Raw genomic sequence first — 60948 nt, forward strand, 5'->3', positions numbered from 1 at the left:
ACAGAGGGCAGAATCCAGATGAAAACCATGTGTCCTTTTCTTCCCTCTTCACATTTCGATGTTGTTTTGTTTTGGTCTGTCACATAAAAGCTGCGTAGCAAAGTGTGTGATTGCAATGTGAAGGAATGTGAAGAAGTACAAGTGGATGGTAACACTCTTTACTTTGAACAACCTTAGGGACCAGCCAGGGGCCCTGAAAGGATAAACGGGTAAAACCAATTGAGAGGTTGATGGACTTCAGTGTTGCTTTCCACTTACTGTTAAAGTACTTTTTATATACTCAAAATAATGTGACGGCGACATAATCTCGGTTTCTAAAGCATCTTAACAGCAGTTTTCTAGTCTTGTTAATCATTTCAAATAACTGTCGACAGATCAGAGCGACATGGGATCCACAGAGTTGCCCTATGGACACTTCAACATGTACGTTTCGGAAACCAGGATCAAAGTATCAACTTTCTAGCTGACAAACAAATCACTTCTTCCTCCTTATTTCACAGCCATCTTTTCAGTGTGCAAGAAGTGTTGAAAAAGTCTTGATGAAATAAACCGTCGCACTCAACCAACAGGCACAACAAACTGCTTAGGAACTTCAAAAACCAATGTGATGTTGCAAACCAATCCTGGCCGGTGACCATCCTGCAACCCACTACTTTTAAGGCTTCAGCAACCTCTTGTCTCTTAAACATCTACCTCTGCTTATTTTCCTTAAAAGTGTAGATCTAAATAGATCTAAAAGCAGCATGATGTCTTGCTTTAAAAAGCTCTACCATGACTGAGAGACCAAGAACTTTACACAGTCACCAACAAAAGTTGTTCCTTCAATGTATTTGGTGCAATAATTCAAATTCTACTTAACACTTTCGAGTAGAAAGTGTCTCTTTTTCACATCCACATGGCTGCCATCCAGGCGCGACGGCGTCAGCTCGATATTAACATGTTATTGTTTCAAAAATCAGCTAAGACCGCTTTCCAATCCTGCTTTCCATTAAGTCTGAAAAGAAAGGCCTCTCAAATCAAATATGGCACTTAAGCAAATGCAGCGTTCAGTGTGTTTAAAAGTGCCTTTGATAAGGGAGATGAGAAACTTTGTGATACACTAAGGTCGAAGGACAAGTTGATAATTTAAGGAGGGCAAGAAATTCTGTTTTCATCAAAAGAAAGCCTTCGCTAATAGGAAGAAAAGGCCTTCGAGCCTTGTCAAACATCTTCATTAGAAGCCCCACTTTAATCTTAATGCATCTCCAGTCATTATCCGCACACAATATGTCACAATCCTCTCCAGCGGGGTGGAGGGGGCGGGGGGATACATACACCTTTTCAAATAATTGCTCTGTGAAGGACAAACAAGCAGCGCATAGAAAAGGTGTCATTATTTAGGTGCAATCTCAGGCAAGGCCTCCGAGGCCTTCGCTCCACCGTGCCATTGTTGTAGAAGGCCACTCGGTGCCAAAGTGCCCGAGTCATTTGGCAAAAAGCAGCGTGAGGGCAAACGTGGGCTTCCACTGTGCTTAATCAGAGCGGAAGCCATGATAAACACTTAAAGGTTCACAATTCCTAGTCTAAGTCGAACAGGGCGCTTTCTGCTTTTAATTCAAACCAACGCCGTTAGCTGTCGCCGCACAAAACTCTGACACCCTTCAGGAGCGCCACCCTCCTCGTTGTCAATCAGCTGTTGTCGGTTTTATTTTTTCAAATTAATATGCATAGTTAATTAGCTTCTTTCTGTCAGGCAGTGGTAAAATGACAGCTTGCTGAGCTAACCAACGTCACTATGCATGGATGGCTGCCATATTGTCTTCTTTATTATAGTTACTTTTTCCTGATGTCAAATTCAATACCGGCTCTGAAGAAGTGCAGAATTAGTCACCTCCCCTATGGAGCAATAAAGCTGTTTAAAAAAAAAAAGTACAGAAAATGTCTTGTGCATGCTATATTAGTGACATGTTTGGACATGAGAGCTATAAAACCCCTCAACGGTGCTGAATGAGACAGTTTGTGCAACGGGATGTAAAATTATGCTTAGCATATTTATAACTCAGTTGAACATTGGTAGCTAGGTTTTGGACACGGGAAATGTTTCTGTTATCTGCCCACGATGTGACCCGGTGAAAATCTAGACAATGTGGTAAGTCTTTAAAAAAAACAAACTATTAAAAGTCAAAATGTTATTTTTGGAAAAGAAAAATAGCAAGTTGGATGGATTTGGTGTAAATTGGATTTATTCCGCGTTTCTGACTTTTTTAGAAATCATCCAAGATATCTTGAGAGCGCCGAGATAACAGTTTTTTGGGATCAATTATTAGATTAATAGGTGTCTGATCATTTTTGGCAGTAAAATATTTGCCTTGTGGTTTATATTTGGAAAATGGACTTCATCTAGGGAGTGTGTTTGGTTGCAAAAATAAGGGTTTGTCCCGGGTGTTCACTAGATTAGAAAACTGTCCATAGATTATGTCCAATTGAAAATCAACACCCACCTCCTCTGTGAAAATAGACAAGGGCAAATCTACATATTTTTCCCAAATTATCATTTTAAGAAGGAAGTGGTGGAAGGTGTACAAAGGTCAGATGAAAGGTTATTTCAAAAATTGACTTAAAAAAGGTATTTTTTGTTTTTTATATTTTTATTCTTTTGAAGAAACCTTCTAAAGTGCCAAATGATCTCAACTCATTTGTATTTGTTTTGGCTTTTGCTATGTGGCACTCAGAATTGTTGTCTAAGTGCCAAGGTGATGCTCAACACAATTACTTTCACGAGTTTTCACTGTAATGTTCTGCTTGATGTAAATGTGAAAGACTATTTTTTTTTTTATGTCTTTGCCTTTATTTCAGATGCAACACACAGAGATGAATAAAACGGAAAAAGATGCAAATGAGAAAGGTGGGGAAAATGTTTAAAAAGAAAGAAGGAACGGAAGAACACAAGGCGACACCCTGGAAGTCTGCTTCTGCATCTGCAGAAAGAGAGAAAAACAGAGGGCTGAGAAATCACAACAACATATGGATATGTAGTAATAACAACAGCAAACAGCAGCATCACTGAAAAGTACAAGGTACAAATTAATACAAGATGTATTTAGTGGGAACAGCAGCCGCATGGAGAGTATCTGTAAACACCTGAATCCAAACACCTGTCTGGGGGCGTGTACGTGTGTGTGCGTGTGCGTGTGTGTGTGTGTGTGTGTGTGAGCACGCTTGTGTATATAAGGTTTCTCCATAAGAATGTTCAATAGCAGGTGTGAGGAGCCACAGACCTGCCCCCCCTCCTAAAGACCCGGGGCAGAAATGAGCAGATTAGATCCCTGGAGGAAGCAACCAGCAGAAGCCCCAGGAGGCCACAGAGACGAGCCCACACACTCCGCCGCAAACGGCTATGCTGGATCAGATCCAGCCCTGGACACAGAGACCGGAGGCCCAAGGGCACGCCACTCCCCAGCAGAGGCTTGACGGAGTCAGGGGACCCGGGCCCCGCCAAGCAGCCACTGACAAGACACAGATATAAGGTGGTTTTATCTCAGATTACATTGAATCGCAAATGTTCACACATCTTTAAAAAGTTGCTATTTGTCTGTGCTGTGTGCTTTTGTTTTTGACAAAGTATTTGAAAAATGTTCCTATAACCTGGCCTCTTTTTTTTTTTTTTACAGCTACATGTACAATTTGTAGAAATCACTTTATCCAATGTTTGTGGATTTCTGGTTGGGTTTACCATCATTCTTTTGATTGGCATCTTCAATTCAGTTCAAAAGTACTTTATTGATACCAAATTGTTGTAGATGATGACAAACTTCCAGAAAACTGCAAAACAGCTGAAACACTGAGTTCCTTTAAACCAAGACTAAAAACCCCACCTGATTGGATTTGCTTATTTTTTTTTTTTGCCTTTAATAAATGAAACGTTGACCAACATATTTGCTGTGTATGTTTTTGGTGATGGCGCTCATCAACATGCAATGCTTGTTCAATTGTTGACTGTGTGGTGTTTTCTTTAAAACTTTGTAATTTTTTTTTAGTTTTTATATTATGAAGCACCTTGAACCGCCTTGCTTCCGAAATGTGCTTTACAAATAAACTTGATTGATTGATTGATGATTGTTTATATTGAGGCTCTATCCGTCCAAGTGTACAGAAATCCTGTCTTAGAATATATTCTTAATTTATATATCACCTGCACTGAATCGTTACTCCATATACATTCTGATAAGAATAACTTGAGAAACGGGGTGAATATGCCAACATGAAGTTAATATCCACGCAATGTCTGCCAAAACGGGAAAAGCAAGGGTAAAATAGGACACTTTTTTTTTGGCAGCCCTTCATCTACAGCATAAAGCAGTGGCCACAAGGGGAGAAGTAAACAGATTAGGAAAGCTATTGACATTTCCCTGTAGCAATGAAGGGGTGTCGAATGGCAGCATGGATGATAAGGTGTACAGGCATTCAGCACCCCCTCGCCCCCTACTCATGTTTTATGTATCTGCGATCATTCACAACCGATCGTGAGAGAAATTAATCAATACCAACGCCGCCACGATGTGTGGATGACACATGCTGTTGCCCACCTCCCAACCCCCACACTGCTGCCTCCTGTGCCCCCCTCTCAACCTTGCCACACTCCCCCGTTTCTTCACCCACCCCGTCTTCATTCTCCTCGCCCCATCCATTTTGATTCGGGGGGCTTGTTGTTCGCCCACGTCTAGGTGAGGGATTTTTACATCCCCGGCGTGCTTGGAGGAACTCCATATGGCCGGGATCAAAGGTGTTGCTGGGTGCATGGTTCTGCTTGGTTGCCAGCCACCGCCGTTAATTAGAAAACAAGATCAGAGGCGGTATTAAAATCCAATTAAGCCCGTATGAACAGATTGCCAAGTGATGTTCACTAATGCATTACTGAGCACCATGCAAATTTTAGTGGCAGCATTTGGCTTTATGTTATGTGTTTGTGTCATTAGGAGTGTGCGTGTGCGCGTGCGCATCAGGGAGTGGAGGGGGGGGAAGTGTACTTGAACGCGCGCCCGAGTGTGTCTTGTGCACGCGTCACTTGCCGGCTATTCAAGGCTCTGTGACATTGCTTGATCTTTTTTTTCCCTGATACACAGCGCTAATCTCATATAAACAATCAGCTAAAGCTCTGCAGAGCAACAACACCTATCCTCCCAATAAGATTGGATGATATTGCTTCTCACAATTAAAGCATAATTGAGAATGCTGAATTATTGATCCGTCATAATTGAGTTCTCGTCATTTGATTTGCGCAAAGAAACTTAATATGATGCACGGAAAGAAGAAACAGAAGAAGAGAAAATCCTACAGATCTGGATAAACGGCTCCGGAGCTTTTGAGTTTTCAGCCGTTTGCCATTTGGTCTCTGCTGTCCACTTAAGGAACGTAAATCCCAACGGGGACCAGTAGTTCTCAATCCAAATTATTTCTTCTTTTTCTGCAAATCAGATGTAGCAGTCGGCAGACAAAATTAAACATGTTAAGGAATTGGATGAGGCACATTAAAAATGCGCGCGTAAATCCATTCGGCACAATAAGTGCCAATTTAGTCCATGAGTTTCATTCACGCTGCAGACAGACAGGGCATCTGTACCAAAGAGTGACAAGTGGATGCAGCTGGTGGCCTATGGCCCGAAGCATCCACGTTATCACAGACGAGAGCTGTTAATGCCGGGGCTGAATAGGAGCCCCTTTTGAGTCACAAAATAGCATTCTGATTAGAAAGCCAGGAAATACACATATGAAGAGCCGGAAATTGTCACAATGCAGAACCGTGGCCCATTTGGCACCGTCTCAAGCTGGGTATGGAGGAGTGAGATCCTAACGAAGGGATGTGCTCAATCAGACGCATTGAGGTTACTCGTATGCTTGATTTTTTTTTTTTGGTACGTTTGCAGGAAATGTTCCATTTGTCAGAGTTTTTTCTTCTTCCCATGTCACACTGATGCTAAAAAAAAAGTGCAGTAGCACACTTGCAGGTTTGCATGCAATATTTGTTGCCACATTTTTTCCATGTTTGTTTCCCATAATTCAAAATTCCAAAAGTAAACTTTTTTTTTTTTTACTTTTTAGTTAAAGACGAAATAGTCTCTCAAACTTTACATCAGGAGACAAAGCAGGGTGTAAAAACAAAATCGGAATAAAAGATGAGTGTTTGGATGGATGGATGGATGGATGGATGGATGGATGGATGGATGGATGGGAAAACAAAACAAAGTATACTCTACCAATGGGAAAATAAGTAGTGATTTTCTCAGAAAGCTGTACTACCTGCTAGTCTCTTGTGAAAAAAATGTCAGAAAAAAATTCTACTCAGATTCATACTTAAACATCTTCACTTTAGCACTAATTTTATCTTATTTCGTGGATGGAATAATCTTATATTTTTATATATTTACAAACAACATAAGCGGACAGTTTTGTACCTTGCATTGTTGCACAGCCTATTTTAAGGTCTGCACTATTTAATGTTTAAAGTTAGCCAGAGATAATCAAACTCCAAAACTAAAAAGCACATGACAAAAATCCTTGTTAAATCAAATGAAAGTGGGGAAAAACACTTCTGTACACAACTCCTTTGTAAATGTTTCAAAAACTAACCCTCTTGTTAAATTTAGAGCTACTTTTGTTTCTCTGTGGACGAGTAAAAGGAGAAATTAGTATCTGTGATAATTAATATGTTTCAAGAAGCAGTTCAGCACACGAGCTCACACTTTAAAACACAAAGTTTGAAGTTTTCCCTCCATTTAATTGAAACAAATTGGAAAATTATTTAATTTACATGACGGAAGCAACTGATCCATATCTGGGTTTTCATTTCAGGCTGAGCCTCCACCTTCATCAGGATTAATGACTAGCAGCTGTGCACCTTAACTCGCGACGCTCTGATTGGTCAGTGAAAGTCTCCCACAACTATAATCAGCAATTTGCACGTTTATGTAACTCAGGCTGTAGGAGGTTGCTCATCAGATATGATGGCTGGCTTGGCCTCCTCAAGGTAACAACTAGTTTGTGGTTTATGGCTTCTTCTTTATTCCCCCCCTTTCAACTTGATTTTTTTTTTTTTTAAACAATTTTATTCTGATGTTTCTCAATAGGCTGTGGCTACTTGTCATACTGGCTGGTGCAATTAATGGATACTTCACAAAGAAAGGTAAATCCACTTTTTGATCAATCTGGACACATCATGCCTTAACAGCAGAAAAACTGCTAATGTCTTCCTTTGCAGCTTTGGATCCTCTTGGGGCTTCTGGTACAAACCGTTTTTAGTTCCAGTCAGGGGGGAACCTGGCCCTGGATATGTCGCTGAAGACTCTGCTTTCTCAAGTGCGCCAAAGTGAGCTGCACAGCTTTATACAGATGAGCAACCTAGATGCACTCATCCTAGTGCTCAGATGAGACCAGTTCCTGCTCTCTATGGGTCGGATGTATATCCAGTACATCAAGGATTCCCTACCTTACCAAACCAAGGTAGGTGACTAGCTAGAGGTGTTCTCTGTCTTGGGATCTAGGCTAAATGAATTTCTTCTCCCTCAGTTCAGTGAGCGGTCGATCCTCCCACTCCTGTTTTTGGTAAAACTTCCCCTCTGGTTGAGTCAAGCTTTGTCTCTGAAAGTCCTGGCTACGTGAGCCCTCCAGGGCCATTTCCCATGTTCCAGCCAGGAGAAGCTTCTTATGAGGAGAGGACCTATGAACAAGGAGACTATGACTCTGAAGACAGAGGCCCTCCTCCCCAGTACCTTCCTGTCCCGCCTCTAAATGAATTTGCCATTGGTAGCCCACTGGCACTGGGCACACCTGTAGATCGACTTCAACATGGTTATCCTCTACTTGAGTACATGTTGAGTAGGTTTCCACCAATCAACTTGCCCACCGACGAAACCAAAGGCATGACAGTGGCCACTTTGGTGATCCTTGGTAAGGATCACGTTACCATACGTGTCAACTGGAAACCTACCCAAATCATAAAAGGCACCCTCTTCAAACTCAACAGAACATTGGAAAGGCTGGCTACAGTGTTCACTAATGTTGTAGCTGAGTCTCTAATGGTGCTGATCTGCAGGAAGACTCCCCTAATGCCAGGGGAGTCTTCCCCTTCACCAATCTTTCAGAAGCTCACTCTGCTGAAAGATTGTTTAACTCTTTGGCAACCTGGATTTTAATTTGTTTTCTGAAACTACTACTTGACCGTTGATTCTGTTGCATTCAGCTGACTGTTTCTGGCTTTTGTCACTGCTTCAATAAAAATCTAAAGCTTTGCACATCTCTCCAGTGTGTGTGATAAGATTCAATGTGATAGAGGTAAGTGCTTCTTTAATATTGTATGCCTTGTGAGACCTTTAGGATCATTCTTGTTTGCACACATTTAAAGATCTATAGGCCTTGTGACTAAAATATATCAGGCTGTATGCTGGCCACTAAAATTCTTGTATTTGCCTATAGATTAGAAATGTTGGCAACATATTTTTCTTGTGCCATAATGGAATTTTTTTTTTTTTTCACTATGTATTCACAAATTGTGGAAAAGATGAGTTAAATTAGAGGGTGCTAGGAAGGCTTATCGGTCAAATCCAGTGCAACCTGTTCCTTACTGTAAGTATTGAGTTACATTTTTAATTCTTGTGCCTTCTTCCAGCTGAGGAATCCTTAAAGGGTTTGACTAGAAATAAAAACCTGATCATATAGGCAATTTAGATTTGCCAGAGATGTCCATAATATTGATTCAATTAATCCTGTATTTATTGCCTTCAGGTAATTTATTTTTCATTCTTTACCATTAGGACTCATGACAATTCTTGCTTAGGATTTCTTCAGTACGAACTAATTTTTCTCCCCACGTTCCTAAACGTTTACCACCCGACTGACTTCTGCTCACAAATGTTTATACGAGTAAATGTTGTCCATTACTCGAGCTATGAAAGCCATAGCTACAGTTTTGCTTGAAAATGCAATGTCCGTCACCATTTTCCAAATTGTCAAACATGTCATTTATCATAGAGGAAAATACCAGTCTCAACACACAACCTTGTATTTAATTACTAGGATTTATCAGTTTAACACCTTCATTGAATTTTATAGAGTTCCTCAACATCTTATTTTATACTTTCAAAATACACTCCCACAATAAAATTTATATCCATATTGTATTGGCAAGTGTGGGAATAAAGGATTTGGAAAGTTCACACAACTGGTTTTTAATACATTACTGAAAGCAGAATGGCTTAAAATAAATGCTAACAAGTTAATTTCACTTGTGATATTGCACACATAGAAATTGTGACTGACATTCAGTATGTTGTCCAGATCTAATTTTCAAATGATAAAAAAAAAAAAAAAAACCGAGCTGAGCCCAAGATTTACCACCAGACCCTTCACAGAACCAAGAGTACACAGAAAATGGATGGAAGAATGGAAAGATCCAACATAATCACGATTAATGCCTAGCAGCTGTGCATCATTAACTTGCTGCGTGCTGATTGGACGGCGCTGCTTACTCGCGACCGCTTAAGAGCCTTCCGCAGTGCATCCTTAATCGCAATAGTACAGAAGCTCGTCCAACACGATGACTGGCTCGTTGGCCTCGGGGTAAGGAGTGGGTTACTGCGCTGGTTCGTTTCTAGTCGTAATCATCTGTTTTTCAACAGGGTGTGGCTCCTTATCATGCTGACTGGTGTGAATTAAAGCTATCCCACCAAGAAAGGTAAAAATATATAAAACAAATCCCCCTCCCTCCCACCAGCTCTGACCACTCCCGGTTTGGGCTAATGGTTTCTTAATACTGTGCTGATACATCTTTGATGCTAAGAAAGAGGTGTCTAATAGTGCAGCAAACTAAATGCTGCTTTCCTTTTGTCCTGTTCTCATTCAGTAATAAAGAGATGTTGTTCCGGCGCTTTATCGTCTTAAATCTTCCAGGTAACTCAAAAGCCAAATCTAGCAGTCGTGTCCCAAGAGGAGCGCCGTCTCCCGACGACCTGGAGTTGGTTTCTGAACCCGAACCGCCTGGATTCGAGTACGTGAGCCTGCCAAACCCGCTTCTTTTTCCAGAACTCCAGCCAGGTCGGCTGTCCTTCGTAGAGAAGGTGTACGAGCAGGGGACGTACGACTCTGAAGCTTCAGAAAAAGGCCCGCCGCTCAGACGTGCCGCAGCTCGGAACAGATTCCGTGGCTGTACACCTCCGCCGGCAGTCCAACCTGTACGCGGCGTCTGGTTTGGTTGTCAGCCGTATGACCTGTTCCTGCCTCCAAAACCAAGAGGTTTGAGCATTTCCCCATTTCTGAGAGGCTGGTCCAACACCTCAGTGAATCCATTTATGTCCAAGGTGACACAGTTCAGACTAAGGCTTCATCCAAGGTTTTACAACTCTGTTTAGATTGACCTGAATGTGTTGACTTGAGGCATATTTTGAGCACTTATTTTTTTATGTTTTCTTATTGATAGATTAAGGGCTGAGTAGTTATTTTTTTTGCTAACTTTGGCTAATGCTATCTGGCAGCTTTTATTTTATAGGAGTGTTCTGAGAACTTGGTAGTCTAAATCAAGTTGAACTGATTTACTTTTGTGTTTAATTCAGGTATTGTGTTTGATTACAGACATTTTACTTTTCCCCAGCCCTCCGATCTTATCGGCCTGTCACAGCAAGCAGCAACTTTTTACTGCGTTGCAATTGCATCCATGAAAGGCTCTCTGCATACTGCCGTCTTAATACACCTGGGGTGTATGCCGTCTGCATACACCATGTTTTGAAGACCGTGTGATTTCCGAGAGGGTGGAAAAATCAGAGCTGTAGCATTAAATGCTGTGTATAAAATATATTGATGTAGGACTACAAAGATTTAAATGGTCAACATTTTTAGCCTCTTTCTACGCCACTCGAGTGTCTTTTGTAGGTGGGTTTTCAAACCAATATGGTGAGACTTGACCCAGTGTTGAGTCTACATTAAGGTCTTTTATCTCATGTCGTTAGGATTTACAGCAAGCAGGTGCATAAGTTGGACGACAGCTCTGTATTTTACTGTAAAAGTCTGTCTGACGCGTTGGCGACTCCCAAGAATCTGTTCTTGTTGGCTGTAGCGTCAGAATAATTAACTCTGATGGATGGCTTCGGAAGAAAATGAACATGACTTTACCATTAACATTTTTGGGGGTTTTCAAAACAAAAGTGCTTCCTGTTCATTTAGGTATTTGGATTTGCGTGGCTTCGCTATATTTAAAAGTACTCCGACTTGGTGTGAAGAAAATAAACCCATTCAGATTCTGTTTTGTGCAACATGTATAGGGAAGGACAGTCTAATATGAACACGCGTTTAGTCATTACAATGACTTTTCAAAAGACTCATTGTGACCATTTCAGGTTCAACATGAAGGCATAAAAATGCCTTTTTAAATGCAATTTTTGTAGATGATTCATATTAAAGTGTTCATTTGCTACCTGTAGACAAAGTAAAGGGTTTGTATTAATACACAGAACAGTGGCATTATGAGCAGACTAGATGTTGATTTGAGAGGTGTATGGTAAGAGACTTGACTTGAATTGGGAGAAATGATTTGTGAAAAATCTCAGCAATAATGTATTTAAACTAAAGTCTTCCAAAAAACAACTGTTTTTTATATTTTCTTAATGGTTTCTATTCTTATCTGTCATCAACTTCCTCCACATGCATTTGCAATTTAATGCAAAGAAATTGAGGACAAAGCCCACACGTTGGAGGGGGCAGAGCTTGAATATTGTGATTTCTATAGCACAGATGGTGGGAGTGGGCACGCTCAAAGTGGGCCTCCACATAATTAGTATTAATGTTCTCCATTTATCTGGTGTATATGTATATTCTGTCTGTCTGGTATGTTCTGTGGTACACCTTAAAGCGCCACACCTGTGAGTTGTATTCTGATTTCTCTGCTCCCGCAGCAAGAAATGACTTCTTTTTTTTTTTTTTTTTTATGGGAATTTAAAAATTGTTTTTACAAAATCATCAATGAGGCTTATTTTAAACAAATCAAACCTACTATTGAGGAAATTCCTAATGTTGTTTGACTCTACGTATCTGAATTCAGACGCAAATGTCTGTCCTTTCTCCTCATCAAAAACCACATCCCTTTCTGTGACTCTTTGGTAACACTGTTGGTGTTTCTGGACTGAGGTCACAATATTCTAAACAAAATTAATTACATTTGATTGGACTCTGTAATCTTGCATAACAGGAATCTGATTGTCCAATCTGATTTGGACAATTTTTGTCATTCGAGAAAACTCCACAGCAGCGACGGTTCCTGTTCTTGCTCTGCTGCAGCAGCAACCATTAAAACTTCCCTCACCGATTGGCTTTTTTTTTTTTGAAGCCAGGGGACGAAGAGTGACCCGCAGGAGAGAAGTGGCAATTACATCCAGTCAGATGGCCACTTCACACACCTGTCACAGCACAGATGAACCCATCATAAAAGGCTGCATAGAGGACAAAAGCGAGACAATTCCCCCACTGTGACCCTCCAGCTTCCCCCCCTGTCTTTTTCTCCTCAACTATTAAGACATAAAAAAGGGTAAATCCCAAGATAATTTGATATTTCATCTCTGCTTTTTGCATCCTGCCATAGTTTCCTGTTGGTAGACATCGTCGTCTCTTCTTCCGAGAATGCGCCTGAATATGGAGTCATTGTTGGGTTAAAAGTATTTCAACTCAGAAGTCAAACTTTTTCTTTTTTGCCCATTACAAAAGGAATTCATGGCACCTTTTTCCATTTCAGTTTCCTAGACTGTACCTCATGATGGCAACACATCTGAAGATGTACGTATTTAGGTGTTTGGTGGCGCTAAAGGCCTTTATTGACAGAAGTTAGACTGGAAATGGGCCGAGAGAGAACAGGGGGAGACATGCACCGTTGTTCTCAAGATTGGTACTCAAACCGTTTGCGATGAGAACCAACAGCCTCCTTAGATGAGGCGTCATCACGTACCAACAGGTTCTCAATTGGGTTTAGGTCCGGACATTGATTGGGGAATTGTAGAGCGTGGAAGAAGAACTTCTATCTAACCCGTTTCTTTGTAGGTTGGGATCTGTTTCACGTAAGACAAACCTACAGCCCAGTCTCAAATTATTATTATTATTTTTTCCCAAAGCGTTCAGCTGGTATTCTCTGCTCTGACCAGCATCCTTGTTCCTGCTGAAGAAAAACATTCCTGCAGCATAATACGGTTGGTTGATGTAGTGTTAGTCTTTCTGCAGTGTTCATTGCTCTAAATGGTCAATTTTTGATCTTAGCTGGTTTTGATTGAGCTTATTTTAGGGTGTCGGAGTAGAGGTGGGGTCAGTAGATTTACCCTGCACTTCTCAGATCTTCTTCAGCTATATCCTACTTTGTGCTGGTGTGCATATTGTATTTTATGTTTGCAACATGCAGAAACGTGGACTGGTTCAAGAAGTATGAACACTCTAGCAAGACATCAAATCTCCTGCCTCCTTCTGTAGACGATGGAGGAGAAATGACGTAAAGTACGAAGCATTTCTGTTGCTTGTTCACCTCGGCATGGTGCTTTTTTTTTTTTTTTTATGAAATCGAGTCTTTCGTCAGATTTGGAGCGCCGGCAAAAAAAGCAACTCTCTAAAGTCTTCTATTAGAAGGAAAGAAAACGTGCGAGATCGGATTCAACTGTCAAGTTCATCTGCTTAATTCTGGACTTGCATCATAAATACACAGGATGTGTGGAGACCAGTGTTCAAATCTATCCCCCTCCCTTAACCCCCGCCATAGCAAACAGACCAATTGCCTTATGATTAATGCTGAGTTTAAAAAAAAAAAAAAATTGATGGCTTAAAGAAGCTGAAGGAAAAGCTGCCCAGTGAAAGATGGGTGTAAGGCGCACTCTGTAATTAAGCCAGTCTGCACTTGATGAAAGCAGATCACACTGGCGGGCCACGGCTTCACAGCCAGTTTGTTTTTACGACATAATTACAGTCCAAATCCAATGAGAAGATTTAATATCGCGCCACGATGAACATGTGTCCAATGTCAACAACGATACTGACCTCCCCGGGGCAAGGTGTGTGTGGCGGGGGGAGTAGATCACGGGCGTCAGGAAGCCTAGAAAAGAGATTTTTGTTTTCCCCCCCGCACCACCCTGACGGTCTACCTGCGTCTGCACACACCGTCTGGGAGGTCTGACACCGGGGGAATCTTACGGACAGAAAGAAGAAGGGGGGGAGTCCAGGAAGCGAGAAATGGCAAATAAAGGGATCAAAAAAAAAAGAAGCAGGGAGAAGTGAGGTAACGATGCGGAGAAGCAGCAGGCTCAAATGTGCAGACAGGGGAGGGTGTGGCGGCCGCGGCGCAAAGATAAATAAAAGTTTTTGCTTGATGCCGCCTCCACGGCGGGGCAGTGGCCGTTACAACAGCAGTCACGGCCGACTGAGCCGCTGCAGCCAAAACAAAAAAAATTTACTTTTCATCACTTCAGGTGTTTCACTTCATTTACTTTGACTCAAGAAGCTCACTGCAAATCACAAAACCTTAGAGTGTGCTCGATCTAGTTTCTAGGAAAAAATCTTAGTGTGCTTGAAATAAAACAAAAGTAACTTTTCAGTGAGATACGGGAGCTTATTTTAAGTAAATAATTCCTTAATATTGATGAAAAAGTACTAGTTGACTTATAACAAGACATTTTTCTCATAAATGAAGTAATCTGCCAATGGAACCACTACTTTTCAGTCGATATTAAGGAATAATTTACTGAAATTTCCTGCATCTTGCTGAAAAGTTACTTCTAAATTAGCTTTGTCTTATTTCAAGCATACTAAAATATAGAATCTAAACCAAATATTCTTGGTAAGATTTTGTGTTTTTTGCAGTCCAAAACAAACAAACAAAAAAGAATCCATCTTGCTTAAAAGCCAATCTTGTCCTCCATACAAATTATGGGATGGTCTAAATATAAAAGAGGAGGTACTGAAAGCAAACTGAAAGTTTCTGTTTTTGAGATGGGAGTTGTTTTGATGCTTTGTGACATGGCTCTGATGTAAATGACCAAAACCTCCCAGAAAGTGGCTTCAGTGTGTTCCTCAATCTGAAAGGGGGGTAAAAAAGAAAGAGGGGAAAAAAAAAACAACTCAGTTTCCTGTTCTTCTCCATACGCGATGCGACCGCAACGCCTTTGTTCCTCATGGTCAGATTCTACCAGAAGAGGGAACGGCCCCAGGGGACTGCCGATGACTGACCATGATCGACCACACACTGCTTTCTGTTTTCTGACCAGCCTTGTGCCTTTTTTTTTTCTCTCCCCATCCCAAACTTTTCACCCCCCCACCCCCAAGTGTTCCCAGGAGCAGCCAGCTGGGCCACATTTGCTCTGGTGGCTGTTTTTGCCGGGCGAAGCCCAGTCTGCTCGTGGGCGGGCAGCGTCATATGACTGAGTACTGGTCAGGGCCCGTAGATTAGTAACTGGATATCCACAGAGAGGCCATAAGGCCTGAGCCCTGTGATCCAGTGGAAAGAAGGGTCGCCGCGGTAACTTTGTGGTCCCGTGCGGCCCAGAGCGCGAACCACAATCCCTGCTGACACCCTCTTCCCCTCGAGGACGTGGTTTTACTCCAGATCGTGATTTCCCATCGCCGCGACTCTCTGTCTGCGATTGTAGGTCTCTATCTAGGACTTTCTAGCGAAGAGGATGCAGCACATCCTCCAGCAAGGCTTCCTGGAGCCACTTTTCTCACATGGAGGACACACGGAGGTCTGCAAAAAAAAAAAAGAAAAAGAAAAGACTTATTTTAGTTCCCAAGTGACATTTGAGCTGAAACAAATGGTTAGAGAGCCAGAAGTAACCAACTTGTGCGTTTGAACACGAGTTTCCATGCAGTCGTCAAGGGCATGCATGACATATTAATTTGAAGCTTTTTAAGATGCATTTGAAATTGTTTTCAGTTCAGTCACTTACTTTTAAAAGAGAAGAATTGGGTGCAGATGTTTGATTTTATTCTGGACTTTATCCTTTTTATTTAGTTATTTATTTTATTTCTTCCTGTCCAGAATCAAAGTTATCCACATTAAATATGAACACCACCATATTTGGTGGACACATTGTCATTACCACTGAGGACAGGGTCATTCTATATCACATCTTTCTATTGTGTTTTACACTTTAATGTACTTTGGGGCCAATGTCCAGCTTTAAAACATAATTAGCACAAATGAAAAGGATTTGACCCAAACTGTCGCTCTGTGGCAAAAGGATTTTATTTATGATTCTTGAGATCAACATCCTAACCTTGAATATGCTTGTATTAAAAAAAAAAAAAAAAAAAAAAGTCAGTAGCTGCGCTTCCATTACAAATGTGCCCAAAACATTGTCGATATTCTAATGTGGAAAGACAAAATTTTGCAATTTAAAATTGTATGTGAATAAGCGTGACCACACGAAAAGCTCTTAAAAAACATGATGCGCCATCATCCTGTCGTCTTCTTCGTCTTTTCTGCCAGTAGTAACATCCGGTTGTTGATCATGTGACTCGTGTGACGTGTAAAAAGATTTTCCATTGCAGTTTTGCGAAATGCACCGATTTTGATACAGATGAAAAACCGCCACAATCTAACTCAAACTAAATTTATTTAATTATTTTTTGTTTTTTAAAAAAAGTTAGTTTTTTTTTCGATGTTGGCACGTTTCTTTTGAGCACATTTATTTTTGAAATTCCGATTTGCACAGTTGTGCGGCCAGTGGAAACAACTAATGTCTGCAGAGCAAAGAAGAGAGAAAACGGACGATGTGTTGGTGACGGTGTTGTGTTCTGAAGCTGTTTCACCATCAGTATGGTGTAAAAGTGGTCAGAATAATAAACCTGCATAATTCCAGGGCCGGAAGGTATAGAAATGACATAAATTCAAACTTGTGAATTGATTCTTGGTTTTTTTGTTGTTGTTTTTTTTTAATTTATGCGTGCGATACCAAAATGAAAAAAAATGGCTCAAATAAAACCCTAACATCCCTGAAAAAGACATCCATGGTGACGATGAGTGTTTGCAAACTGTACTGCTGTTGCCCTTGTTTGTAGCAGCTTGAGCAGAAAAAACAGATTAATGGCACATTCTGTTTGCGTTCAAAACTGTAAACTGGGTTCTGCTCTGGGGGGGGGAGTGAACTGTGCTTGAGCAGTTTCAGTTTTTTTTTTTTTTACTTGTTTTCAATTATTAAAAAACATCAGTAAACACTGAGCCAGTGGAAAGTCATGCCATCCCCCCGCTGCTAAGTCAATACTCCTGCTATTGCTCGGATAAAAGCTGTAGTCATTTGACGTTCTTCTACAATGTGCACATTTCTGCTGACCAGAACCCCCCCGAATCATCAGCATGGAGCCCAGATGATGCCTTCAGGCGCAAACATACATATACAGAGAAAAAGAGAGAGAGAGAGAGAGTCAGAAGTTGGGGAAGCTGCAAATGCTTTTAACATCATCTGTGTGGGTAATTTATAACAGATACTTCTGAAGCAATAATCACATTTTTATATAGAATTTCCATTCTGAGGGCTTTCATGGGTTGCTGTTTGTGGAAATGGCAGCCGAGCGCGGAAAACATCTCCGGACTTACCTTGGGGAGAAAAAAAAAAAAAAGGAGCTTGGATTTGAGCATTTGAGCCTCCTGACAGTTTTCTTTCTGCCCCGTCTGCACCCTAATGTCGTCTTCTCTCACTCCTATTGAACTCTCTCTCTCTGTCTCCTTGCGCAAGCGCAACAACGCCCATCCCATATGCGATTTTTATTTATTTTTTTATTTTTATTTTTTTGTCTGCAATGGCCTGCAGGCTTGAGTGAGGACAGACCTGACTGCAGTTGGCCTCATCTCAACAAATACCTGACGGCTCCTCCACGCTCATGCCAGGACTCATTTCTGAAGCATCAGACAGTCGGCAGCCGCTTTCAGGAATAAACCTCATGAGTCACATTTAAAGGCGTCTTTGTTTTTGTTAATGCGAGAACAAAGAAGTTGGAGTAACTCTCACCTCTGAAGTTTAATTTACCAGAATGCTTCTGTTTTTTGTCTTTCTGGCGAAGTGCTAGTGTTGGATTAAACATAATGGGTTGACATGTCTTGTCCAAACTCATTCCTCGCTGACAACGAGGTGAGAATTTATTAAGAATCAAACATACGATTATCAACGCGTATATTGGCAGAGGACACAGTCGATTCGTTCAGCTCTTCCTCTTTCGGTGACTTTGTTCAGCGTAATCCCAGATAGGTTGGTTCCGTTGACATTTCCTATGGCGAGTCCAAGAGAAGCTTCTATCAAGGTGGATTCCTGCTGCATTAAAAATAACCCTTTAAACGGCTGCAGCGGTTATTTACAGAAACGAAAAAGACTGTTTACAACCGAAGTGAAGGTGGGAGGCGGCGCACCAGCAATAATCTTCCTGTGTGAAACGCACAAAAAAAAAATAGAAAGAAACAAAAAGGAGCGCAGGAAGTACTTCCAGTTGAAGTAAAGTGTCTGTTGGAAAAGCCGACGATATTTTCTTGGATTAAGAAAGCACAAATTTATTTACTCTAACTGGAAGTGCTTCATTTACTGTTATTATGCAAGTCTCCAGGGAACATCGTTGGTAACGCTGAATACCTTCCCAATGGAAACAGAAATGACTTGGGTTGATAAAGCAGCACTTGTCCACCATGTTTTTGGCTCCTCTCAGCCTGGTGATTAACTTCAGCCACCGAAGTTAATCACCAGCTTTTCTGGATTTATGCTAAAAGAAGATCTTAAGGCAGTTTTTGGCTGTAGGTTGGATATCGATTGTCTCTATTTTCAGAGCCTGAGAATAGAGACGATGTTTAACATTTAAACATGTTAAATCTTTGGTTTAGAGTGTAAATTGTTTTTGTTGTCAATTGTTTAAAGATTAAGATTTTTCTGTCATGCATAACTACAAATTATTTGTGGAAATTTTGCCTGTGTGTTAACAGAAAATGCAGCTTTGGGGACTGAAAAGCTCGACGCAATGCTACTTGACACGCTATTGGCTGGGATTTGCAAAGCAGCCAGTCCTAGAACACATTTGAGATGGTGCATAAAAAAAAGGTACATTTGGTCTTTGAACTATTAAAATAGGGAGTCATAAACATTTTTATAGTATTTGCTGGTCCTTGTCTTCTAGGAGAGCACTATATCGCAGAATCCATTCGTAAGCAGGGTAAATCTGTTGGGTTATATTATTTTACTACTTTTAGACAGGGGTTGATCTTTAAGTTTTTGTCTAATTTCCGTGTATGATTTAAAAAAAATTGTTTTATTGATCCCCTTGGTTTTAGACAAAAAGCGGAAAAAGCTTTCCCCAGAAAATGTTAAATCTTAAATCCCCAGAAAAACTCAAGTTAAAACCAAGAAGCAGCTGCTTCTTTGTTGAGCCATGACTCATTTCTAGCCAAATAGTCCTGAAATCTTTTCATTTTATATGCATAAAACTGGCATGTCACGTATTAATGTCCTAAAGGGATAGCTTAGGCAGTCCACATAAATCAAAAATCATTGTGAGTTTGCCGAAAATTGAGGAAATCTTCAGAGTTTTTGGGGGGGGCCTAACAGCTAGTCAGACTGGATTCAGCACATCTTAACTGCTAGAAACAGAGGTGTTCAAAGTGTGGCCTGCAAGCCATCTGCAGCCCTTGAAATGATTTTGAGAGGCCAATCATCTTCTTTTTTTTAACCACAAGTAAGGGAACATTTACTGCTAATAACTTAAAAAATCTGAGCTGCTCCTTTGCAGAGCAGACTGTGGGAAGGAAGGAAGCTGAAGGAAAATCCACACATGCTGGGAACGACGTGTAAACTCCTCAGGACAAGGTCCAGATCCATCGAGACGCTTATAGGAGACCTTGTTTTATGACAAAAGCGCTGATCATACCAGTCTCCAGTGTTTTGGGAATACATTTTTAACTAAAACAAGTCGGAAGAGCATTTAAACGTTATGTGTAAGTGTTGCGTTTCAAAGTCCTGACCAAATTCTCGTCAAACCTGCATCACAGTCTGAATAAAAAGAGATGGTTCTCTCATAGAGCAATTGCAACATTTATTGAAGTGTTGGCTTTCTTGTATTGATTTTTCAACACATTACAAAAATACATATATGTTCAAAACAGCAGATGTGTACTGTTCTGAAAACACTTTTTTTTTTCACAATGATGCACCACTTCCCCCCCTCCCCCCCCCGCCGCCCTGAAAACAAAAACAAAAACAAAACAAAAAAAAGGAACAAGGAAACTTTTTTTTTGTACAAAGAGTGTAGGTGAAAGTGTTGAAAAGTGAAATATGAAAATGTATCCAAACAAAATTACAGTTTTAAGTGCCATCACAAGACCTTCAACCAAACATGAGGAGAAGACCATGAAAGTCCACGAAGGTCCTTGAAAATTGATTTGGAGAAGAATTCCTGCACGAAACCGCCGCACTGCCCGAAGGGTTTTTGCTTCAGCTTTATTTTCCTCCGTTTTCTTGTTTTTCAATCATTTTGTTTTATATCCACTAAGGATAGCTCAAGGAAAAAAAAAGTCCCCCAAAAATTATATATATATATATATATATATATATATATATATATAAGCAAATAGCTGGAGTCAAAGTGACATCACTGTTGTTTGAAAAATAAGGAAAAAGAAAATATCTGCCACGACTGAGCATTTTACATAATTTCCATACAGTGAACAAGCAATCATACAGAAACACAGTAATGTAGGTAAAAACCCCTCCACCAGGAAAATCGTACAAAAACTGCCAAATTATCGGAGAGAACGACGGAGAAAGGAAGGAAAAAAAAAAAGAGAAAACTTTAGCATCATTATCAACACTAACAGAGTATTTTCTTAAATGGCATACTTCAACACTGTAAACATATTATTAGACTGAATGTCTGTGTGTGATCTGGGGTCTCTGTGAGCTTTCCGCCGTCCCATCGTCCGAGTGCGTTTGCCTGGCCTCGTCTTGTCCTGCCTCTGAACGGGGGATAATAATACACGACGTGTTTAAAAAGAAACAAAAATAAGAAAGCACCTTGATTCCTTTTCTCTCTCGTCTCCTTTAAATTGTTTTTGCATTCACGCAAAACAATATGCAAGCAAGCTTCTCTCCCGCCAGTCTCGCTGTTGTGTCGATTCACCAAAATGATAACCTAACGACGTAGCTTATGCTGAGCTCTCATTGTGACCGCGACATTTTTTTTTTTTTTTGTCTTTCTCAGATTTGCCAGGAAAAAAAAAGAGAAAAGATGATGAAGAAGAAGTGAGATTGCATTTAAAGCGCAGTATATCTTTTTGTTCTATCAAAGCGAAGTGGTGCAGATAAAACCTGACAATAGGCCAAAATGGTAGGTCAAACTTTCAAGTGATTATGATTTCGATGGCTGAGGATTGCGGCGCTAGGATGAAAGATGTAGCCTCGCTCTCCTTTCTTGTGGCTCCGCCGTCTGTCTCCCTCCCTCTCACGCTCGCTCTGTCTCACTCTGATGGTCTGTTATAAGATGTGGCCAGTAGATGTGCATTTGGGTACCAAAAAAATACAACTTAAAAAATACATGTTTCATATGCTTCCAATTTCATTTGAATGACTACTCTCCCCAGTCAAGGTCTTGCTCTCTCTCTCTCTCTCCCTCTGTTTCTTTCTCGCACGTCTTCATTTCTCGGCTCCAATCTTTCATTTTTGCCACAAGAATAGCCCCTACTCAAGGTCGCTCGGCCATCCCCTAGTGCAGCTGTGCTCCAAATTATCATAACTCATATGGCTTTTTCATTCTTTTTTTCTTTTTGTTCAAACAGACTCATTTTAGGATGAACAATGCAGAAAAAAAAAAAAAAATATATATATATATATAAAAAAAAATATAATCCCCAAAAGACACGTACGGGCACACTGTCTCAAAATCTGCTACAGGGAGTTAAAGCCCCCTCGTCTCGCCGCGTGAGGCGAATGAGCGGCCTTCCCGTTTAAAAACCAACTCTTAATGCTTGAATCTGAACTGGTGGGCTGAGAAAAGACGCCATCAGAGAGAGGGAGAAGCTCGGAGCAGCGGAGCGCAAAGGGACGCGAGTTTCATTTCAGTTGAGAACCAGATTTCTTTGTTGTTTTTGTTTTGTTTTTTTTGGGGGGGGGGGTACAGGAAGTCAGCTCTGGTCGCCGAGACGTTCCACATCAGACACAGGAGGGAGTGGTTTTGACAGGAAAGCAAATTTTGCTCAACAAATGACGTTGGACAGTGAACTGGAGGTGGGCTTAATGAAGAAAAGAAAAGGATGGTAGTTACATGTCAGATATGTAAGCAGCTGGTTTTTTTGTTTGTTGTTTTTTGATTGTGTAGATTTAGGCCATCTTTCATTTACAGTCAGGGCTACTTTAACATATATATATAAAAAAAGAATATTTACAAACCATAAAAAGGACTGTTCCCATTCTCACATTAATCACAAGTAGTCTTAACTTATTCAACATATTAAATATGGTGGTTTAATCCTACATTAGGAATGTACTGAGCATCAGTTTAAGGGTATCTCTGTCAAGTGCAACCTTTATTTACGTCCTTTTTTGCAGGAAGGACACCGATACAGTAACTGCATTTTGAAATTGTTCCAATGTTTTGTTTTTTTTTTGTTTGCCATTTCTTAAAAAGGACAACACTCCCTGAATAAATTAACACCAACGTACCAGATCTCTAAGATAATGTCGGATTTTTAAAATCCAGAAAGGATGTTTTATTGTCAGGCAGACATTCAGTGCTTTAGGCCTGTATGAGGGAATGGATTGTAATCCGCTGCTGCAGGTAATATAGAAAACAAGTCTTTTTTTTTGTTTTTTTTTGTTTTTCCCTTTTCGTTTTTTGAAACTTTTAAAAGCTAACTGCTTCACACAAATTTACTCTCACAGGATAACAAGCTTCCTTAAAGGAACAAAAAAAAAAGTAAAACATTGTATTCGTGGGGACGTCTTCTCAGTTATAGCATTTTAGAAAAAAAAAAGTTTCTTTTTAGAACATTTCAAAACTAACTCCATATGAAATCCCACAAAGGTTTACCTGCACATGCCAAATATCATTACAAAAATCCAATAAATACAGAAATTATTGCACAGTAGAAAGGCTCCATAGATTCCTAACTGATAAAATCCTCAGACTGTTTGCCATGAAACACCCAGTTGAGCATTTCAGACAAGTTATTAAAGTTTCCATTTGGTAATATTCTCAGGTGGCAGTTTCTGTGACAAGAAAAAATGATAAACATCAATCAATCTTAATTTGTTTTTTTTTGTTTGTTTTTTTTTCTTTTTTCAAGAGAGCGATAATCCAGCCAAGCCCCGTCACTGAAGAAGTGGTGTTAGGAGGTGTGTGGATGTGTGTGTGTGTTGCGTGTGTGTATGTGTGAAGGGAGAGCGAAGATGTGTGTGTACTGTATACAATATGCTTTATAACTTATCGCTGGTGGCTTAACCTCTGTCCGCTTGCTCCAGTTTGACCTCACTGGCCATCAAATGTTCACCATGCCATTTCTTCATGTGTTTCTCCAGTGTGCTGTAGACACTGAAGGGCATGTGGCAAATGTCGCATCGATACACCTCCTTCCCGAACTGACCGTGGGTCTTCATGTGACGCGTCAGCTTGGAGCTCTGGGCGCAGGCGTAGCTGCACAGGTCACACTTGTACGGCCGCTCCCCCGTGTGGCTGCGCCGGTGGACTGTCAGATTGCTGCAGTTCTTGAACACCTTGCCGCAGTACTCGCAGGTGTCGTTTCGCCTCTCCTTCGAACTGGGAGGCCGGCCGGGCCCCGGTCCGCGCAGGAGGTGAGGGGTGCTGCTTCCGCTGCGCCCCGACGCGCTGCCGCCTTCGATCAGCTCCCCGGGCGGAGTGGAGAAGCGCAGGCTTCCCGTTTCCGAGGAGGAGTGGTCGGAGGAGGTGGCGAACGGCGATTGGCGGGAGTCGGTGAACCCCAAGAAAGGTTCTCTGATGAAGTGGCGGGAAGCAGCGTAGCCAGCCAGAAGCTGGGAGTAGACATTTTCTGGGGATATGAGGGGTATGGTTGGAGGAATATCCAACTGTTCTTTCTCTATCTTGATCCTCTTGTTGTTGGAGGGGCTCGGGCTGGTGATGGGAGTGGGCCTACGCTGAAAAAGCCCAGGAAAGGCCTCCACTTCACTTACACTGATCCTGCCATTCATCATGGGCCTAATATCCTCTTGCTCCTCTCGCTCTCTGTCTGGTTCCCTGTCATTTTCTCTCTCAACTTCATTCCTCTCCCCACTGTCTCCATTAGGTTGCCTCTCCAAGCTTCTCTTGTTAGGGTTAAGTCTAAGGTGATTGTCCAGGTGGTTGTATGGATGCATCATGCCCATCCCTCCATTGTCATTAACTCTGTCCCCACCCATGGGTTTCTCCTCAGGGGACTGTCTGGGACCATTTTCTCTGTTGTGACTGAATTCCTGGGAGTCGTCACTTAGGTTGGAATCTGGTCGACTCCCATTCCTTAGCTCTTCCTCCTCCTCCTCTTCTTCCTCCTCCTCTTCTTCCTCATCTTCCTCTTCTTCCTCATTCTCCATCTCCATAACCCTCACATCGCCCTCTCGATTTTTTCCATCACCTTCTCCTTCCTCTCCCCGACTCCCCTGTTCTGGGGAGCCCGTCATGTTCCCAGACTTGTTGTGCATATGTGTTTTCATGTGCCTTTTAAGTTTGCTGGCCTGGGAGCAGGCATGATCACACAGATGACACTTGTAGGGCCTCTCTCCTGTGTGACTGCGTCTGTGGACAATTAGGTTGCTCTGAAACTTGAAGATCTTGCCACAGAACTCGCAAGATTTCGACTTTCCAGGGGCATTATTCTGACCCTGTGCGTCTGGAGGGCTGGAGGAGCCGTGGCCCCCCTGGGATACAGGTGGCTGTGGGGCATAGGTGAGAAATGTTGGGGGCTTGGCACCAGGCTGGAAAAGTGTTGGACTCAGCAGACGGTGCATGGGTGGCACGCGGTTTGGTGACAAAGGAGGCGTGGGCCCGCCGTTATTGGTTGTGTTGCCTGCTAGTTCTCTCAGTCGACGGGAGAAGTCCATGGAAGGAGGCTCCATGGGGGTCATTCTCATCACCCTCTCAAAGGCACTGGGGTGCTGTGACAGCAGCCCCATTTCCTCTGGGCCCAGTCGCTCTAGAGGTGGCCTAGGGGGAGGCGGAGGGCTGACAAAGGGCGGTGTCGCAGGAAGGCGGGTCTCCATGTACCCTGGAGGGTGGGGATGTTCCCTGAGCAAGGGCGCAGCCATGCGGAGGAGGTGAAATGGGTTGTTGGTGTCGCCAAGGAAAGTAGGGAGAGGGGAGCGAGGCAAGGCATCGACTCCCGGGGGAGGAGGGAGAGCCATGCGGGGAGTGAGGGAGCAGTTGGCCAGATGGTTGTCGAGATAGATGCGGATGCCATGAGTGTGCTGGGCATGCTGAAGAAGGAACCAGGCGCTGTTGAAGGTCTGCTTGCAGGTAGTACAGATGTAGCTGGATGGTTCGTCTTTATCTGAAGGTCAAGAGAAAAAAGGGAAAAAAAACATTGTAAAAACACACTTCTCAAATAATGTACAAAAAGCCTTTTTATTCAACAACCACACTGATCATATAGATGTAGATTCTTTGTCAATGAAAACATGACATTTCCAGTTGTGCAACAAGTAGGAAACTGGACCCGTCGTTTCCCAAAAAAATTTCACCTCTTAGCTTATAAACTTTCAATCTGTTGTCAGGACTGGGGAAGCCTTTTAGAAAAGAGTGGCCATGTCTTCAAGAAACATGAAAAGAAGTTGAATTCTGTTTCAGTGCTTAAGATAAGCCAACCTTTGTCTTTTGAATTATTGTGCGCATGAACATGTGAGGCATTTGGGAAAATTTATTACCCTGAGACTGAAGCGTAAGATGAGCTTTCTGTTTGTGCGTTGTGTTATGAGACTTCATAAGAGAGGGTGTGTTTCTACAGGCTAATATAGGTGGCAGGTATTGCCCTTAGGCTGTGACACATTATGCAAATTCTAATGTCAGCAGGGCTTTAATATACAGATCCATCTCGTCAACTCTGTCATTTCCATATGGAAACCGGGGAGCGAACAATGGGTAAAAAGCTGAAGATATTAGGGCTGGGGGTAGCGGATGGAACAGGAGGGGGAGACAAAGAGAGAAACCAGAGAAGCACACACCAGAGAAGAGATAGAGCTGATGAGTAAATAAAAGTGCCGCTGGTTTTATAACTGTGTCCACATTAAATGGATCCCTGCGTCACTGGTGTAGTTACGGGGGACTGTAAAGAGATCTGTTGTGGCTCCACACTCTGAGAACTGAGCGTCACTCGTTGACAAATTACCCCTTTAAATGCAGTGACTTAATAATACCAAATGCATCTATCAGTCACTGTGGCATGGCCCTGTCGGCCTGCTTTTGACTCAGGAAAAAAAACAAACAAAAAAAAAACCAGTAGAGGTTCATCTAATTGAACGCAGGCTTCCACTGAAGAGGCATTTCCACAGTCTTGTGTTTGCTTGCAAGGCATCTGAATCTACTTTATGATCAGCGGCTACCGCAAGTGGAGTCAAGTTGGTACAGTCGTCCCAGAGCTTGAAGCCCCGGAGGGGCCAACACAAAGCCGGGGAAGTTAGGCTTGGCCAGAGTTTTATATGATCAACAAAAGAGTCCTTAAGATGGCTGACTGCCTCAAAGCCACCCTTTGTAATGGAATGTAAAACACACATGCAGACATGCATACACGCTCAGGAATATGTTTTCTCCACTCCACAGTCTACATCCTTTCTCGCACAAATTCACACGCTCTCACTTTGCACCGAGGAGAGCAGATGAGCGAAAGCTGATGTTGGATCAGTGTCTGGTACAGGAAGCTGATTTGGCTCTGTGATTGGTTTGGCTTGCCTCTGGGGAGAAAGGGTCAGAAAAAGTTAATGAGGGGCTCATTTACTGATTCTGTCGGTTTTCCTCCGCTATTAGCAGTGCTCTGGTGCAGCCGTCACTTTCACTATTTGTGTGGGTTGGGACGCGACCCGACTCTCGCTGCTAATACGGGGTAGCGCGTTGACGCGCGCGTGCAAATCGGAGCCCCCCGTTTTGCGCACACGCGAGGGGGGCATGTGCGCCTGCGTTCGCACACGCACGGCTGCGTGCGTGTGCGGGGCGAGTGGCGGGCTGCCTGCCCGTGTTTAGTTTGGCTAAGCTTCACACGGCCGCTTGGCAGCGGAGAGCTGGACAGCTTAACAGCTTGGATGGGGAGAAGAGAGCCAGGGAGGGGAAGGGAAAAGGAGGAATAGAGGGGTAAAGAAGAGGGGTCGGGGGGGATTTAAGGGACCTGACTGGCTTGGGTGCACACACTGCACCACACACATGGAGGCTATTTACATGCCCCCACAGGGACAGAGCTGTATTATCTCTGGACCTATAACTAATAACTATAAAGGATTGAGCTACTTCATGTCTGCTTTTTCTATTCTTTTTTTCCACTATATATACACTAGGATTATGAATCCAAGTAAATCAAAACCCGCCATGCTTATAACCTACTAGCCCCACCACCGCTACAGCAACAAATTTGCATCTTGTCATATCTTACACTGGTGCACCATATGCTGCCAAAGGAAGCGTGGCAGCTAATAGAGTGGCAGTCAATGGTGGCTGCTTAATGATGGCCAAAGACAAATTTCATCAACTTCCCCAACAAGCAAGAGAGCAACAGGGGGTGGTGGGTTGATCAGAGAGCAGGAAAAATGGTAAACCAGACCATAATAAAGCAAAGTCACCCAATGAAATCGAAGTAACAATTTACATACATTGGATTTTAATTACGGGTTAAATTATTTAACAGCTAATAGACATTTAAGTGAAATTGGATCATTTCAACTATTTTTAATGAAATTACTTGCTGAATTAGTTAGTCTATATTTACTTAGATCACTTGGCTGATCTGGTTCGTCTTCATTAGCAACACCAATGGGCTGAGGGTTAGGAAGCTGTGCTAGCAAACAAATTTGACTTTAGCATTAATGCTATAGCTTCAACAAATTTTGCCAGTTGTAATCTTGTCAGTAAGATTTGTAAAGCAGGTCATTGTTAACATATTTTAACAAAAACAACAGAACAAATGTAAAGTTTTGAGATCAGTGTAAAAAGTCGACCTCTCGTTGCGGATCCAACGACTCGGCTTTTGCCAGTGCCTTGGGTCGGTTCTGTTCTGTAAAGATGTGTAGTTTGTGTAGTATATTAGCTAAAAGACACCATAGTTTTCCAGTCAATCTCAAAAATGATCGTTCCCAATTAAATTAGCAATTTTCTAACAAGTTATTGGGATTGCGTATCTTATGTGGTTTGTGACTTACAGGCTAATAGATGAGGAAGAAAAAAGCCGTGGCTAATGATGACGGCATAAAACTCTACAGATGTAATAATAAACTTTCTGAATGTATTCTGATAAGGTGGCATGTTAATCTTTTCTGTGCTGTACTTACTTATTTTCATTGACAAAGATTGTCTCTGCGCAAAGTTGCTCAGCTTCAGTTCGACTTTAACTGCCCCCTCATCTCAAACTAGAAATTGCCTAAATCTGTTGACAGAACCAACAGCTTCAGTCATTTAGTCAAAGTTTAGTATTTATTACAAAAATTGTAAAAAGCTGACATTATTTTTACAAACTTATATACCTGTTCTTTATATATACAGCTCTGGAAGAAATTAAGAGACCACTGCACTGAACTCATGGTTATTCCACCAAATATTGATTTCTGAACTCTTCCTGAGTTAAAACATTATTGCTGTTTCTAAATGAATATGAACTTTGAGGTCTGAAAGCGTTGCGTCTTTTTCAGTAAAATCAGAAAACCTGATCATTTTAAGTGGTTTCTTAATTTTTTCCAGAGCTGTGTATAATATATATAATTAGTATGCCCCAAAACTATTTTTTTACAGTGTAAATTGATAGGATGAAAGCTAAACGTTGAAAGAGGGTTGACATTCAGTGCTCTGGCCTATACAAGCCCTCATTAAAGCATCATGGCGGGTCATGTCATGCTTCAGTCTGTGGTAATCACAGTCGCCTGCCCGACATGCAGGGCCTGACCTTTCCCCCCTCTGACCGCCGAGGTCAAGTGCCAGTTAGAACGGTTACATCCTCCTCCTTCTCAACGCAGCCACCGACGCTGGACCTAATCGGCCAATTTACTCTGCCACACACTCCTATGTGCGTGTGTGTGTTTTTTTTTTTCTTTCTTTGTGAACGAGGCTGAGATGAGAGATTAAATGAAATGGAGTCGCAGCAGGATTCGGTAATACGCTACACTGCGTTTCCGCTGATGTTTTTTTTTTTTTTTTTTTTTTTGTCGTTTCGCCAGCAATTTGTAAAACGCTTTGCTGTAATGGAATTCACCTAAAAGAGAGGGGGGACTATCTGTTATTTCTCTGCCCAGGTGTTCACGCTGGCAGGCTTTCCCATGAAAACAAGGGGCGGGACGGGGGGAGGAAGTGCACAATACAGACCCGGGACCAGCTCAGGAGGGCAGCTCTTTGTCCTGCGTGGGGAAACAAGGGCTAAGGGCCAGGAGGCCTGGAGGAAGTTATTAAAACATTGGCACATGCATGGAAGCTGAGGTGGGCCAGTAATAATGCTCTCCCTCTCTCCTGCGTTGTTGTTTTTTTTTCTTTCTTTTACTAAACCACCAGGCCAATTAACCCAGTCTACAGGGACTGAGATCTGAGCTTTACATCAGATTTTATTCTTTCCAGATTGCCTTTTATAGCCATTATTTTGCCTTAAAAAGTACAAACAAAATGCCAGTGTACAAAGAGGAGCCACGGTATTGACTGTTTGCATATGGCCAGTGTAGCAAAGGTGGCGTGAGTCTGGTAGCGCTGACGTACAAACCAGTCTGTACGCTGCGGCCGTGTGGGTTTGACTCTAGCTAAGAAATTCACATATGCCATCCTGGAACGCTGACATGTGATTTCTGATTGGTTCATTAAAGCCTGAGGTCCCTCCGTTTCCACTTAGTGGCCTTTATCAGGTGATGTAATCCTGTGGGACCTGCAGGGTCAGCGTTCGGCAAGAAGAGAACGGGTCAAAGGAGACCCACGACGACTGTATGGCAGCAAATTCACATCATTTTTTTCTCATTTTGTCTTGACTAAATCAACACAAAATAGAAAGTTAATGGCTTTCAAATGTTTGTCCGAATTAAAAAAAAAAGAACCATGCAGACGTATCCTCCTTCTTTTACTCGGATACTTTCACCAATGGCCTACAGGAGTACCTGTGTGTAATTTAATTGAAATTAAGTATAAATCCAGTTGTTCTATTGAAGAACACTGGAGAACAAACAGCATCATAAATACTTAGTAACACAGCAGGGGTATTGATGTTAATATCTTTTTTTTTTTAAACCTGACAGTAGAAGTCATAAATGCTAATTTAGCTTTTTACTGCACATTTTGTTCAATGAGAGCATCAATAAATATCAGTAAATTCAAAAATAGGGTTAAACGCAGTTACTTTTTGCAGTTCAGTTGAATAAATCTCCCTCTCTTTTTAAGTAAGTGGCGTCCTGAAAAAGTCAATTTCGGTTGAGAATGTTTCTGAAGAACAATATTTGTGTTTGTGGCGCTCTCAATGCTGTGCCATGCACTCATCGTTCTGCAAAACTATTTATTGCTTAAAAAGAAATCGGTAATAAACAGGTTTTTTATTGTCATACTCTTAATGGTTATCATAACAGGACCACAAAATATAAAGTTTGTATCTCCCGCCACTAGTGTGAAGTTTAACCCCTTCACTGTCACCCCACAAAAACACTTACATGCAAGTCAGTGGGTCTTTATGACAGTTAAGGGGTTAAGTTATAAAACAAGTTAACAGACTTGTTACAAAGTGTAAGACTTTATTTTTGTTACTTCTACATGTAAAATATTAAACCAGCAGCCTAAACACATCATGTAACATGGTAGTGGCAGCATCATGTTCTGGGGAAGGCTTTTCTTCAGCACAGCTGATATGAAAGTGGTTGGAGTTAAATTCAGGGGAATCTTTCAGGGCAGCAGCAGAGATTTCAGCAGGACAATAATCCTAAACAGAAAGATGAAATGGTCCAGTCAAAGTAACTAAATCCAGTTGGTGATCTGTGATGAGAATTGAAAGTTGATGTCAAAAGATGTTCTCCATCCAACCTCACTGAGTCTGAGCTTTTTTTTTTTTTTCTTCCTGTTTCTAGATCTGCTGGAGCTCAACAAGCACCAAATCTTTTTTTATATAGTTGTATGCAAAACAAAAACGAAAGCCACATATCCTTTCCCTTTCAACCTACAATTATGTGCTACGTCTCATAAAAAAAGAACGGCCAATAAAATACAGTAAAGTTTGAGGGTAATGACATGACAATGAAAACATAAAAACAAAAAAAAAAGTGAAAAGTTCACAGTGTGTGAAATTCTACACAGAGCTGAGCGGCATCCGGACTCCAGAGCTCACGGAGCGAGTTATCTGACATCCGGCGGCGGAACAGACAGTGTGGAACAACGTCGCATTAATGTAAGACACGGGACAGAGCGGTGCAGGTGCTGGCTGTTAGGGAGGAAGATGAGGAGAATGTGCTACAGGAGGCGTCAGGGACGCGAGCGAGCGCCGCGACATTCCGCCGGTTCAGGTGCCGCTCCGCCACTCCGGCATTCCATCAAGGGCGACAGCGCGCCGGGGCGGCGCATTTGCATACAGAACAAAGCCGCCCGCAGGCTAGGCCACTGGGACGTAAACCTGCCCTCCTGCACCCCTCCCCCGCCCCTCTCTTCTCTGTTTTCAGTGCACCCAACACACACACACACGTGCACCCCTTCGCTCTCTTTGTTCACACACTCACACAATCCCTGGGAGTACGTGCATGTGCACCTGTCAGGGCTTTAGCTGACACCTCCGCTGCTGGTGAAGCAGCTCCTCATTAGCATGGCTGTGATCTAGGGGGTCCCCAGGGGTCCCAGCCTCCTCACCTCACCCCTTGCCCCCCCCATAACCCTCCCTATCACACCTCCCACCCACCACCCCCGGTTGCACCTCTGCTCTGTTCCTCGTCAGAGCATCCCCACTCCTCCTTTTCTCCTTCCCTCAGCTTTTGACGGCTTGTTTGTCATGAAGGAGACTAATCAGGGGCCACAGAGATCATCTGCCAGTGTGCGTGTGTGTGTGTGTGTGTGTGTTCTTTGTCGAAGAGGATAGCAAGGACAGTAATGTCGCAGCGGAAAAAGCAGAGAGAAACATGTGTAGCAAAAGAAAGGGAGAGGAAAGGGAAAGGAGAGAGAGAGCATGGAGGGTGGCAGTAGCAGGCAGGGGGTAAGGCTCTCACACAGTGTGACTGGCTCCATGTTAACTCGTAGCAGCTTTGGCCTGTTAACCATATACATCTGTGTGTGTGTGTGTGTGTGTGTTTGCAGCCTATATGACCAGCTGAAATGCCTTGACAGGCCTGAGAGAAGATTTAAAGCAACAGCACGACTTAAAAAGGCCCACAGATCCCCCCCCCCCCGCCACACACACACACACACACTCCCCCAAAAAAGCCATGCACAAAATGTTTTGTTTCTGTTCCTTTATCTGCAACCTTTTCCCGCAGTGGCCCATCTCACACCGAGCACCTGTACCCAAGGTATCCGGGTGCTCCGCCCCGACCCTCATTCCTCCTGGGATGTGGGTCAAACGAACAATAAAAAGGTGATCGAGTGTCTCTACTGAACAGCTTGATCGCAGGCGCACACGCGCAAAAAAACGCACGAGGAGACGGGGCGAGCTGAACAACAATGCGCAAGAGGGAGGAGAAGGAGGATGAGGAGCGGGAGGTTCTCGCGGAGCGTGTTGCTTCCATTAGGCAAGGAGGGCACAAGGGACGCGGCGTGCAAAATGGACTGGCAAGACCTCTCTGTCAGTGAAGAGCTACGACTCTTGGCAAAGGAGCAACGGAGACAAAAACCCAGAGAATGAGAAGAAAAAGGGGAGCTTGGTGAAGTGCATTAGCTAAGCTCTCTGTGGCATTTCTCTAAGCCTGACTCATTGCCATCAGCTCCAATAAAATAAAATAAATAAATAACTGCATCCATTTGTGTGTGTGTGTGTGTGTGTGTGTGTGTGTGTGTGTGTGTGTGTGTGTGTGTGTGTGTGTGTGTGTGTGTGTGTGTGTGTGTGTGTGCGTGTGTGTGTTGGGGTAGGGTGGGGACACAAGGAGAACCCCACGCACGCTTCTGGGGTCCGCTGTCTGTCATGCGAGCCTGACAAATGGACGACACTCAGCCGTGCTTGCGGTTGAAAAGAAGATGTAAGAGAGAGGAGTGAGATGGAGTCGGGGATTAAAGATGTTTGGGCCGCGCGGTGGGAAAGACGAGTCACGAGGAGAGGAGAGGTTCAAAGTACAAAAAATAAAAAACACACATTCCTAAAAGAGGCAGCTACAATGGAAATAAAAGTAGAGATGTGTTTCGGTTTTCTCTATCGGCGGGGTGAGGTTACAATCAGTCAGTCAGTGGCGGGTCTAGAAACTTTTACATGAGGGGGACAAAAGAGGGACGGGTGGGAAAGGTCATAGCAGGGTGGCAATGCTGAACATCCTCTGTGAAGTATGTGAGAATCTCCCAGCTATGTAAAAAGAGACAACCAAATATCCACAAAAACAAGGGGGGGAAACTGCTGTACTAAGAAAATAAAGGCAAGTTTTAGGTATACATGCCGTTTGTCATTTATTTATTTCATAATTGTGTTATTTGAAAAAACGTTTTTTTTTAAAGACATAACATTTATGGGTTGAAAGGGAGGCAAAGCTTTACTGCAGGGTGGCCAACTGACCCGCCATGCCCCCCCCGTAGATCCACCCCTGCAATCAGTTCATCTCTGATCTATTGACAGGTCAGCGGGGGAAACCAGCAGCATGATATTTAAAGAAATCAAGACAAAAAGAAGCAGCAGTGTCATCCTTAAAGTCATTTAAGTGTGAGGTATGGTGATTAAAATAAGACAGAATCTACAATTGTTCACTAATAGAAAAAAACTATATATATATATATATATATATATATATATATATATACATATATATACTTTCACAGATGGGAATAAACTGCAAATATTTCTTAAAGAAAAACAGGAAAAAACTTTAAAAGGAAGTATGGCATACTGCGACAGAAAACTCAAAACTGATTTGACAATAAAATGGAGACTTGGTGTGCAGGTACGCCACAGTGTTTGCTTAAGGTTTTACCTCGAAATGAGCCTGAGGAACGCCGGCGCATAAAATGAAATTGACTCGTGCGAAATTTTGCTACGTGGAATCTCTAAATGTCACGCAAATGTCATTTTATACATGGTAGCCATCACAGCATATTTGCCTAAGCGCAGCACACTGCGAATAATTAAATTACTTACACATAATACCTGCAAATTGTGATAACTATTTAGGCGTCGGATCACAACGTGTGGTGCTCATTTCCTGTTGCGAACGCTCCCAAGAGCGAGCCTTTTTCTCACACGTTGCATTTCAGACAGTGGCTCTTTTGTGGTGCGAGCTTGTGGTGTTTGTGTATATGTGTTTGCATGCTATATGCCTATTCATTCACAGAGAGTGCCATGCAGTAATGGGTCCCAGCTGGGCTCTGCCCACTAAAGCTGAGTAGCCGGTCCTGCTTAACTGGGAGCCCACAGGAAGAAACAAGCGAGGCCTTGAATGGTGCACGAGCCCTCCCAGCTTACAGCACCCCATTAAAAACTTTATTCTTTCTCCCTTCACAAACACAGTAAAACCCAGTAGAGTCAGCGCCGGATAACAGTCGTGGCCCAATCCCTGTTGCTTAACGTGTTTCTTCGCTCCACTGTAAAAAAGGAACTCTGTTGAATATTAATCCTAAATTATTCACATCTGAATCAAGTATGTCAGATTGTAGTCTGAAATAGTGATGAAATAAAACAGTAAATGTTGGTAACAAATCCTGGCAGAACATTCTGATTAAAGTTCATTTTATGGTTTTGTTTGGCTAATTTCATTCATCACACTTGATGAGAAAACACTAAGGGTGAACATATATACATCAGGAACTGTTGATTAAGGCTTTTCAAACAGCTTTTTGTTCTTTTTTTTAACTTTAAATGGTAAAGTAGCTATAACTACTACTATAACTATACTACTACTTTACCTATAACTACTACTTTACCATTTGCGCTAATGCTAATCCATTGATATTTAACTCTGAAGCAGTCATTCCCAAATTAACGACACATCTCATTTATGGTTGTCACGGAAACAATTTACATGCCACCTTGTTGGAATAAAAATGATCTTACTATTCTTGTAACACTTTATGCCTTTATCAAAACCAATTAATACTGTAACACAGGAGAACAAACTAATCTGAAACTTATTAGTTAAACTATGTTGTGTAAGTACATTTTTAGAATTGGTCATATTTTCATGTGTCAATTTCATCTTTTAGCTGTTAATCTTCCACAATTTCTGCTCTGAAGTACATTCATTAAAACACAGCCGGCTGCATCAGTCCTCCAGGCCAGCAGTGGGGGGCCCAAGAGCACTCAACTTCTTACAAAAAAATATCTAGATTACAAACTTTCCATTTTTAACTGCGAGCTTTGTAAAAATGTAAAAAGAAAAATTCCCATTTAGGATGCTTTATTTGTAGTTTAAAGAACTGAAAATGCAATAATTAGTATTACGTAATTAAACGGAGTAAAACAGTTCACTATTATTATTACTATTATTACATAATTTATAGTCAGGGTTTAATATTGCTCGTCTAGTTACGTCTGCGGCTCCTGTCTTTGCTGGAGTCACATTTTATTCACAAAGTAACAGCAAATTCATCAGTAAATAAATGTCAGCTGGCCCCTCTTTCCTGACTCCGCACTCAAAAACGCTGCACTTCAGACACAACTCCCAGACTAAATGAACAAATCAGAGAAGCAATGTTGTTTCCATCCCGTCTCTCCTACCCCCCACTTATTTACTGCTATTAATTTAATGAATAATAAAAACCGGAAATGAGACCGAATATCATAATCCTGTTAACAATCCTGGGATGGCTCTCGATTCCTGTTTATCCAAATGAAATGCATGCAGACTTTTACATCACTTTTATTGTGGGTGGGTCACTTTTAAGAGTTTGTTTCAACAGTGTACTAACATTGATGTCATGAGAAAAAAAATGGTCTTTTCTCACTCTCGCTTGTCAGATCGTCTGGAGGGAGCGCAAGGAGTATTCCATTACACGGTAATTTGCAACTCATGTAATTAGTGTTAACTGAACTAAAACAAGGAGAGAAATTGTCTTTTTACCTATGAATAAGATTTTATTTTTACATGAAGGCCTCTGCCTTCAATGTAAACGTGTAGTAGAGTTGTTAGAGTTTCTAAAACAGGGTGTGACTATTCAAAAGTTTATCAAGTGACATTTTCAAGTCCAAGTTCAAAATGATCCAAAGCAGACGTCTGCTTCCATCTGAGCAAATGTAAAAAAAAAAAAAAAAAAGAAATGATAAATAATCCCTGCGGAAGCCCTTTCATATTTCTTTAAAATTAAATCCAAACCTGACTGCATTAAAAAAAATAAAATAATATATTTAGTTGCACCAATCAATCAGCCAAAGATCGGAGTCAAGCCAATTTTCTCTTGACCTCAGATCAGATAATAAAACATAAGGATTCTGTTTCCCTACTTATAGTACGTATAGAACATCCAAACCATTAACTTCCACTCTCTTCTATCTATAACCACATCAGCCAACAACATTTAGCGACATGTTCATAAAGCATGAAAGAGGATAATTCTAGGTTTAAAACTGCTACCCGAATAAAACGACCTGCACAACATATTTTTCCCCTTTATGAGTTGCAATCACAAACATATGAATCCTAATAGGTCAAAATTAGAGAAGCTCAGTCAGTCCGGAAGCCAGAAAAAGTCTGATGAGTGCTTCTCTGAAAATGCCACAAGATCACAAGAACATAAATCTAATGATTACATTTTGTGCCAACATCACAAACTGCCACCGAACAGCAAAAAGAAAAAAACAGAAAACCACCCAACAAAAACAAAATTCATAAAAATAAATATTCCAGATCTTCAGCATTCATGAATATATAGAAACAGCTTATTGCCAGCTTTTATATCCACCTCACTTTTATACCTTCACTTGCAAGTCGCTATGGATAAAAGTGTCAGCGAGATGCATAAACGTAACAATTTCAACAGCTTTTTCCACCCGCCAAAAATCCAACAAACAAACTCTGATTTGTCTGTGAGAAAGAAAAAAGAAAGAGTTATGACGATCTTAGAAAGTGTGTTTTTGTTTGTTTTTGGGGGGGGGTTGTTCTTTTTTTATCACGTATGTTTATGAGGTCTTTTTTATGATCTATTGAACACCAGCAGCACAACATTATTCACGTTGCAACGGTCATGTCTCCAGGGGAATTCTGTTCTCTCTCCAGAGTGTGTCCTGAAACATACCCAGGTGTGTCAAACGGTCTCCTATCTTGTCTCCAACACATCTCCTCAGATTGCTACACACACACACACACACACACACGCCCACATACATATACACACCCATGTGCACGCTCAAATGCAAGCATGAACATTGATTCTTCTCTCAACACATATTTATGAAGTGACACGATGTGGCTGAATTTGGCCCCGGGCCCTCCCCTGTGGCCTCTCCCTCTGTTTCTCCCTCCTTTTACCCACTCGTTCATTTCTTCTTTTTTTCCCCCTTCGTTTTCTTTCTTTCTGTCTGTTATCATGCTGATACATTTCCTGCTCCTGGCACGGCTCCTGCATAGCTTATGGTTAAAGCAAGCTTTCATCTATCCAGAGCCCTCCAGGACACACACACACACACGCACACACACACGCCTACATAAACACGCTCGCGCACACATGCAGGCGCTTGGTACGGGCCAGTGCTGCCCCAGCCAGACCACAGGCCCAGACAAGCTCCGCTGGCACCAATCACTCTGATAACATCTCGAGCTTTATTTCATTTCTGGCTCGCTCTGCTCTGCTCTGGGAAAGACCAGCATGAAAAAAAAAAGAGAGAGACAGTTTGCTGGAAAAATATGTATTACTCCAGCATACGGGGAGCTCCTTAACCCTCAGCACTTAACCTCCACCCCTCTCTCTCTCTCTCTGTGTGTGTGTGTGTGTGTGTAGTGCCGACTACGGACGTGACAGCGCAGGCCCTCCGCCGTTCAGAAAGCAACGGATTGCTGTTCTTTTCCTGCTGGCGGCCCCACGGTTTTATTAAGTGATTAAAAGTAATAGGGTAGGAAAAGTTTCATTAAATGTATTTGATCAATATTTGAGGTATTGACAATATTCCAAATGCCCTGGTTTATGTCTGAGCTTTCAGTGGAAAGAAAAAATAAAGACATAGATGGGCAAACTGAACCAAATCAAATCTAACGACTCTGTAACTGACAAAGAAAAATGTTAGCGTTAGATTAAAAATGAAAGTACCTCTGCCTTTTATTGCCAAAACATCTGCTTTCTACTTATTTTTTCCTCCCCCTTTATTTAATTTCCACAGTATGTGAGGGGTGTGTGTGTGTATTATAGAGCTAAAACAAAAATGGTTCTAGATCCTGGTGTTGGGACAAGCCTGCATCGGAACAACACAGAAGGTGAACAGGGCTGTGCCAAAATTGAATGGGACCCTGGGCAGCATGGGACCAGTACTGTTTAATTGAAAACAGGATTCTAAAACATCATCATTCGTCATTTAACTCCATAGCATGTCAGTCAGTTGGCATTACTTTGTAAAGAAGTAGCTCTTTGGAATAAAGTTTTACCAGAAACCAGTCATTTCTCAGTTTTACTATCTTTCTTCCACAGGAATGAAAGAGATTCATCACAACTATTTCATACCTTTGCTTTGCAATTTTGTCAACACATGCCTCTGTTTTGTACCCGCGATCTTAACCTTGTCATGTCACTTTTCTGCTCCTGGCATTGGAGCATTGTTGATGAACTTCCAATTCCATGTGTAATTAAACTTAATTATTCACATTCTTACTGAAGACTGTTTACTACACACCTTTCAACCTATCCTAGTTTGGGCAATTCGAGTCCCAAATAAACCCATATAAATCTGAAGTGATTTCCTGCTTAGGGTTTCTAAGCAACGTTCTGCTAGCAGGTATGTTGCTAAGTCAGATAAGCACACCTTATAGCACTAAGCTATAGTAGAAAGAAGAAAATTACTTGAAGTCATCTGTTGTGTAGTGGGCACGAAATGTCCCCATAAGACACACAAAATGACATGTGGTCGGCGTGATTCGTCTCGTCATAAACAGTTCAAATTCAGCCAAAGAAAAGTTGTCCCACAAAACAGCCAAAACTACAAAGGCGCTAAATGAAAAAGCACCTGCTGATATGAATTATGTTTGAGAATTAAAGTCCTCTCCGGAGCCCCTGCTGGCCTGGCGGACAGTTCGCCTATGACTCAAACTGGTTCATATTACGTGAATTGTCTTTGTAGAGTTCTCTTTTATTGTAATTACTCAACAAGCAGATGAACTGAGGGGGAGCAGGGGAGATACTGTAAATGTGCTATGAAAGTCTTTCAATATCTCTTGTGGTGAGACGGCTTGTAAAAAGGAAATATGTTGCCTCCTCTCTTCTCTCACAATCCCACCCAAGTCAGAGCACTAATAAGATAAAGAGGGGAAGAAGAAGAGTGTAGAAGGTAGCTGATTAACAAGCACCCTACACTTTACTTTTCACTGCTATAAATAGTGGCTCAGTTATTCTCAGAAGCAAACATATACTGTCACATAGTGAATAAGAACCGTGCATGTTGTCTAGTAATCTGCACAAGGTTTAGAGCGGGTAAGCAAAGTAGGCCAAGCTAGACATGCAGCTGAGCAGGTTCTCCATCTGAAGGCATGCTTTCACTACATGTACTGTATGTTCTTTTTAAGAAAAGAAACGCTCCATTACTCAGCACATCTGCTAGACAGAGCGAGAAAGCCGGCAGCTCAAATACTGTAACTACAGTCGCGTAGTCAAAATATCTTGATTATAGCTATTTACACAGTGAACATAAACACGTTCGCAGATTCCCACTGACACAAGGCGACTGACGATCGGTGGCAGCGGGAGCATGAAGTTCACGTCAACACTTCACTCAAAAGCTAAATGCAAAAAAAAAAAGTGTGTGTGTGTGTGTGTGTTTTTGGAGGGGTGGGGAGGTGAGGGTTGTTGCGCCAAGGCGTCAGGAACGCCATCGTCGCTCGCCATGTGTAGCAGGGACGGTGCGTGGAGTTTTCTTTAAAGCCTCTTCAGTAAAAAGGCTGTTAAGGAGCAAAGAGTCCGCACATCTGGAAGACACAGTCAGTCAGCACATGCTGAAAGTTAGCGGTGGCGCTCGCAGTCCAAATTAGTGGCAAGTTTTATTCCCCCGCTGTGGTAGGAAAATATCAAATCTGCTGCCATATGAGTGCCATAAAGCTGGCTGTGGAGTGTTTGATGCCTTCATGTGGGAGCCTTTAAGCTGAGAGTGGGTCTGCATGTGTGCGGGGGTGTGCGCGCGCGTGTGTGTGTGTGTATTTAGTGGGAGATGCAGGCCTTAATGGGAGATGAGAGCCATTGTATGCATTCTTGCACAGGCATATGTTTTCTGTTTGTGTGCCTCTTATCGCCGTGCGTATCGACGTCCATGTATTCACAGGGAAATACACCTATATATATATGTGTGTGTGTGAGTAGCTGTGCCACTTTAGCAGCCCCCTTGCAAACCCAGTTGACCCTGCTGCTATAGAACAGACAGACACAAGCAGAGTCAGACGGCCCCTGGGGTGGTCCTGTCTGAGGCGCGGTATTATGGGCCAACGAGGCTAGGGGCCCATACGCAGGCAGGGACACGTATATTGTAATTGCACACACACACATATGTATAGGTCCAAGGACAGATGTGTGTAAAAGCTAGAATACATACAAGAAAGAAATCTGATGGAAAGGTTCAATATCTTTACCCTTAATTTTTGTTCCAATCGGCAGCCTTTAATTTGCCCATTTATTGTTGCACATGTGCAAACATTAGGAGGACTCAAGCAGTTCCTTTCACTTTCACTAAATGGCTGAAAAATGGCAGACAAAGCTCGCAAACCACAAAAATATTTGATGCTCATCCTGCAACTACCTGCAGGTAGGTGTGCAGATGCGAGCGGCAGGGTGACACATCACCAATCATTTCTGCACAAACCTCCAGAAAATAACTGAAACTGGAATAATTATTCAGTTATACATACTAGCAAACTTCAACTGTGATAGTTGATGTTACTAAATGTGTAATTTGGGGGGCTGGGGGAAGGAGCAAGTGTATGTCATTTCCTCCAAAAAAAAAGGGAAAAAAAAGAAAGCAGTGGAATAAGGGGCAAATCTGCAACTCGCAAAAGCAAGAATTAAAAAAAAAAATTAACATGCCTGCAAGGAGACTCAAACTAAATTCCCTGGCAAGCATTCAGATCACTCATGTAAGAACACACACACACGCACATATACTACTTTACACATCTCCCACCATGTGACCCCTAATCACAACCCCAGAGCTTGGACATCAAATGAAGCAAGTTTGAAAAAAAAAAAAAAAAAAAAAATCATCAGGAGTAATTAACGCATTTTCATATGCAAATGTGATTAATGCAAAACTACAAAGTCATTATGCAAATCGACTTTTCCTTGAGCCTCTGTACAAATATTCGCAGCTCAAATCAGGGATCAGTCTCGCCATCTTTCTTTTTTTCTTTTTTTTTATCTCCTTTTCCCTCTATCTCTCACTCTCTCTCGGAGCAGAGATAATACGTAAGTAGCATGTGAAGTTATTTTCGAACTCACGCGGTGTGTGTATGTGTGTGTGTGTGTGTTTTCATGCGATGGGGCCGGGGCTATGGCATTACGCCGCCTGCCTACTGATTACTGGCTGCTTGGCACTGGAGCGAGACGGGGAAGCCGGCGAACAGGGGAAGGTATGAATATGCAAAAGCCTGATTGCTTTTCATGATTAAAGCCTATTTAATATGGAAATGAGAGCAAGCCAGGTGATTAAAGGAGCATTGGGTGGTTGGGCAAAATAAAAAAAAAAATAAAAAAAGAGGGGATGAAGAAGAGGTGGGGTAAAGGGACACCTTCAAGTCCGTACAAGTGGAGAGGTGAGCAAACTGGAATGTCACTGAATGTCAATGTCGGTTTCAGATTTAGTCGACCCGTTTGAGTTCAGGAGGGTTGCTTCATCTTTTGAGACATTTTCACAAGTTTTCATCCAGTAACCACAGTGATTCATTTAAGGTGAGAAAAAAAGCATCCCGTCTTGCCCATTAGCTGAAGACTTTAAAAGAGAAAAAAAAAACCAAACAACTGATCTTATCATGTTAAAATACTCCTTCGTGCACTTTCACACCCGCAGAAATTTCCTACATGCGAAGTGTGACCGTTCTTAAGTTTATCTCCACTTTGGTGTCCTTTGATCGTCAAAAATCAAGTGGCGCTTTGGTCCTGGCTTGAACGCCGGTTATCTGTATCACCTCGAGCTGTGTGTTTTCACCCCGCCACAAGAAAAAATAAAATAAAAAAAATTAAAAGTACAGCAGAAGTGACACCAGCGAGATCACAGGTGGACAGAGAGCAAAACGGAGAGAGATGTTGGAGGATGTCACCGTTGCTCACATCATCTCATGAAATATTCAACTGTGTGTGGTGAAAGAGACAGAGAACGGGAAGAGGGAAGGGTTGTCATGATGCCACTTCACCCCCGTGCCTTAAAGTGCTCTGAGGTGGCGTTCAGGGGAGGTATTTGGGGTGGGGAGGGGGGTTACGACAGGCGTCCTGGGAGGAGTTCAAAGCAGGGCCAGGGTCGTCTCAGTGCGGCAACGCTCCCTTGGCGACAGCTTCTCAAGCCTGTGTTATGACACGCATCATTCTTCACATGCAAAAAAAAAATCCATCCAAATATTATCACACACACAAACACCCATACACACTTTGTGCATGCATCAGCAGGAGAATCTCAGAAGGGGGGGAGGGAGGAAAAAAATTAAAAAACAGGGCAGGGGAAGGCCATTTTTCATCTACTGTACAAACCGTATAAAAAAAAAAGAAAGAAAGCATGCACATGTAGGGGTGTGTGTGTGTGTGTGTGTGTGTGTGTGTGTGTGTGTGTGTGTGTGTGTGTGTGTGTGTGTGTGTGTGTGTGTGTGCGTGTGTGTGTGTGGGTGTGTGTGTGTGTGTGTGTGTGCGTGTGCGTGTGTGTGTGTGTGTGTGTGTGTGTGTGTTTGCGCTGGTGCGTTTTGCACCTTTTGGGGTTGAATCTGCTGGCCTTGCAGCATGTTTTTGCAGTTCAGGCGAGCGGGGCTGACAGACAAAGAGGCCAGACAGGATGTTATAAAACACAACCAGGTGAAGAGGAGAGGGGTTGAGCATATGCTTTGCATGCTTCACAAGCGCGTCGTGCGTTATTAGCGTGCAGAATTCGCCTCCCTTTTTCGGTGCACCTCCCTGCTTCCTCTGCTTGCTCTGCAGGTCGGATCTGCCCGGCGTGCCTCGAAGCTCGCATGCAGTCAAATTATGATATTTCCTTATAGGGGGAAGGGTGCGAGCGTGTAGATGTGCGAGTGAGCGCCTCTAACACTTTGGACTTAATTAGTCCTAATAATGTAATCTAATTTGCTTGAAACTTGAGACAGACTTGAGTGGCAAACTAATGTGTTGAACAAAGCTCCCCTCCTCGCTTTCATTTGGGGGCCTTGGAGTGCTTTCATGTCCTGTTCTCTTAGTGATAAGACTTTCTGTCTGAATGACTAACTGGCTGCAGCTCCTCCAGGCTGACTCAGTCTTTAACGCTGCCTAGTTTTTTTGTCTCCTCTGACTGTCCTGCAAAGGCAAAATTGAATGTAAAATGATTGATTGGCTCTTTTTTTCTTCTCCCCCCTCCCTGTCTTTGTTTGTTCCCAGAGCTGTTGAAAGCTCTTCAAGTTTCCCAAATCTAACTCTCTCCAACCCCCTCCCAAAAATAGAGACGATTAACAAAAGCCACATTGTTACTGAGCGGCGGTCAGATATTTTTATTATCTGCTGAGGGAAAATCTTGAGAACTTCTTCTTTTTTTTTGGAGCGTCGCTTTCATTCTCGCAAATCGACAGCGACGTCCAAACCTTCGCTGTCACATATTTTCTCTGATCTCCTTTTACAGATACTTCCCAAAGTGACTGACGATGGCCACACACAGCTGCCGGCCACACACAGACGCCGCGCATATGTACGGGATAGCTGCACAGACAACAAAAAGGGGGTCTCTACTGAGTTTGGCTCGAAAATAAACAAATTGTTCAGATCTGAAATGGCCGTAAGGCATTTTGAAATACCCAAAAAGCCAGTTTGGTCTGCTGGAAATCTGAAACAGAAACCAAAGGGTTTTCTCCCCAGCTTCCTTGTTCGGCTCAAAGTCGTTCGGCTTGCATCTTAAGCCGCACGGGGCCTAAAGAACTCTCTGAAATGTTCCCCTAATGCACGAGGAGCAGTATCCTCCCAGGGTGTTTTATGTCCAAACAAAAGCTATTTATGAACAGGCATAACCATAGAGACGGTTGTGTTGTTTCAAGTAATGACAGCAGTGATTCAACGCCGGCTAATAAGCGCTTTCGTTTTGCTCCAGTAGTTAAAAGTCCTTTTAGTAAAATGCCAGTGAAAGTGCTGAAGTAACCACAGCTGTCTCAAGTCTACCTGTTGCTCCGCACTGCCTCTCAGGAGCCTCAAAGAACGCTACTACTTTTTATTACTCCACTCACAAAAAAAAAATGTATATATTAAAAAAATCCAGCTGCAAGCTGCCAGCCAGCTGGCTGAAAGAACATCTGAAGTGCCCGCTTTGACTCATTTGGTAAACATAACAGTTCTTTTAAGACAAAAAGAGGAATCTTCTTATGAAACTTGCTCTTGTTTTTAGCTCCTAAATATTAGCTTATTTAATTTAGTCAAATTTCTTAATTTCTTGTATTGTTGACTGTGTTTGTACCGTTTTCATTTATTTTACTAAAACATTGTTCTCTTGTAAATGAGACATTGGATCTCAATGAGACAACATGTATATATAAAGGTCAAATAAAATAAATTAAACTTTGACCTCACCTACAAGAAAGACAAACTAGGCTGGGCATTGGCAGTCAGCTGGCTGAATAGAGAATAATTACATTTTCAGTTAGCAGACAGCATAATTAAACAGCTAATGCTAAACTCAATAAACTACCATCAGTCACCAAAGCACAACCGATACGCTATTTATTTTGCTCATGTTCAAACCCATTTACAGCGAAAAGATAGAAAGAGGCACACAATAGCTAAACGTGTTTGCTAAATTAATATGAACTAGCAGCACTTGGTGTACAAGTTCAGAAAAATATGTTAGTTCTTCAAAAAATGATCTTGTTGCTCCCACAGCGGATCAGTAGAAAATGATCAGAATTGATCCTGATGTCAGTTTTGGCCTTACAGAAAATCAGTCCAGATCATTTTAAGTGGTCAGTCCTTACTTCTGCTTTTTAGGTGATTAAATACACTCTGCAGCAAAACATTTTTCTTAGCAAAAAGCCTGACTTCACCGATTTACATAAAGGCTTTTGCATGTCTAGGACCAAAAGCTTCGTTTCGCATTATTACCACTGAAGATGGATCACTGGCATGGAAAAAAAACTAAACAATAAAAACATTTCCAAACATGATTTCTGTGACAGTTCTCTATTGCTCTATTGCTCTGAGCGGCATTTTGGTTCAGGGGTCTGAATCAGCTGCTTTGTTCATTTTTGCCTTGGGCTGGCTCTGTTTTATAAAAGAAGCACCACCATCCACTTTAATTTTACAGCTTTATTCTATTTTTGCATTCATCTTTGCATCAGGATAATTTTTTTAAAGTATAGAAAACATTATTATAGCTACAATCACTGATATATCATTTTAGCTGCAGCTGGAGTCGTCGTGGCTTTTTGAAAAATTTTACAGTAAAACTATTTAGATTGTGTTACATAAGACAGTTTTCAAGTAACCATACTGCGGCACTGAAATGAAGATTATCATAACGTGAGATTCTCGTACAGACTCTCACTTTAGCCGCCATCATCGCAACTACATCAGTTGGAACTGACGAAGTGTGAAGTCTGCAACGGCAAAAAAGCTGAACAGAGCTACTTTAGTCAGAGAACGAGCCGTGAAAGCTTCCCTTTAACCACTCAGATCTGACCATGACACAACAGCGGAACACAGCGATGACCAGTTTCTGCGTTAGCCGTTTAATGGTGCGTGAAATTCCGTCTGGAAACGTCTTAGTCTGCCGAAGCCTTGTGTAATCCTGGACAGCCTTCCCAGCCCTTTGGGTGCGATGGTGACTGTCTCCTCTGATAAACTCTGCATTGGTTTCCCCACAGCGCCGGCAGTCGGCAGGCTCTACCATTCTTCCACACACCCCCTGCTTTTTTTTTTCCCGTCCCCTCTCCCCCCCAAACCCTCCAGCTGTTTTCCCTTTCGCTCCCCCCACCCCCCAACAGCCGACTGAACGGCCCTGCAGCTTTATTAATCCGTTTCTCCTCACCCCTACCCACGCGCAGACGGAGTTTAATCTTTAACTTCTGCATATAATGCTGCTGGATTTTTTTTCTTTTCGTCAAACGCTCCGATAAGTGACGTGCTCTCGCAAAAACCAAACAAAAAGGGAAGAAATAAACCACGTTGGTCTGGTTGTGTCATCGTTTTCTCCCGTTTTAGAAGGAGTTTCAACTTCAAGACCGGCATGTTAGGGTGCGTGTGTGTGTGTGTAACTAAAAAGAAGCGCACATTTTCACACATTTTTTGACACTCCTGGTGAAGATGTGAAAAAAATTACATAAATAAATCTTTTATTGCAGTAGTATAATCTCACACTGATTTTATTTTTTTTTTAAATCATCACCCTTAGTTAGAAACATATACTTCTATATCATTATGTCTGTAGATAAAATATATTTTTCACTTTCACTTTACTTTTCCAAGTTGATCTAGGAACTTCTAATTGGCAATTAAGACCTTTTGTTGATGTGGGGAATACATAAGATGTGACACAGAGGCCTGTTTCTGTAGGGTTGACGTGGACCAATGTTTATCCACAACATACAGTGTGCAGGATGGAAAAGTAAGTCAAAAAGATAAAAATAATACTACGCCAAACACCACAGATCCCTGTTAAAGATCTTCAGTGAGTGCCAATCAGAGTTCACAAAGTTTCCATAGCGACCATTAAACCATATTTAGATGCCAAGAAGCTGTTTGTAAGTGATACTAACAACAACAACAACAAAAAAAACTTTTCAGCCCTATTATCATAAATGTAAACATGTTGATGTTGCTAAACTCTACTGGGAGTTTAACTAGAACTTTGAGCTTTGATTAGGTAAGACTAAGATTGAGCTTATGGATAAGAAATCCTTCAAGTTTGGTGTGAAACAAACGGTAAATATGAAGAAAAGCAACTGTTAAGCATGGAGGAGGATCTGTGATGCGGTGGGACATTTTTCTCATCAAGCAACCCTGGAGATTTTGTTAGAGTGGCAGTGGGAACTTTTTTAAAACACTAACATATGGGGAACAAAAACAAAGCAATTGACAGCACTAGAAAGCAAAGAACAGATCATCACTGGGTCTTTACAGCAGGGTAACGATCCAAATTAACACAGAAGTGATTTGCCACAAACGTCTCATTTGAATTTGACCTAAATCAAATAAAAAACAAAAATATCAATCTGAGGAGTGAGCTAAGAAGAGGAACGGTCAAAAACTCATCAATCTGTGTGCTCCAAAGTAGTGAAACGTGTAAAAAAAAAGCCTGTCCTATTAGTAAAAAGTAACAGTAAAACATATTATCAACAGGGGTTAAAAACAAAAACTGTCATCAGTTCACTTCAGTTTATTCTCCGCTGAACAAACGTACTCAAATTAATGGCTTGATTTTTTCTATTATTATTATTATTATTTTCTAGTGTCAGATTATGCTCCTGCAGCGTCAAGATGAAATGATTTCAAGACTTTTTGCACATCTTTACCAAGGATGCTAATAAGTACTCACTACAAGCATACGCACTCACTACAGACACTTAGCTGTAGAGGGCGCTGTGTGGGTAATATCCTCCTTACAATGAAACAGACACAATTCTGCAGCTCCGAGTCACTCAAATGAAAATCATCTCAAGCCACATTAATCCCTCCTCAAGGCCACCGTCAAAATAAAAGCTTTCTTTAAAGAGACAGCTGTGTGTTTTGGCAGCAGTCTGCGCCACCTGTGCATTTAACACTCCGTACCTCCTTTCTCTTGTTTGGGGCAGATTCCCTTGGCTGGGGTCAGCCTCCTGCGTTCGTCTTCCTCCCCTCCGGGGGTCACCTGGACGCCCACCTCCACCGGAAGCGACCCCCCTCTGCCGAGCTCCAGCGAGCGGGCCCGGGGCGAGACGGGAACGCCCATGATCCCGCCGGCCTCGCCGGGCTTGGAGAAGGTGCCGGGCCCGCCACCGCCGGGCCCCCTGCACAGCCGCCGCTTGTGCTCGATGAAAATGAGGATGTCGCCGAGGGGGAAGTTGGTCTGACACTGGCCGCAGGTCAAGAGGTCGTGCTCCCCGGGCCCCATCCTCCGAGGACTCGGGGTGGACGGCTCCGGAGAGGGAGATCGGGCGCCTGAGTCATGGTTGACCTCCGCTGTGAGAAAAAGAGACGCAGAAAGCAATTTTAAAAAAAGACATTCAGTCAGTGAGAAAAACATTCTCAGAAAGAGAAAGAGAGAGGGGAAAAAAACTCAGCAAGGTTCAGTCCTGAAACCAATACAAGATAACAACCATCCCTCTGCACCACACAGGGTGGTCGTTACATTCAACAAAAAAAAAAACTGTGTCACGTTCGGGGGCTTGAAACAGCAGAACGCTGTTAAGACTCCTTTGCCTAGATAAACACCTGCGCCGCTTATCTCTGAGAGAGATCTGCGTAGGTGGGACCAAAAACACTTTACTCTACATGTCGGGGTGCGCCTGCGAGAGTGTGCGCGCGCTCGCTCCGCTTGTGTTTTGTGTTTGTGCAGCCAGGAAGCGATTCATCTCAACGGCGCAGGCTTGGTTTCCGGTGAGGGCCCTTCGCCGCGCCGAGCTGTCACAGCGAAGATGGTTGCCTTCCACCACGTGGGAGCCTCGGCTTCTGCTCGACAAACTGCATAGCGTAACCAAGGCCACATCCACAAGCCTCTGTTTGTGTGTGTGTGTGTGTGTGTGTGTGTGTGTGTGTGTGTGTGTGTGTGTGCGTGTGTGTGTGTGTGCGTGTGTGTGTGTGTGTGTGTGTGTGTGTGTGTGTGTGTGTGTGTGTGTGTGTGTGTGTGTGTGTGTGTGTGTCTTAAGAGTGGGAAACATGAGGAAAAGAAAAAAAAAACTGTTTTATGTGTGCATGATTGGATCAAGACTCAGGTGAGTTTAAACGGTATTCTCAACAGACTGAAGATCCATAAGCCAAACCTGGGGTCCTGTTAGGAGAGTAAATCTCATTCTTCACAGATCTGACACGGTCATTAATAACCATTACAGCGTTCTTCTCGGCCTCCTCCCGCTGCCCCGCCGCCCCTATGGCACAGACACGTCCCTCAGCTTAACGCAAATCCCTCATGGACAACTTCCACTTTTTTTTCTTTCTTTTTTTTTCCTGTCTCCACACTACTCTGATGTACCACCATGAAAATGTGTCCTCTTCTTGAGAGCCCAGAGGAAACCTGAAGCTCCAGAGACGGTGAGGGATGTCTGGGCGAGCGGGTGAGCGGGCGATCAGGGAGGGAGCCGCGTCGGTGCCTGGGGGAGAGAGAGAGAGAGAGGAAGAGAGGAAGAGGAATCCATCTCCTTCTCTTTTGTCTCTCCCTTTCTCTCTTTCTCCAAACGACACCCCAGTGAGTGATCGGCAAAAAATTAGAGCAATTTTTAAAATTTTCTTTTTTCTTTTAACTATCTTCTTCTTGCCTCTCTTTCTTGTTCGTTTTTGGATTCCAGTTTGCGCCAAATTCCCGCCAAAACGTCTTACGCACGAGTTGCCATCTTCCCTTTGTACTTCCGGTTCGTACAAACCATTTCACATTTATATACTTATACTGCATCTTAGCTTATGTAATAATTCAATTTAATTTAAGTTAGCAGTTATTACTCTCTAAAAAACTTTGCATTACAGGCGATTTCGTTTTGCTTTGTGTTTGATTGCTGAAAAAAAAAACATGGTTAGTAACGGCTCCTGATCAACCCAAATTAACTCTGAGGAACCTTATGTTATTTATCGGAGCTATGTATTTATATGACAATAGAATATTACTTTAGCTCTGGTTGGTACCAAACGGCCTGCAAGTCATGTACAAAACGCTCAAAGTTTTGAAGGCCCGAAACGGCGCAGAGGAAAAAATACAAGCGTTCGAAAACGCAACAGATGTCCAGTGACTTTAAGAATTTGTGTTTGGCTAAATGACAAAGCGTGGGTGTGAACAGAAGAATTGCCATTCAGTTCCTTCCTACTTCCATTTCATACCTGTAAACAAACCATTTTGTTACCCTCTTAAACAGAGACGGATGAGTTTGGTTTTTGTGACTTACAGAGATTGTAAAAATGCTGAAATCTTGTGTTTACTTTAATGTTTTATAGCTTTCTCAATGTATTTTCTCCACATTGAGTTTTTTTTTTTTTTTTTTTTTTACTCTATCTGAATTTGGGTCAGGTTACTCTTACCTAATCTCCATCTGACAGATTATGACCCCCGATCAAACCGAAAGAACTCTGAGCAACTTCCTGTTCAAAGATAAGATTTGTTTTTACACTTTGTAGAATAACAAAAAAACTAAGTACCACCCTGTGGGGTATAATATAAATTGTAAAAAATAAAGGACAGAAAAAGAAAAAAGTTCTTTTTTTTTTAAAGCCTTGCAATTTTTCTGGTATCATGTTGGTAGAATTGGGCATTTAAATGGAAATCCGAGCGCTTTGAGCTGTTTTGTGGCTATTTAGTTGCATAATTGATGAAAACACTTAAGTAGTAAGAAGAAGTAGAAAGCAGTTTAAGGACAACGAGTACTAGTTGAGGCTAGGAAATGGTTTGTTTGAGCTTTAAAAATGGAAGTAGGAACGAATGAAACGGCAACATCTGGTTAAAACGTTGGTGAAGAATCCACCCGTAGTTTTCCCTGAAGTAAAGAATTGTAGTATTTTCGGAAAACGTCGCCATTTTGTTTGGCTCTGCTCCCTGCTTAGATTAGTTGGCATGTGACAGATTAAATCACAAACACCAAAAGGCGTTCTGCTAATAATGGGTAGCATTTGTCAGAGCCTTATAACTGCATTTCCTTTTTGCTCATTGTACATGCAGGAGATAGAAAATGACTTTAAATTATCCGTTGTCAAAGCAAAGCTGCAAGCGGACGTTGAGTATATATGAAACGTTCGGTGGCAGATGGCCCTGTTTTTGGACCTGAAAAACATCAAGGCGACAAAATGACAAAACTGGTGAAGGGGCGAAATGATCAGCAGCTGTTTCTTCCGCCGTTGTGACTGTTGTTGTCTCCTCGGCTCCGGTCACCATCTTTGTCCTTTTCTAATTGTTGCGCCCCGTTCGCTTTGTTCCTCGAATCAGAAACTGTGTTTCCGGCCATTCGGTGACACACAGCCACCGTACGCGACATTGAAAAAAAAAAAAGAAAAAAGAATGTGTGTGCAGCTATCGTCCTTATTGCTCATCTCAAACCGTTTCTCTAAACTTCCCAATCATCTCTGTTAACCTCTGATCTTTTTTTTTTTAACCCAATTTCATAATTTCCCTTATTTCTGTTCAGATAAATAACTCCTCCTCCTCCTCCTCTCTGGGCCCAATCACCCATCCACCCACGTAAACACACACACACACACACCAGCACACACACCTGCATCGGCACATTCTAGTCATCTCCAGTCGCTCCAAGCATGGACCAATGCCAAATATCTTTCTCTAGATGGCGATGGCTTCCTGGACTCCTGCCAAATAATTTCCATCTCATATTCTTTGACGGCAACGGAGGAAAAACAAACACACATCTACCCACAGTTCACAGCTTGTAGCCATAATTCAGACGAAGCGACACTCGGGCCGTGTTAAGGCGATACGCGCCATGCGTGCAAGTGGAACTTCACACTGAGCCGGCCCGAGGCATAAGCAAAAACAAGCCCCTCCTCACTGGTCCAAATCCCTGCTTAGGACCTCCGAAGCAGCAGGGGGCCCCCGAGAGTCCCCTGAACCCAAAATGTTGGAAATGCACCACGTTTGTGTTGCTTGTAGTCGAGTTGGTGAAGAATAAGGCAACTTTAAAAATTCACTCTGATTTTTAAATAGAACAAAAGTTTAACAAAATGCTACATTTGTACCTGAATCAATTTAAGATTCAGAAGTGCTAACACGCTGTTCTACATATAAAAAAGTGACGTTTTGGAGAGCAGACCCATCACATTTTGACACAGCTGCTCTTGCTCCTGCGAATAAATAAGTGAGAATTTTCCACAAATGCAAACCTCGCCACTCTTCCCTGCTCCACTGAGCCTGTACTGAAACAATAAACACAAGACGCGACGGCGGGAGGAAATGAAGCCAATCCAAATCTCTACAATTTCAATAAACCTTCTCTTAAGGCCTCCTCTTCTGGTGAATTTTGCAAACCGACCCACGTGATTGCAGATCAGTTCAATGTAGAGGACTCATCAGTTATTCCTAAGACACGTTTCCAAAGAGGGCTCTTCAACCCATTTCTGCCCAGGGCCCGGCTCAACGTTTGGGCCGCCCCTGCATGCACAGGAAACAAACAGGACAGGTGGTGAAGGGGGGGAACGAGACAACAAAACGAGTGGATGAGCTGACAGGCGCCCTGCAAACCGAACCCCCGTGTCTCGACTTGAGAGACAAACCTAACGAGGCCTGTTTTGCTAAACCTACGGTTGAGTAACGCGGCCTGAGGGCAGAAGGCGGTGAATTACTAGGAGCTGGCACCGAATCTATGCCACTGGAACGAAACTCGGACACCTTCTCACAACCACGCCCGCTCGCTCATCTTTCCTCAGGCTCACCTGCGAGAGGGAGGGAGGGAGAAAAAAAAAGGGGGGAAATGTGTATGCTAGAAGGAAACAAAAGAAGGAATGTGTACAGGAGGGGCTAAAGAAAAAAAATCTGGGAAAATGTTGAAATGGAAACACGTATAAAGGAGAGAGGGGAAAAAAACATACTAATGTGGTATATCAGGGTGACAGACAGCGTCTAATTCCCCCTGCATGAGAGAGGAACATGCTTGATAGGTAAAGGAGCACAGCTGACGCTCTGTCAAACATGCCATCGCAAGGGAAGGCGTTATGATAGCAATGAAAGCCAGCTGTCTAACACAATACCACACATACTTTGTTTTTTTTTTTCTTTCTTTCTAGCTCACTCTGTTTCTTTTCTTTTTGCTTCTTTTTTTTTTTTTTGCTCTTCTTCACACACACGGAGCTGAATCTTCACCCCGGTGACACTCCTGTTACTCCGCCTTATCAAGTGTGGGTTAAAGTCAGGCAGCCTTAGAGCACCCCCTATCAGCTTGATGAGGGGAGAGTCAGTCAGTCAGTCAGTCAGTCAGTCAGCCTACTGCTGCTGCTGCTGCTGCTGCTGCTGCACAATGTGTACCAGATGGGAAACGCTGCTGAAGACAATGGGCCTCTTTCAGGAAAAAAACAAATCAATTCATGATAAAAAAGGGGCAACAAAGCACCTAATAAAGGTCTAGTTTTCTTAAAAAGGCAAGTCAGTGATTTGATTTTTCTTAATAGTGAAATAATAAAATTTTCAAACTTTTGTCAGAACTTCATTACAATTATTTGGTTGAAGATGACTGAAGCAGATTGTGACTCTAACCGCTCCTATAGTCTCCTGAAACTCTCTAAATAATGAATGCTTAACATCAGGAGTGAATTTAAAAAAAAAAAAAAAACTTTTCAAAAATTGTTTTTTGCCTTAATCAAATTTGAATTTGCTAAAAAAAAAAAAAAAAGAAGAAGAAGAATAAAAAAAATCCTCTGACAGGAAGCATCAAGCATTTAAACGTTTGCCAGGGTTTAGATCTTGACTTTTTTTTTTTAGCATTTCAACACAAATTTCTGATTATTAGTCAGATTTCCTAATAATCTCCAAGGCCACAGGCGCTCGGATGACAAGTCGACTGAATTCAATAGGTTTTAACCTGCCTCTGTTTCTCCAACCATGCAGCTTAAAAAACACACTCAATCTCAGGAGCTAAACCCCACCGGGGAGAGAGGGGGTGTGCATGTGAGGGCGTGTGTGTGTGTGGAGTGTGGGGGTAAGATTCACTCTGCCATTGAAAACAAATGACACCAGCAACATTGCAGATGGTAACAATCAAAAATTCAAACGATGAACGGGGCCCCGCTTCGCCCATCCTCTTTTTTTTATTTTTCTCATCTATGATTTGCCAAGCAGAGCTGCAACACTGCAACATTGTGTAAGGCCAGGCCTGCTGGGGTGTGTGTGTGGGGGGGGGGGAGTGAGTGTGTGTTTAATTATCTTATCAGCATTTAATCTGTACCAGTCCCATTCCTTTATCGTAAATCTTGGATTATCAGCCTGAGTGTGAGCAAAATAAAGCCCTGCTGCTGACTGTGACCTGTCACTGAAATTGCCTTATGACCTATGAGGTATGACGCTTGGAGATGCATAAATCAAATTTTGGCAAATTTGTGTAATTGGGGGTGCGGGGTTGGGGGGGTCACCACATTGCAAAACTCACCGAACGCGTTCTGTAATGTTTCAATCATTGAAAGAAAGACAAAAATCGTAAATCGCTCAGCCACCCCGACCGTCTCCTGCGAGATTATCATCCCGTCAACCGCAACGTTTGTGTGAATATTTGCTGTGGGGTGGAGTGAGTGAGTGAGTGAGTGAGTGGTAGGTGGGGGGCGAGAGCGCGTATACGGTGGGTTTCTCTCCCCCCGGTCGTTTTGACGGCACATATGGCACGGATAAAGACGAAAACACTGACTGTTTTGCGAGTAGCATGCCAATTCGGAGAGTAAACAGTTATCACGAGGCGTTTCCGTGGGATGGATCCCGCTCTGGTGATGGTACGCTGCAAAACATCCCTGTGGAGGGGCGGGAGGAGGGTCTGGAGAGGATGGGGGTCTGAGCAGTAAAAAAAACCCAAAAACAACAACAAAAAAAGAAACGGTGCAGTTCATGATTTTCATAGGATTTCATCAGAGCTGCTGTAGGACACAGCTCTCGGTTTGTCACAAACGCAACACCTTTGACCTCTGAGTGTGATCACAAAACGAATCATTAACTGGAAGCTGAATGTTGGCTTATTGAGCCTTCTAGCAGAGCAGCTTCTTACATGTGATTTGTTTTAGGCAGTAAAGCCACACACTTTGCATGTGGTCATGCAATCTGAGCGTAACTTGTGCAGACTCACACTAAATGCTGAATTGGGGTGTGTGTGTGTGTGTGTGTGTGTGTGTGTGTGTGTGTGTGTGTGTGTGTGTGTGTGTGTGTGTGTGTGTGTGTGTGTGTGTGTGTGTGTGTGTGTGTGTGTGTGTGTGTGTGTGTTTTTCTTCTTGCCTGTGTTGCATGGGTGTACATTCTGTGCATTTTCTGCATTTGAGTGTCCCTAGATGTGTGGCCGGGCGAGTGTTGTTTCCAAACACATACACACACAAGCACATACAGGCACCGTCCTCCATTGACAAGCCCGTCCAGAAATATGCTGATATTCAGGTTTCTGTGTTCAGAAACAGAGTGTGTGACCCTATGGGCCGCCGGCGGCTGAGGAGCACAAAGAGGCATTCGGTTACACGCCGTTCTCCCTGAATCTGACGTGCGGCTGACATATGCTGGCAGAAACTTCACATTATGCTCACATAAAGACACACACGCCCACACACACACACAGTGACCTGTCCCGACAGGCGACGATGAAAAAGCGTTGACGAAGAAGACAACTTACGTGTCTTTGTTTTTTATGTTTTGTTTTTGTTTTGTTTTTCTCTCACACACACACACACACACACACAGGATGGTTGAAATTGCTCTCTTTAGGAAGACACAGTTTAGTTTTCGCCCACGCTCCTCAGGTGGTCGTCTGCAGGCCCTCCCATCAAACAACCCGCAGCATAATGCTGCCACCAGCTGCAGAGCGATGAGGCGCGTTGGCACTTTCGCTTCGCTCCAGCTCGAGAGCCCCTTACCGAATCTAATCTGCTCCGTCGACGCTGAAACGTGCACGCCTTTTCTTTTTGCAGAACATTTCTCTTTCTTTGGCTTCGAGCGTTTTACAGAATCTACCAAAATTTTTTAAAAAGAAACAAAAATAAAAACAACTAGAAAAAGAAAAGAAAAAGTGAAAAAGCTTTACGCTGCAGTCTCTCCTTCACCTCACACCTGTACATCTGAGGTCAGTGCCTGAGGGCACAGTTCAGCAAACATCGAGTAAAAGAACAGGTAGGACGACATTTAGATCCTCCAAATTGCCCGTCCTGTCAGCGTCCGACTCTGATCTTTTTATTCAGACTTGCACTCCAGCAGCTACACGCTAAGCTGAGCGTCTGTGCATTAAGTAACATGTCCAAAAGCCGCTCCTGTTCCTGCAGCTGCTGCTGCTGCTGCATGTGTGACTTCTGGAAGTTTTAAGCATGTAGCTGCGTTATTTTTTTAAATTATTTTTATTTTTTTATTGTTTTAAACAAGAACAGATCAATCCTGAGGACACATGCATGTTGCCTCAAAAAGGCAGTTAAAAGACAATGTGTGACAACTAATTGTCAGTGCAATTATCTACATTGAGTAGGACAGGAATGTACTGACTGTGAGGCAGGTGCCTGAAGGCTTTTTTGTAATTATTATAGGAAACGTGCCAAAAAAACACACACACACAAAAAAAAAAAGGTTCAGGATGTTCAAGAGTTGATGTTCAAAATTGAATAAGTTCATTAAAGGCAAAACTATTCTAAGTTGTTGCCAAGTGTTTGTGTTATTTCTCTGCAGGCAAATGCTGGACACACACACACACACACACACACACACACACACACACACACATTCAGTCAGCTTACACGTTTTTAGAGAGATTTAAGATCGAATAAACTGCCAGATTACAATCTACAAAATTGATTTTTTTTTTGTTTTGTTTTGTTTTTTTTGAGCCCTTTAAGGCCGGTGTGTTGGTTCAAAACGTCCTCTTGCATATTTTATGGACAACCTCAAACGAGGAAACTCAGGAGACAAAGTGGATGGAGCAAATAAACGATGAGCCGAAATCCACCTCACACTTTTCAGCACAGAACAGATCCGGGGCCTGAGATTACATCATGAAGTTTGTGCAATAAATTACCCAGATTAGGGAGCCCCTTTGAAATTGGATTTAGGCGCACGCCAAACCCAGGGAGATGAAGGTTGGATTGATATAATTGGATTTCGCGACTTTTTCTTTATTTCTTTAATCGGCAGGGCCCCCTCCTCGCCCCCGTTATAAAAGTTATCTGATCGCAGTTTTGGAAAGCAATAAATCGAGACAAAAAAAAATTTAAATCGACATTGTTGTTATTATTACAACAAATGTGCCATTTTTTATTTCTATTTTTTTTACTGTTTTGTTCTGCACGAAGGAGTTTTGCAAAGAAAACTCACGTTTTTAACGCATACATTTTTACTCTATTCACCTTGCAGCGAGGTAGTCGTAGCAATAATAATAATCATAATAATAATAGGGCCTTTAAGCTTCCGGGGGAGGAAAAGAAGTGGAAACTTTGCGCAAATTTACAAGAAGTTTGCGACGAATCGAGAAAGACAAAATGCGAGGAACGCGAATGACAAAAATGGGAAAAGGTGAGAAAAGTGCAGTGGGAAAATGCGCGTTGTGACGAAACGCCGAACACATGTGCGCGCATGCTTTCCAACTCAAAACAGACGCCCTCACTGTATATACTCGAGGAGGTGTGAAAATGTAATCATTTTTTGGAACATAACCCTTATTTCACTTTGTTTTGTTGTCGTTGTTTGCAAGTAATAATAAAAAAAAAAAAAAGAAAAGCGGAAACATACCGTGTTTATCAAAGCATTGTCTTCCCCCTTGTCATTTATTTCACATGTGCTGCGTAATATCCCAACTTTAGATAAATAAAACACCGCATATGCGAATTACAATTATAACAATACTATATATTTACGGTAAAATACTTCATTCTTGTAAATAATTTTTTTTTTAAAGAAAAGTCTAAACCAGGAGTGATAAAAAAGTAAGCGATAAATAATGCTGTAATTATTATTTAGCAGGTCGACATTAGAAGATGAACTCACCTTGGACCGTCTCCCTGTGCGTCAACGATAAGTGCTGCGGGTTCACCTGCTTGCGGCGGGACATTGCCCCGGCATTTACTCTGGCATCGCCCGGTGAACGGCACTTGGAGTCGGCTTGAACCGTGGTGTCGGTGAGCAGCTCTCTCTCTCTCTCTCTCTACCTCTCTCTCTCTCTCTCTCTCCTCCGCACTCCCTCGGATCGCGCGCTCTTATCGCTAGCCGGTCGACAGTCTCTGAAGGTGTAAACTTTTGATGCGCGTTAAGGAGCCGGAGCAGCAGGGCTGAAAGTCGGAAGATCCGCGCACGGTGTCCTGCCGTGGAAGCAACACCTGGATCGGGTAGTGGGGGAGGAAGCCAAAGCGGGGCTTTCTTTTCTTTCTTTTTTTCTTTCTCTCTTTTGTTGTTGTTGTTGTTGTTGTTGCTGCGATGGATCGCTGAAAGCAGGTTGGGAGAAGTGTGGCGTTTGTTTGCAGATTGAAAAGAAAAAAGAAAAGGGAAAAGAAATCCTGGACTTCCCAACCTCTGCAGCGACCGCGCTGATAGAAAATCGCCCCTTTTTTTATTTTATTATTATTATTCTTTAAAGATTTTTCTCTTAAAAGCCAATGATCGCCGTATCTGTGGGGGCCAAATAGCAGCTGTTGACTCTGTGTGCTCCCTACAGTCCTTCCATCTCAGCAGTGGTGCGCTAAATGACCCTTTGGCACTGACTCCTCCTGTGCGTTTTGGCATTGGTGCGCGGAACGGCAACTCTTGGCTCCGGCGGCACTAGCCTCGCTGATTGAGAGACACATACACACACAGACACACACACACACACACACACACACAGACGAGAGAGAGAGAGAGAGAGAGAGAGAGAAAGAGAAAGAGTGAGTGAGTGAGTGAGAGAGAGAGACACCAGGCGGGCAGACGTGACACCTCCTCCTTTTCTTCCAACAAGCCTTGGTCCGATGTTTCCCAGTTTCCTACGGTGTTCGAGGCTACTTCGAGTCGACTCACGCGACGAAAGATGCTTCTGCCCGCCCGCGTATACGCGCGTGTGGCCCGGTGCACACGCTCGCGTGCTCGGGACTCAAGTTCAAGTGCGCTCGTGTGCCGCCTCGCGCGCCAGGCAGTTCGCTGGACGAAAACGCGCGGACGAGCCGGCGGCTCCCCGGGGCTCCTCCATCAGCTCCGAGAAGTCATCAGCGGTTACTCACTTCACAGACGGTTCTCATGCCTGTCTGGGCTTTCTGGAGCAGCGTCACGTTACCAGCAAAGGAACAAACCGTCTCACCTTTGCGTTAATCATCAGTTTATATAAAGAAAAGGGGCGCGTGCAATTGCCCCCCCACGCAGCCCCCTCATTAGCATTAGCTACAATTTATTTCTCCTCATGAAATGTCACCAGAAATTTCACATAAACACACCGATTAGAGCTCGCGCTCTCTTGATCTCTCGGCCTATCAGGTCAAACATCTAATTGGTCTTATGATACTTTTATCGCGCGCAGTTCTTTAAGTGTTATTAATACTAGATAAGGCTCGAGTGAGTAATCAGTGTAAATGTGAAGCATATATTTCCACGCATTGTGTAAGAGAGAGAGAGAGTGGGAGCGGAGGGTGGGGGGGCGGTCTGCGCGCGGCATGCTGCGGGTCCGTTGTCAGAGTAGTTTTAAGGCAACAGTACCCTCTGTTGGCACAGTCGGGAGGCAGAGCAGACCTAATCAGGAGGTGGCACCTTATAAAAAACAAAAACAGCTTTTCTCAGTTTAGGCCGGCGCTTTGCGAAAGTATTCAGGCTCCTTAATCTTTTCCACATCTCGTTAGCTTAAATTTTATTTGGCATTTTATGTGACGGATCATCGCGAAGTAGCGCGGAACGGGAGGAGTGCGAGGAAAAGAGATGCGTCCTTCTGTTTTTTTATTGTTTCACAAAAACAAAACAAAACAAAACAAAAAACTTAGAACATATATATATATCTGTTTTCAGGTCATTTTACTTTAATATTCCCACATAAAACTCAACTATTAAACAGACTCATCTTCTTTGTGTGGGGGTGGGGGGTGTAAATGAAACCCAGAGGTTTATTAGAGAGGGAACAAACGAGGAGCGTATATAGCAGATGGGAATTATTCAACTGTATTGACTAATACAGTTGTGTTGTATTAATCAAAATTAGTACAACACAACAGCAAACACATGGCATGTCACCCATACCAAACGATGCAAACTCCAGTCTTCACAGTCTTCGTGTCCCCGGTTCGATGTACCTGAATCCTACAGAATCGTCCTACTGACCAACCCTAACCCTAACCCTGCCCCTTTAAGTTCTAGAAGTTGCTCTGATCAGATGACCTCAAAGGCCTTATTTTTGTAGCCTACACATGCAAAACTCTATGGATATTAAGCAAAGTATCACTGCACATTACCCTGAAAATACCTTTTGGTGAGACATGGCGGTGGCACTGTCATGCTGTGGTGACGTTGATCGGACTTTAAAAAGACTTTACGGAGCGTGCTAACCCCTGCACCACCACAGCACG

General features: G+C 42.6%; 1 protein-coding gene across 1 annotated transcript; it reads right to left on the reverse strand.

Annotated features, from left to right (window-relative positions):
• Positions 1-20024: 20024 nt before the first annotated feature.
• LOC102225842 (B-cell lymphoma/leukemia 11B-like) lies at positions 20025-59919 on the reverse strand. The gene is made up of 3 exons (XM_023347523.1): positions 58421-59919; positions 48367-48756; positions 20025-25504 (listed from the first exon to the last, which is right to left on the reverse strand). The coding sequence occupies exons 1-3, from the start codon at positions 58482-58484 to the stop codon at positions 23445-23447; spliced, it is 2514 nt and encodes an 837-aa protein (XP_023203291.1). The 5' UTR covers positions 58485-59919; the 3' UTR covers positions 20025-23444.
• Positions 59920-60948: the final 1029 nt, after the last annotated feature.

This window comes from Xiphophorus maculatus, chromosome 15 (assembly GCF_002775205.1).
Source record: "Xiphophorus maculatus strain JP 163 A chromosome 15, X_maculatus-5.0-male, whole genome shotgun sequence".
NCBI classification, from domain to species: Eukaryota; Metazoa; Chordata; class Actinopteri; order Cyprinodontiformes; family Poeciliidae; genus Xiphophorus; species Xiphophorus maculatus.

Bases quoted from the DNA above. Each gene is read 5' to 3' on its own strand.
- LOC102225842 (XM_023347523.1), bottom strand. From the start codon at position 58,484: ATGTCCCGCCGCAAGCAGGTGAACCCGCAGCACTTATCGTTGACGCAC. The intron at 48,757-58,420 runs GTGAGTTCATCT...TTTTTCTCACAG, and splicing joins GCACAGGGAGACGGTCCAAG to CGGAGGTCAACCATGACTCA. The intron at 25,505-48,366 runs GTACGGAGTGTT...CTTGACCTTCAG, and splicing joins CCCCAAACAAGAGAAAGGAG to ATAAAGACGAACCATCCAGC.